Source organism: Pinus tabuliformis, chromosome 6 (assembly GCF_031772625.1).
Source record: "Pinus tabuliformis cultivar Carrire ecotype Pingquan chromosome 6, CPIR1, whole genome shotgun sequence".
Lineage (NCBI taxonomy): Eukaryota > Viridiplantae > Streptophyta > Pinopsida > Pinales > Pinaceae > Pinus > Pinus tabuliformis.
In genome coordinates this window covers 1837745597-1837817685 of record NC_142292.1, presented here as the reverse complement: position 1 = coordinate 1837817685, position 72089 = coordinate 1837745597, and the positions used below count along the sequence as shown (strand labels likewise).

Sequence of the window (72089 nt, the reverse complement as noted above, 5' to 3'; positions counted from 1 at the left end):
TAATCTCATGCCCATACATTCACATTCTCGTTCTTCAAATGAGCATCATATGAAAATTGAGAATGTTATCCAGTACCCTCATATTGTTGCAACATTTATGCACCACAGATTCAATATTTTTTGAGAGGAAGTTATCCTAAAATATCTTAAAGCTAAAGACTTTTGGTATAGGTTTGTGTTCAATTTTTTTTTTTCTATACTTTTTCAACTTTTATTATGATTCTATTTATATTGTTTGTAGTAACTATATCTTCATTTTTTCAGATATGAGTGGCAACATAGAGGTTCAGCACATGTCCATGGTTTCCTATGGTTAGAAGGTGCTCCTGACATGGAAATACTTGATTGGTCAAATAGTTCTGATGTACAGCTTGCAAAGATATTCTTTGACAAATATGTAACTGCATGGAATCTGCATGACATACATCGTCGCAACATAATGGTTCCACGAAGCCTCAATGATGACCCTTGCCTATTGAATATTGGTCAGATTTTCTCTTCTAATCCTTGTAATGATTACGAAGAATTGTTAAACCGTGTCCAAAGGCACACAAAGTGTACTGTAGATTCTTGTTTGCGCAAAAAGGGCACTATTCTAACATGTCGGTACAATGCTCCATGGGATCTTTGTGATGAATCAAGATTGTTCATAGATGATCAAGGAAGAAAAAAATATGAGCCAGCAAGAAATGATGACAGGCTTAATGTACATAACATTGACCTTCTAACAATGTGGCATGCAAATGTTGATTGCCAGCCAGTGCTTTCTCGCTATGCTGTGTTGAAATACATTGCTAAGTATGCATCAAAAGCAGAAAAAAGGTCTGAAAGTTATCATCATATGTTAACTAGAATTTCAAATTCTATTGGCACTGAGGATCATGCTTTATGTGCATATAGAAAGTTTCTTGTAGAAACTGTTGTTGGTCGTGACATTGGAGCACAAGAAACATGCCATATGTTGCTTAAGCTACTTCTTGTTGTTTGTAGTCAGAAATTTGTTTCCTTAAATGTTGGAAGAAATGTTTTTAGGAAAATCTCAAGGGATGGCTTGCAATGTTCATCTAAGAATACTTTTGTTCAACATTATCAGAAGAGACCTTTTTTCCTTGAACATCTATCTTTGATAGAAACAACAAAATCTTGGACATTTGATAGCAAGTGTAAACAAGATCCATGGAAGCCTAGAGATGTTCATGCTATTGTTCGGTTTTGGCCACGGTTTTATTCTATTCCTGGTGAGGGTTCAGAGGAATTTGAAACCTTTTGTTGGACTGAATTTCTCTTGTACAAGCCATTTCGTGACATTCCTGCAAAAATTGGCCTTTCAACTGAAATTATTATTGAAAATTGGCAGAATTTTCGATATCGAGCATGGCATGTTGATTGAAATCCATCAATTATAGACAATATTGAAGATGAAGAAGATGGTGATTTTTCTAACCAGGAAATGAATCTTGAAGATGATTTTCAAGAATGGTAGATTTTCTCTCGCTTGGTTCCACCAAATGATGTGAATGTTTCTAATATTCACACCCTTGGTCGAAGGGACTTTGATATATCCTTTGACTGGGAAATTACAACTATTTCTGATGATGTTGCAGAAGAAGCTATTAATTTTATAAGGAATGCAAAATCAAGGGGTGATATTGTTGACCTTTCAAATGGAACATTTGCATCTCTAGATTCTTTGTCGGAAAAACAATGACTTGCTTTTGAACTTTTCTTAAGGCACTTTGTTGAATATGAGATTCATGAAGCTCTTCTTATGATTATTCAGGGCACTGCGGGCACTGGGAAGTCTTTCCTTATCCATTGTATTTTTGAAGCTCTTTCTAATTCGTCAAGTAATGGAAGAAGCCCTTTGCTTCTTCTTACCCCAACAGGAATAGCAACTTTTAATATACATTCAAAAACAATACACTTAGCTCTAAAAATTCCAATTGAAGATATGCAGCCACTACAGGGGCAGTCACTTGCAGTATTCCAAGAAGAAATGCAACATGTTAGATATATATTGATTGATGAAATGAGCTTTCTAGGATCAAGGTTGTTTATGCAAATAGATGCTCGATTACGAGAAGCATTTTCAGACAAAAAGAATTGTCCTTTTGGTGGCAGATCCATCATCCTTGTGGGTGACCTTGGCCAACTGCCTCCTGTGAGAGATAAGCCTTTGTATGCAAGTAATACAGTAGGGAAAGTCTTGTGGAACAAATTCAACATTGTTGTCACTCTTGACACAATCTTTCACCAACAAGGGAATAATGAGAAACAATCTTGTTTTCATAGAGTCGTCAATAACATAAGAAACGTAGAACTTGTTCTTGAAGATTGGGAGTTTCTTATGTCACGGCTGATATGAGGTTGCATCCTAGAGAAAGAGATTTATTTAATGCAGCAGTTCACATGTTTCCAACAAATAATTTGGTCTCCTTCCATAATAGGCATATGTTAAAATCATTAAATTCTCCAATTACATGATGTGTTGCTGAGCATTTAAGGCATTCAGAAATCAGTGGTGTTGATGATGATCAATTGGACCGTGAAGTTTTGTTGTGTCATGGTCAGCATGTTATGTTGACATGTAATTTATGGGTTGAAGCTAGCTTGGTGAATGGTGCACTTGGTTATGTTAAGGATATATTTTATCCGCCTACCTCTAAGCCACCTCAACTTCCAATGTTCACAACTGTTGTTTTTGATAAGTATGTTGGTGTTCCATTTGATGCAAGCAATCCAAACATTGTCCCTATCACACCAGTGATAAGAGGAAATCGAAAACAAATTCCTTTGAAGATGGCATGGGCTCTTACAATCCACAAGTCACAGGGATTGACTTTAGAACGAGCGTCAGTTGATATCGGGAATAAAGAGAAGCAAGGCCTTACCTTCATAGCCATATCAAGAGTGAAATCAATAGATGGTTTACGCATTGCACCACCTTTTTCTTTTCAACATTATGCCAAGATGAAAGATAGCGCATATGTTACAATTAGGAAGAAGGAAGAGGAGCGATTGAAGTCCATATCGCTATGACATACAACTAATAACATTGTGACCTTCGTTATAGTATGTTTTTTGAATTGCTTTTATTGTCCTCTTTATTTACTATAATATAATAATCATTTTCATATATTTATTAGATTAATAAATTCATCATATTCATAGTAATATTTGAGAAAGTTGTTTACATCATTTTTCATGTTGTTCAATTTACTTATTTTTTTTTAAGTGCCTATTGCTCTTTTCTTTGCAACAGACCATTCAAACATAAACAATGAGTTATATGAACCAATAATTCAAAATCATTTTTATAACTCGTTCATATTGATATTAATATTGTGGATTCATATTACATCATGAAATGAAAAAATGAAGGTTTTGAATATTGGCCATCACCATGGCCAATATTCATTTTTTGAATATTGGCAATGGTTTTATTCTATTTCCACATTTTTTTTCCATTGTATTTTGAAATGAGGCTTATATTTGTAGAAATTTTTATATCATTTGGTTCATGTAACACTAGATTGTTTTTTTCATGTAACACTATAACATTAAGTTTTTTAAATTAAATATAAATGGGGTGTTATGTTTTATGTATATACATATAGGTGTGTGTGTGTGTGCGCGCGCTTATTTATTTGTGAATGTCTTTATTGATTTTTCTTTTGTTTTTGTGTCTTTCAAATGCAAAAATGGACAATTATGATGTCATCTATTATTCCATAACAATACGCGATATTGCTGGAGCTACAAGCTTTCTTTCATATCTTCGGAACAATTTTGATAGAAAACATGGTCTTTCAAATGCAGATATGGACAATAATGATGTCATCTATTATTCCAAAACAATACGCGATATTGTTGGAGCTACAAGCTTTCTTTCATATCTTCAGAACAATTTTGATAGAAAACATGGGTTCCATACATTTATTGATGATAATATTCGTGAGCTAGATCAAACAAAAACACATGTAAAATACTTGAAACATGTGCACCAGAGGGAGTCTGGGAGCAGAACAAGAAGGAATTGGTTGGAAAGTGTTAAGTATCGTGATCATTATCCTGTTGATTTGAATTTGTGTTGCTTTTGTCATCAGTCTAGTTGTGTTTTGGAAGAGGCCACTCCATAGATGACTTTTGAAACATTGTTCGAAGTTCAATTTTGTAGTGGAATTATTTGATGTAAAGAAAACAAAAAATATATGTTAAGGCTCAATGTTCTTTCTGTGGTTGCAATGTTGGTTAAATCGATTTTTTTTTTAAACACTAATGTTGTTTTTATGTACAAAATTGTATATCTCTAGTCTTAAAATGTCCTATTATGTTGTTCTTCTTTAAATCCAATGTGTGCAATTTAGATGTGTTTTTTTCATTTATGTTGCTTTGCTCCAATGGCAGTGTTAATGTTTTATATCTTTCTCTTGCATTTCTGATTGTTGTGGTCTTTTGTGTGGATCCCTTCACTTTTTTCACGTCTTTCATAAATGAAAATATTTTTTACATTTATAATATTATTGTTGGGATTTCATGTTCTAGGTGTTTATATCAATATTCTTGAAATTTATACTATTAATACATTCATGTATTGATATCAATGTATTTATGGCTTAAAATTTATTTATTGTTTATAATGTAATGATATAAATGTTTTATTATTAATGTAATGATGATTTATCATGTTTTAATTCTTTATAGTTTGCAATGTGGTTCTTATATTGGTTTTGGTTTATGTTTTTTATTATTGTTTTGTGTTATAGCATTATTTATGTTTATAATATTGATGTCATGGATTTAGCTCTTAGGTTCAATTTACTATTTCCTTGGGTTTATAATATTAAATGATTAGGTTTATTTGTTCTTTAAGTTTGTAATATTAATAATTATTTTGGTTTATCATTTATTCCCTTTGGTTTATTAATCCCCAATATTAAGGTTTAAATAATAGTCCTAAGGTTTAATATTAATCCCTTACATTTACAATGTTTATCCCTTCAATTTATTAACTTTTTGCTTTCATAAATTTACAATCCCTAGGTTTTATTGATCCCTTAGGTTTATAATATTCATAGTCACGTGGATTGATCAATCCATTGGGTTTAAAAAATTAATTCCTATTAATCCCTTCTATTTTTAATATTGATCCATTGCCATTTTTTATCCCTTTGGTTTCTCATATTTTTCCCTTGGGTTTATTAATTCCTTATGTTTATAATATCAAATTCTTGGGTTTCTTCATTCTTCAAATTTTTAATATTAATAATTCCTTGGGTTCATAATCCCTTGAGGTTTTAGTGCTAATCCCTTGGGTTTATTATTCCTTTGGGTTTATTATATCAATCCCTTGGGTTTATTATTCCCTTGGGTTTATATTACTAGTCCCTTTTGTTTAATAATATTCCCTTAGGTTCATAACCCCTCGGGGTTTTAGTATTAATCCCTTGGGTTTATTATTCCCGAGTCAAACATGGTTTATTATAATGTCAACCATGGTCCAACATGGAATTGTGATAAAGATTGTCTCAATATGAAAATCAATAATGGGCGATCATGTTTATTTTAATGTTTATAATATTTGTCTTAGGGTTTATATACGTCGGGTTTATAATATTAGTCCCTTGGATTTAATGTTATTCCCTTGGGTTCATAATCCCTTGGGGTTTTAGTATTAATCCGTTCGTTTTATTATTCCTTTGGGTTTCTCATATTAATCCCTTGGGTTTATTATTCCCTTAGGTTTATAATATTGATCATGGTAAACCATTGTCAATCATAGCCAACCATCATCAACCATGTTTGAATGTCATATTCTGACAAGGATTGTCTCACCATGAAAAAAATATTAATCCATTGTGTTTATTATTCCTTTGGTTTTATTATACCAATCCCTTGGGTTTATATTATTAGTCCATTTTGTTTAATAGTATTCCCTTTCGTTCATAATCCCTTGGGGTTTTAGTATTAATCCCTTAGGTTTATAATATCAATCACTTGGGTTTATTATTCTCCAGTCAAACATGGTTTATTATGATGTCGACCATTGTCCAACATTGATTTGTGATAAGGATTGTTTCAATATAGAAATCAATAATGGTCGATCATGTTTATTTTAATTTTTATAGTATTTTTCTTAGGGTTTATATACATTGGGTTTATAATATTAGTCCCTTGGGTTTAATATTATTCCCTTGGGTTCATAATCCCTCGGGCTTTAGTATTAATCCCTTTGTTTTATTATTCCTTTAGGTTTCTCATATTAATCCCTTGGGTTTATTATTCCCTTAGGTTTATAATATCGATCATGGTGAACCATTGTCAATCATAGCCAATCATGGTCAACCATGCTTGAATGTCACATTGTGACAAGGATTGTCTCACCATGAAAATAAATCATGTTTATTTTAGTGTTTGTAATATTTATATTTGGGTTTACACATGTGGGTTTATAATATTAGTCCCTTGGGTTTAATATTATTCTCTTGGGTTCATAATCCCTTTGGATTTTAGTATTAATCCCTTGGGTTTATTATTCATTTGGGTTTATAATATCAATCCTTTGGGTTTATAATATCAATCATGGTCAACCATGGTTGAATATCACATTGTCACAAGGATTGTCTCACCATGAATAAATCATGTTTATTTTAGTCTTTGTAATATTTATATTTGGGTTTACAAATGTTGGGTTTATAATATTAGTCCATTGGGCTTAATATTATTCCCTTAGGGTTTTAGTATTAATCTCTTGGGTTTATAATGTAAATAACTTGGGTTTATATTTCCCTTAGGTTTATAATATCAATCATGGTCAACCATTGTCAATCATAGCCAACTATGGTCAACCATGTTTGACTGTTGCATTGTGACAAGGATTGTCTCACCATCAAAATAAACCATGTTTATTTAGTGTTTGTAGTATTTATATTTGGGTTTATCAATGTTGGGTTTATTATATTAGTCCCATGGGTTTAATATTATTCACTTTGGTTCATAATCCCTTGGGGTTTTAGTATTAATTGTATGGGTTTATTATTAACTTGGGTTTATAATATCAATCCCTTGGATTTATTATTCCCTTAGGTTTATAATATCAATCATGGTAAACCATTGTCAATCATAGCCAACCATGGTCAACCATGGCTGAATGTCACATTGTGACAAGGATTGCCTCACCATGAAAATAAATCATGTTTATTTTATTCTTTGTAATATTGATATTTGGGTTTATGAATGTTGGGTTTATAATATTAGTCCCTTGGGTCTAATATTATTCCCTTGGGTTTAATATTATTCCCTTGGGTTCACAATCCCTTGGGGTTTTAATATTAATCCCTTGGGTTTATTATTCATTTGAGTTTATAATATCAATCCATTTGGTTTATTATTCATTTGAGTTTATAATATCAATCCATTTGGTTTATTATTCCCTTAGGTTTATAATATCAATCATGGTCAACCATGGTTGAATGTCGCATTGTGACAAGGATTGTCTCACCATCAAAACAACTTGGGTTTATGATTCCCTTAGGTTTATAATATCAATCATGGTCAACCATTGTCAATCATAGCCAACTATGGTCAACCATGTTTGAGTGTTACATTATGAAAAGGATTGTCTCACCATCAAAATAAACCATGTTTATTTAGTGTTTGTAGTATTTATATTTGGGTTTATAATATTAGTCCCATGGGTTTAATATTATTCCCTTCAGTTCATAATCCCTTGGGGTTTTAGTATTAATCTTTTGGGTTTATTATTAACTTGGGTTTATAATATCAATCAATTGGGTTTATTATTCCCTTAGGTTTATAATATCAATCATGGTAAACCATTGTCAATCATAGCCAACCATGGTCAACCATGGTTGAATGTCACATTGTGACAAGGATTGTCTCACCATGAAAATAATTCATGTTTATTTTATTCTTTGTAATATTTATATTTGGGTTTACGAATGTTGGGTTTATAATATTAGTCCCTTGGGTCTAATATTATTCTCTTGAGTTAATATTATTCCCTTGGTTTCACAACCCTTGGGGTTTTAGTATTAATCCCTTGGGTTTATTATTGATTTGGGTTTATAATATCAATCCCTTGGGTTTATTATTCCCTTAGGTTTATAATATCAATCATGGTCAACCATGGTTGAATGTTGCATTATGACTAGGATTGTCTCACCATCAAAATAAATAATGTTTATTTTAGTGTTTGTAGTATTCCTATTTTAGTTTACCAATGTTGGGTTTATAATATTAGTCCCATGGTTGAATGTCACATTTTGACAAAGATTGTCTCACGATGAAAATAAACCATGTTTATTTTAGTGTTTGTAATATTTATATTTGGATTTACCATATTAGTCCCATGGTTGAATGTCCCATTTTGAAAAATATTGTTTCACCATGAAAATAAATCATGTTTATTTTGCTCTTTGTAATATTTACATTTGGGTTTACGAATGTTGGGTCTATAATATTAGTCCCTTGGGTTTAATATTATTCCTTTGGGTTCATAATCCCTTGGGGTTTTAGTATTAAGACCTTGGGTTTATTATTCATTTGGATTTTAATATCGATCCCTTGGGTTTATTATTCCCTTAGGTTTATAATATCAATCATGGTCAACCATGGTCAACCGTGGTTGAATGTCACATTGTGACAAGGATTGTCCCACCATGAAAATAAATCATGTTTATTATAGACTTTATAATATTTATATTTGGTTTTACAAATGTTGGGTTTATAATATTAGTCCCTTGGGTTTAATATTATTCCCTTGGGTTTTAGTATTAATTCCTTGGGTTTATTATTCATTTTGGTTTATAATATCAATCCCTTGGGTTTATTATTCCCTTTGGTTTATAATATCAATCCCTTGGGTTTATTATTCCCTTAGGTTTATATTACTAATCCATTTTGTTTAATAATATTCCCTCTCATTCATAATCCCTTGGGGTTTTAGTATTAATCCCTTGGGTTTATAATATCAATCACTTGGGTTTATTATTCTCGAGTTAAACATGGTTTATTATGATGTCGACCATGGTCCAACATGGAATTGTGATAAGGATTGTCTCAATATAAAAATCAATGATGGTTGATCATGTTTATTTTAATGTTAATGATATTTGTCCCTTGTGAAAAGGATTGTCTCACCATTAAAATATTTCATGTTTATTTTAGACTTTGTAATATTTATATTTCCTTTTACCAATGTTGCGTTTAAAATATTAGTCCCTTGGGTTTAATATTATTCCCTCGAGTTTATTATTCATTTTGGTTTATAATATCAATCCCTTGGGTTTATTATTCCCTTTGGTTTATAATATCAATCATGGTAAAACATTGTCAATCATAGCCAAGCATGGTCAACCATGGTTGAATGTCACATTGTGACAAGAATTATTTCACCATCAAAATAAACCATGTTTATTTTAGTGTTTGTAGTATTTATATTTGGGTTTACCTATTTTGGGTTTATAATATTAGTCCCATGGTTGAATGTCCCATTTTGACAAATATTGTTTCACCATGAAAATAAATCATGTTTATTTTGCTCTTTGTAATATTTACATTTGGGTTTACAGATGTTGGGTCTATAATATTAGTCCCATGGGTTTAATATTATTCCCTTGGGTTAATAATCCCTTAGGGTTTTAGTATTAATCCCTTGGCTTTATTATTCATTTGGGTTTATAATATTAATTCCTTGGGTTTTTTATTCCCTTAGATTTATAATATAAATCATAGCCAAGCATGGTCAACCATATTTGAATGTTGCATCGTGACAAGGATTGTCTCACCATCAAAATAAACTATGTTTATTTTAGTGTTTGTCATATTTATATTTGAGTTTACCAATGTTGGGTTTATAATATTAGTCCCATGGGTTTAATATTATTTCCTTTGGCTCATAATCCCTTGGGGTTTTAATATTAATCCCTTCATTTTATTATTCCTTTGGGGCAAGAATATCAATCATGGTCAACCATTGCCAATCATAGCAAACCATGGTCAACCATGTTTGAATGTCACATTGTGACGACGATTGTCTCACCATCAAAATAAACCATGTTTATTTTAGTGTTTGTAGCGTTTATATTTGGGTTTAACAATGTTGGGTTTATAATATTAGTCCCATGGGTTTAATATTATTCCCTTGGTGTCATAATCCCTAGGGGTTTTAGTATTAATCCCTTAGTTTTATTATTCATTGAGGTTTATAGTATCAATCCCTTGGGTTTATTATTCCCTTAGGTTTATAATATTGATCATGGTCAACCATTGTCAATCATAACCAACCATGGATAACCATGGTTGAATGTCACATTGTGACAAAAATAGTCTCACCATGAAAATAAACCATGTTTATTTTAGTCTTTGTAATATTTATATTAGGGTTTACGAATGTTGGATTTATAATATTAGTCCCTTGGGTTTAATATTATTTCCTTGGGTACATAATCCCTTGGGGTTTTAGTATTAATCCTTTGGGTTTATTATTAACTTGGGTTTATAATATCAATCATGGTCATCTTTATTAGTCTCTTGTGTTTGTAATATCAATTCCTTGCGCTTTTTGATCCCTTAGGTTTTTAATATTTATCCGTTGGGTTCACTAATTCTTTGGGTTTATAATATTAAATGGTTGGGTTTATTAGTTCCTTGGGTTTATAATATTAGTCCCTTTTGTTTAATATTATTCCCATTGGTTCATAATCCCTTGGAGTTTTAGTATTAATCCCTTGGGTAATAAACCCAATGTATACAAACCCTAAGATAAATATTAAAAATACTAAAATAAACATGGTTGAATTAATAAAACCTAAGAATTATTATTATTATTATTATTATTATTATATGTTTATATTATTATAATAATATTAATATAATAATCATAAATATATAAATATATAAGAATATCGTTGTTATTATTTATATAGTGATTAATTATCATAAATAATTGCTCTTTAAAAGATTACACATAATAATTTATTTATCACAATTCTAATTATTATTGGATCATGGTTGTTATTATGAGCTAATATTATTATTATTATAATAATTTAGTATATTTGTGATTATTATTATTATTATTTTATATTATTGTTATAATAATATAATAATAATCATAATATATAATAATAAAATAATATAATAGTAATTATTATTATTACTATAATAGCTGATTATTATTATTATTATTAATACAATATAATTGTTATTATTATTTTATAATTTTATATTATTATTATAATAATATAATAATAAATATATTATTATATTTTTTTAATAATATAATGATAATTTAATATTATTATGAGTTATTTTTATTATTAATTAATATTACTAATATGATTAAGAGTTTTAATATTATTAATATAATATTAATATAATATCCAATAATAATATATATAAATAATCTTGTTAATATTTATATAGTTATTAAAATTAAATATTTATATAGTTATTAATAATCCTAATTAGTTTGGTATTTAAAAAAATACCCATAATAATTATTAATTTGGTTGTATATCAACCATGTTGAAAAATGTGGTTGTATATATGGTTTATATACGCCTATCGACATTTATCAACTACATTGGTAAATGTGGTTGTGCTAGTTTTTATTTCTGGTCTAATTTACTAAAATTGTTGTAAGGATTTGTTAGAATCACAAATTTGAGTCTTGAACTTTCACAATCTTAGTATCTTAGTAGTTTTTCAATCAAAAATACATTTTAAATAATAAAAGATCATGATTTAATCAAAATTTATTTATATTTACAAAAACTCTTAAACTTATAGTATACTAGCTAAAAAAACTTATATAAATAAAATATTCTAATTTTAAATACAGATTCCAAAATATTTCACTCAATAATAAAAACAATCTATATAAAATGTTAACTAAAGAGGTTGTATTTGTTTTGTAGGTCTTAACTGGTGTGGAAAGCGTTGTCGACTGCGTTGGATGAATTATCTTCGTCCCCATGTTAAACACCTTGAGCTTAAGTCGATTGCAGATTCCCCGAATATCCAGGAATCAGACAGACATGACCGCAATCAAAAAATTGACCGGGCCCATGTCTGTCTGATTCTCAAATATTCGGGGAATATGCAATCGACTTAAACGGGGAAACACTTCCTCGATGAGAAAGACTTCATTATTAGGCTGCATAGCCTTCTTGGCAATCGGTATGTGGAGAATTTTTTTATTCAGCAGGTTTTTAAAATTTTGAAATAATAATAATATTATTAAATTATGACAGGATTTTAATTGATATGTGTTTAAGTTCTCAGAAACATATTGTTATTGATTTGTTTATAGCATTTATGAAATAGTTTGATATATATTTTTAAGGAATTTTGCTCAGCCATTTGATTAAGTGAAAGAGAAATATATTGTCACCGAAATTTTTTTAGTATTTAAAAAATAGTATCTTTAAAAACTTGTCTTTGCCTACGCATTTCACTTAGAAAAAGTGAAGTATATATATCTCACATGTTAAAGTGAAGTATATATATCTCACATGTTTTTAACCATTAAACTTATGAACAATAAACGTAATATACCATCTATATCATACATAGCAAAAAGATTGCCTGCTCGAACTGTCAAGAACTACTGGAATACTCACCTGAGCAGGACGTTGGCATTGAAGGAATCTCAACCCAACAAAGAAATGTCAAGAAAAGTTCAAAATCCACTCCTCTGCTAAAAAATCATGTGTTCAAACCCACCCTTGTCAAGATAAAAGAAGCGGTGAAGCACTCACCAAAGGGCTGCAACGGTGATGGCAGTAATGAACGCTTCATATTGCCTAATGTTCAGGAAACTAGGGATTCCACAATCATTTCATGGTGCGTCCTAGTTGAGACAGAAGGTCGAAACTCTGCCTGTTTAGCGGACACGGCTACTTTAGCAGAGAATTTATTGTCTCCTCACTGTAATCTGCTCTTTTCTGCACGGGACTGTCCATTAATTGATTTTGGTTCAGAAGAATTCTACACAGGGCAGTTGACATTGGCTGCAGATACGATTGAATTGAATATCACCAAAGCAACATGCAGCGGCTTACCAGTTTTACAATCGATGGGGAAGGAATTGGAAAAAATTTATAACATACAAGAATCTAACTGGATTACTGAAACGGGTTCGTTACCGCGGGATTAAAAACAAATTTAGAGCAGCCAGGAGTGGTGGTGAAGTGCTTGTAAGTCGAGTGGTGAGTACAGATTGTTGTCTTTTTAAGGAGATTATCTTTTGGATTAAAAACATATAGCAAGCAGAATTGGTGGTGAAGTGTTTGTAAGTTAAGTGGTGGGGACTGATTGTTGTGGGAGACTACCTTTTGGATCAGTCAAGAGCAAGAGCAGCAAAGTGGTTTTTTTTTTTTTTAAACAATTAGATTAGAAAAAATTGAAAAGCTAAGTTTTATGAGAGTTGATGAATTTAATTAGCATTAATAAATGTTTTGCATATGTAATTATAAATAAATTTTGATATTTATTACTAACTATTATAAAAATGATTTATTATTTGTTATTATTTGATTTAGGTTTGTTTTTAGTTTTTATTTTTTAATTTATATGGCTAAAGAAATTGTAAATAATTTGTATGGGTTAGATGATGTAAGCTATTATAGAATTGATTTATGGTTGGTTATTATTTGATTTAGGCTGCTCTTTTTTCTTTTTTTTTCCTTAATTTATGAAAAAATAAATATACATTTTGCACATTCAAATTTATAAATTTGAATGATTTTTTATAATATCTAAATAAAGCTTTAATATTAGTTTAATATAGAAAATTATTAGAATGAGTACATATTTATTTTAATTTGGAACTTATCTAAGATTTAGAAGGATCAAATATGTCAAGATGCTAAAAAAAATTGAGTGCAAAATTTGAGAAAATGTTTGTAGTTCTTGATATTTGATTGGTATATCTAAAGTTAAGATGAATCTATGTTGATTCTTAATAATATTATTTATATTTATGTAAATTTCACCTCTTTGTATACAAAAATATTCTCATTTTTAATTTTATTAAAATCCTGACAATACGTATAAGTGTAATTACATATATGTACACCATTTTTTGCTGAAATGTTTTATAATTTTTATAATTTATTCTTTTAATATGATATGTATAGAATTGATGATATATATAGATAGATTGATATATAAATTAGATTTTTTTTTAAAAGACCAACTTGAATTCTTCTCCCCTTATACTCAAATATTGGTTTCATTTCATGCATAGCATCTTTATAATTTGGCCTCATGGGTGCCTCCCTCTACACTCTTTCCTTACCCATCTTAACAACCAATGCCGTTACATCCAATTTACCATGGAAATCTAAGAGAACAATTCCCTTCCCTTCCTGGATGTCCTTATTTCCCGTCAACCTCATGACATCCTTACTCATAAAATTTATAGAAATAATGTTCATATAAATAAATATCTTCATGCTCATTCCCATCGTCGCCCTACTCAGAAAGTTGTTGTCCTCAAAATGTTGGTTATTCGAGCCTCTTGTATCTTTGTGTCACAATTCCTTGATCAAGTGAAAGAATAAAGCCGTTAAATATAAATGGTATTCATCAGCCCAAATCCAGAAAGCTTTTCGCACCCAAAATAACCCTAATTATGTTACTTCCAACCCTTGTCCTCCTCTAGCAATGGTCTCTCTTCCCTATATTCAAGACACAACCATTCATATCTTTAAATTTTTTTCCAAAAAGAACAATACAACCATGTTTAAACCCTTTAAAACCTTAAAACAACTTTTCATATCCATTCAGGACAAGATTGACACGATACAAGGTCTTGGTTTATACAAAATTCCTTTCTCCTATGGTAAATCTTACATTGGCAAACAAATCTTTCCTTCAAATCATGTCTCAAAGAACACATCGTTGACACTCATCATAACCATAACTCCAAATTAGTGATTGTTGATCACTCTCATAATTCTAAACACCTCTATTCTCGTATCATTTGGGAAGCTATTGAAATTGAAAAACACCCAAACAACTTTAATCCAAGAGACTGTTACAAGTTAAGACAATTGTAGAAACTTGTCATTCATAAGTTTCATTCTTAGGTTTTTCTTCTTGATCCCTCTCCTCTCCCTTCCCTTCTCCTCATCCTTTCCATCCTCCTCTTTTGTTCCCTCCTCCTTTCCCCTATTTAACGCATTCCCCTTGTCCTCCTCCCTCATGTGATTATTTTCCTCCTTTCAAAATCTCCCCACTCCTTTCTCTCTTCTTTTCTAAATATATTAATTTATTCTGCCCCTTCTTTATAAATTCCACTTCCTTTCTTTAGGTTATTTTCTCTCTCTCTTTTTAAATCCTAAGTCTTTTTGTACTTTTAAAACTTCCTTTAATCTTTGTTAATATTCACGTTGCTATAGTATATTAGTTTTTTTTTTTATTTAAATCAATTTAATCATTTCATTGTCTTTTTATTTAAACAAATTTATTGATTTAATTGTTGTTATTTACCTTTTAACTTATATATATATATATATATATATATATATTATATTATAATTTTATTTCTATATTTTTTAATAATAAGTATTTATTTTGGCCAAATAATTTTTTATTATTAATTTTTTACCCTTTTTCCTTTTCATTTTATCCAATTTATTGATTTAATTTTTGTTATTTACTTTTTAACCCTTTATACTTATCAATAAGTTTTAAAAATCTTAATAATATTAATTGAGGATGGGAATAGTGACTACCCAAAATGTCAAAAGTCTACCTACAATATGAAAAGCACTAGAATTCCATCCACAAATATGAAAAGTTGTGAAAATATACATTCAAACAAAAAAAAAAATTGTAAAAATTGAAATTTTGTATTCTTATTAATTAAATCTAAACATGAAATCCTCAAATATAATAGTTACATATATGAGTATTTTAATGTGATCTTCATATTATGATTTTTCCCCAAAAAATTGGTTGTAATTTTATTAATAAAAACAAAATTACAATGTAACATATTGAATTGAATCTATTTATTATTTTTAATTGAATGGACATTAGGTTTTATCATTATTATTATTATTATTCATGCTTCATTTTATGGACACTACAACATCTCTCTCATATTGAGCCAACATTTAAATATTTACAGTTATTCACTCCCATATTGTGTTGTAAAGTGCCCCTCGACACAAAAAGTAGTAATAAATATTTTGCCAACTTAACTCTAAATAATATTAATAATTTAATTTTAAGGTTAAAGGAATATGTAGTATTAGGGTATGAGACCACCTCCCCGCTATGATTTAATTATAGATTTTACTCCTAAAGTTTACAAAGGTGTACATACTTTAGACCCCTTTGGATTTAAAATTTTGCTTATTAGAATAACGACATGTTCTTAATCATTAGGTCCACTCCATGGATAAAAAATGAATTCTTCATTGCCGGTAAATCCCTTTAACTTGTCATAGAAGTGTAGAAAATTAGTTTCCATGCAAATGAAAAATTAATATTAAAAATTACTTATTAATATTGAAATAAAAATTATATTCTATTTTTTCAATTGAATGGTGAGGAAAATTTCTATAAATGTTGTAAATGTCATTCATTTTATTACCCCTTTTTGTTCAAATTATAATCATTTTCCCTTTACAATAAAAATGATTGTTTAATTTGAATCATCTTTGGATTTACCAACCCATGGTATTAAGCCCATGGTATTGTAATGAAATCTATTTTTATAGGGGTGTGAATAAAAAGGATGCGGGTGAGGAATCAAGAGGAAGCAGTGAAATGAAGTATGTTTTTCATTGTTGTTGTAATAAAATCTACTAGGCCCTTTCCTCGTGGTTTTGCCCTAACTCAGATTTTCTCCATAAATATTTTGTGCACTTTATGAGTTAATTTTTTTAGTTTGAGTTAAACATTTTAATTTTTCTACTCTAAAGAACCACCCTAACATCATCTTCTTTTTTTTGAGTAGACTCCTCCTGCAAGGTAAAGGATGATGATCTTAGAATCTAGATGTGACTTCATTTAATTTTTTTTAATTTCATGCATGTCATTTTTCTTTACAAAATTGTGTGTGTTTTTTTTTTAATAAGTGGTAAATCTTTCCATTAAGAAAAAGATATTACATTTTCTATCCCATTAACTACATATGTTCCTTTCCCATTCCGAAACTAGGTATGTTAATCATATGTTTACTGAATAACCAGTCTAAAATTGAAGCTAAATCAAAAGGTGCAATATCACAAAGGAAATTACGTCTACTAGGTTGGAAAATATATTGTATTGATCAGCTTGCCACTCCATCAAAATTCACACCAATGGTGACTTCATTTTCCAATGCAAGAAGAGGGTTTGGATATATTGTTTTCTTCTTCCCATGGTATGGCCAGGGTCATAAACCAATCGACCAAATTCTTCTTGGTAGGTCAGGATCTAATAAGGAATGTTTTTCTCCATTTGTCATCTCCTTCGAGTGGTGCAACTCATTAGGGGCATTAGAAAAGGTTGTGGTGGGTTTTAAGATTGACTATATAAATGAATCAACACTTACTGTCAAACTAGGGCTCGTAAGCTTCTATATGCAACACTAGAAATGCCAAGAGACTCCAGAAACCCTGCAAAAGATTACTTCTTCCTCCAAACCAGAAATATCAATCCTCTAAGTTCTACAAACAAGGTATAAAATCCCTATCTCAGTTCCCGATACTCTAGCAACTTTATTAATAGAAATAAGAAGTGATTAAATTAGGCTATGGCTACTCAAATCATTAAATCATCAATCAAACTGAGTCTACGAGTTGGAAAAATAATCAAGAAACTCAGAAAGAACATAGACCTCAATCATGCAATACCAAGAAAGTGCTTAAAAATCCACATAGGTCTTCACTACTCCATTTCTTCACTCTCTTTGTGCTTTTAAAAGTAAAGTGTGGTACTACTATTGTGTTAATAAAATGTATGAGCTTACATAAAAAGAAAGGCACATTCTATTTCCTTGTACTAGAGAACACCCCAAACCCTAGATCAAAAGAAGTGTTTTAAATCCAAAATAAAGCATTATAAAGAGAAAGTGATAACACCATTTCTCAAAATGAAAACCTAATTTTAAATAACCAGTGATAAAATAATAAACCAATTTCCAATAAAAAATTTCTATACTAACCCACTTGAAACACCATGAATACATGTCCCACACATATACCAATTAAGTAATTCAAACACATAAATCCAAAAGAGTGTAATCAACCACACATGTTGACCAGTCAATACTCATTGTATAAAGAACTCGTTGCAAATAAAAAATCTCTAGGAACTAGGTGACACCAACATGCACATCAATATGACTTTGTAACTTGAATCAAGAAACCAAGGTTGTGACAATGAATAAGCCTTAGGAAAACATAAAAGAATAAATATCAAGCTTTTTATAGACCAACTAGATCATGATTCATTTAAGCATGTATTGTAGCTATTATACAGGACTTTAATCACTGCCATAAGACTTAGGGTTTTAGTGGCTTCAGTAATCTTTCAATCATATGTTGAAACAAAGAAACCCTTTTAAAAAGAACAAGATACCCTCAATATTTGAATCTAGGATAATTCAAAGGTTTCAAAGAGGATTTTATTAACTATGTTATTGAACCTTTGTATTATTCAAAGTTTTCAATTTGAAGCTGCCAATACCCAGAAAACAATTCCAAATAGAAATATTAATGTCACCAAGTCATATGAGGAAGAACAACCATTCCAAATATAAGTTCTCGTACAACCCAATTCATATAAAAATGGAGCAAGAGTTTCAGAAGAAAAAGTTTGATCATATATTAATAACGGATCCCTATAACCTTCAAAGCTTTTAAACTATCAAGATATCCTTCCGGAGAAAAAAAGAAGAGAGTATATGAAAAGACACTATCAAATCACACAAATGTAAATCTCAAACAATGAATTTTCACTCCACAATAATCCACTCTTTAAATTCCAAACAACACAATATTATTTACCAAAGATGTAATTAGTTGGATTGGTTGGGCCCATACCAACCAGCTCGTACCCTCTTTTAAAAAAAAATTAGATTATAGAGAAAAGGAAATCATTAGCAAAATGTAACAATGATAAAAAGAGAACCTGGAATTTTCTTTATAAAACTCAGTATTTAGTACATTGTCACTTCAGTAGTCTAGTCCTAGCTGATTATGGGCAATACAAATTCTACAAACTAACAGTACATTGGAACCAGAGTATCACTAACCTATTTCCTATCATAGCTCAAAAAATATAGATGTTACGGTATAGATCTGGCTATGATGAGCCATTCTCTGGACAAAATAAAATAAAAACAAGTTATAACAACCTTCTAACAATAGACTTCAGGTAATACTTCCATCTAATCTAAAAAATATTCTCCTCATCATACTTATTTCTTTAGAAAGTGGTTATTCTTCTGTGAGTTCCTTGTTGAATACCAAGAGAGGATAAGCACATTTTTCCTTCAATCACGATCCAAAAAATCTCTGATGACTGTCTAACTTGCTATTTGGCCCTAGTAAGCCCTTTTAACCATTAGTCTATGCCTTTAGATTTAGTGCAAGAATTCCTAACTCTGTTGTAGGAATCCTGAAATATATGTAGATGCCTCTTGTTAAGTACAACATTGCACTTCACATTTATTAATGACTTATATAAATTGAAGACCTTAGAAATACAATAAATGGGAGAATTTTGACCATTTAAAGCTTAACCTACCAACTTTTTAATAATAAGCAATTATACACTTATATTCTCAAGATTACAACAAAAGAAGCATGGGAATGTTTAAATAAAGGCCTCTAAGCGTGTAAAACATAGTGTTAAAAGGGGGTTATATAGGAAAATATTAAGACATTTTCGAAGCTTGACAAATTATTTCATGGAAAGCTTATGTAGCCTCTCTACCTTGATTATGGTCTTGGTTTCACCCATGTGGGCCTATTCCTCCACCCCAACCTCTATGACAGCACATTCACTAGCATTGCATGATTAATTTCCATCCCCTCGATCCTTGTGAATTTCCAACCCTTGTTTATCAATAATCTTTATAAATTATGTTATGTAAATTATGGATTTGACACTTTTTATAGATTATGTCATAAGCGGGTTGTTTTGTATGGCTGTGAAATGAAAATTTAGGCTAGTGTTTTGAAATATTTTTGTCATATTAGAATTAGAATTAATTTAAAAGGTAAAAAATTATAACCTCAACCAACATGTCTAGATTTATAGAAAAGTTTATGAATTTTTGAGTTCAAGTTTTCTGAATTTAAGTTTACTAGTTTATTCTTCTTCTTTTTCTAAACCCCACATAAATCATCTACTTTATAACTTTGGACTAGAGAGTGTGTATTAGTTAGAATTTAGATTTTAAATATTTCCAAAAGTCCATCATGTACATCAATTTTTGAACAATTACTGTTTAAAATTGTGTGTTGTTATAGCCTTGAGGGTTTTCTCAATTGGTCAAGGTCCCGCTGCTAAAAGAAAGTCACTATTGGGAGCTCAGAGGGTCAATTCTACTTGATGCTCTAGGGGTTAGGCTTTGCTAATAAGCTGACGAGAAGTGATCCCTTTGGATGGATTTGTCTAGATATTTCGTCGAAAATTAAACAAAACAAAACAAAAATGTGTTGTTATTGTTTTTGTTTTATATATCATGGATAGGTTGGCTTGCAAAATAATGTTGGTATTTTCGACAAAACAAAACAAAAATGTGTTGTTATTGTTTTTGTTTTATATATCGTGGATAGGTTGGCTTGCAAAATAATGTCGGTATTTCTACTTTTCATGTCTGATTTTTTGTGAATAATTTATTTATTCTTTCTCTTTTTTGTCAGCAATATCTATTGCTACAAAAATTCTATCGAGTAGAAATAGAAATTGAATTTATCATAATTTATATTTGTATTCAAAATTTATAATATTTACTTTAGAGGTTGAATTTAGAGGCCTCCTATGTGTCATTGGGCTTAAAAAGTTTGTATTCAATCCAATCAAATTAGAGTTGTATTAGGGACAAAAAGTCTTTCTAACTTTGGACTCCTATGGAAGATAGTCTTACCTAATTACCCAATATACAAAAAATAAAGTTTGAAGAGTTTTGAATTGTATATTTTCAAATATATATTTATGTTGTTGTGATTTATTTATTTGAATTACATAGTTTTAACCATTAATACTTATAATTTAAAGAATCTATTTTTAAAATAAACAATATTCCAAACAAAATATAGAAATAAATTCAACATTATGAAAAAATTTTGATTCACAATTATATATATATATGAAAATAATTTTAGACAAAGTTGATAAAAAAAATAAAAAATAAAAAGTAAAATATTACTTAAAATATTTAAGTGAGGATAAATAGTACTTTGAAAATATTTTAATCTTCAAATTTCTAATTTTTTACCAAAATAATATCTTAGATTTTTGTCCAAATACCACTCCTTTTTTTGCCATTATTTCAAAATAAACTACATATAATTGCACCTAACAAATGACCAAATTAAAAAAAGTACAAACTGTCATACTACCTACCTAACGTGTATTTATTTACAACAACACTTATAAACATTGTGAGTTCCCCTGCATTTGCAACCATCACCTAACACATTTCTCATGATAATGATTTTATGTTATTGTTACATGTTTGCGCCTTTTTTTGTACTTTTTTGCAATAGAGCAAGTTGTAAAAAATAGGTCTATGTCAATTGATTTAAAATAATTTAAATTTATTTACATAAAATTGGAAATTAAATTAATTTTTTTTATTTTTTTTATTGATAGACATTTAAATTTATTTAGATAAAATTGGAAATTAAATCAATTTATTTTTATTTTTTTATTTATACACATTCCCAAAGTGTAATGGTTAAAATTGAATCATTAAGTTTCAAATTCATTTGAATAATTTGAATTATGTTTTGAAAATGATGTTGTTAAATATTTTACAATTAATAAGTTGTAAATTAATCATTTTATATTGAAATTTTAAATTATTTTTAAACTTCAAATGAAAAAAATAATCAATTTTAACTTGTCATTATAGAAAGGTTGAATAAATTTAACCCTTCAATATTAAATATAACTTTTCTCTTCAAATTTGATCTCCCGTCCACTCAAATTCTTTATTATCTCATTTATTCTTCTAAGATAATATATAGACTTTCAACTATGAAGAGTTATTTTGTGATAATGCTAAAACCAATACTTTTGGATTTTCATCAAGATTTTGTCCTTTGTTATAACACCAGCTTATATCCATCTATCACCGGATCTATCATGCGTCTAGAGGGATCAAATCCCTCGAGGTGCAAACCTTCCTTTTGGATTTTACAGCTTAAGGAAATGCTTACACTTCGAGGGATCAAAACCCTCGAGGTGCAAACTTTATTTTTGGATTTTAGAGCTTGAGGAAAGGCTTGCACTTCGAGGTATTCGATCCCTCTCAGCGCATGATAGATCTGGTGTTAGATGGATCTAAGCTGGTTCTAGTTGAGGGAAACAATGTCACATTTTTAGATTATCATTATTATGTATATGGTTGAGATAAAATTCAAAATTCACATTATGTTTTCTTTGTTTGTCATGACCATGTCATTCTCTTCTCTGATTTAGTCTTTGTTGTTTGCCTTGAATGGTCTGTACATCTGTGTTTAGAGGCTTTGGGTGGTTTGTGTGTTTATGTGTTTGGATTTGGACGGTAATGTTTGTGAATGTTACATTTGTTGTGTTATATTTTTATATGTGTATGTAATTCTCTATTAGTAATTAATTGGTGATGAAGAAAGAAGACAATCTTGTTAATATTTTTCGGGAGGATTGATATTGTACATCTATTTCGTTTAATTTTAAGTATCACAACTTCTCACAATTAATTAATTCTTGATAGTGTCTCTTTGGGTATTACTAAATATATCTTGAAGAGTAGTTTTAATCATTTATTGTGTCAAGATTATTCTTGAAATAATTTGTTTCTTTGTTAATGTTTGAAATAATTTATTTCCTTCGAGAATATTTTGATTTGTTTTGAATGTTTATAAATATATATTTTCCTCTTATAAATATTTTGACTACATTATTGTATGCGATTATCTATTAGAAATTTTGAATATACCTAAATTGAATATATTTTGAATATATGTAATTGTCTATTAGTAATTAGTTGGTGGTGAAGAAGGGAGACATCGATGTTGTCAATGATTAATTTTCACTTTGCAGGTGGATTGTTATACACATCTATTATTTTTTAACTCTAGGTATCACAACTTTTGATAGCTAATTAATTCGTAATAGTGTCCCTCTAGTTATTACTAAATATATCTTCAATTATTTTTTTTAATAATTTACAGCCTCAAGATTAACAACATCTAATGCATATAATGCAAGTAATCAAATAGGATTAGAAAATAATATCTACACTAAATCATTTCATCTAATGCAAGCAATCAAATGAGGTTAGAAATCAACATCTATATTGAAATCAATACATCTAGTGCAAGCAATCAAATATAATTAGACATTAACATCTACACTAAAATAAACTAAAATAAACAAAGAGAAAATAACTAAAAACTGCAAATAAATATTGTATACCTCCATATCTTAAAAATGACGTACCTAGGGCTACCGGAAACCTTTTCGTGTGAAACGAAAGGGGTTCCTCACTAGAAAAAATTCTCCTAACACAATAGAGCAGTCCTCTCGGCCCGAAAGCAGTAAGAAACAATAGATCTAGGAAACGGAAGTCAGATGCAGTTCTATTGGCTTCAGATTTGGATCAACAATGGATGCGGCCCTCAACTTGGCTCTGATACCATGTAGGAATTTACAGGGTAAGTTCCTCAAACAGAACAACAAAGGACACTGCTCACAAACAGATCACAGATCAATACACCAGTATTGTTGATGTGGTTAAAACACTCAAAGAGGGAAACAGTCCACGGCCTAAGCCAACGTGACCACTTCAAGCAATTTATTAATAAAAGAATGAAAATTTACATAAGATTCTCTCATGAACAGTTACCCTACAAATGACCCGCCATGCTCTTTAAATAGATATCATGGACCAATCGGGTGTTAAGCCACGGATCAAGTGTCAGTAATACCGAGGAGAGAATGAATCATCAGATCACTACATATCATGATCGTCAAATTGTTAGTTACAAAAGTAAATAGTAAAGAAACACACTTTACCTAATTCTACACTAGACCAAGTTATACTTAACTATTTCCTATGTGTCGGAATATCCTAACAAGACAAAATTCTATAGTCCATCCATTGGGACCTAGACCTTTATCCTTCTTGAACCATTTTAGGGTACTCTCCAATTCCCCCATAGATATGGGTTTAGTGAGGTCTTCATATATGTCAAGGTCTACATATCGAGGGAAGAGACCAGCAATGAGAATGATTTTTGCAAGCAAAGTCCCAAGTGGAGCCTTGATGAGCTATTGAAAATGTGAATTTCCCAAATGAGCCAATTGATAAAATGTTTGAGCATATTGTCCATGATCACTAGGCATTTTCCAAATAGTGTTATAAGCTTGCCTTCCTTTGGCATAATTTTGGAAGAATTTAGTATTGTCATCCCCTTCCTTCAGTCAGATGGCTCTGCTTCTAAGTCTCCATGACTCCTCTCATTCCTGTAGGATCTTGGACCTCTGGGCCTCCATCTCGGTGAGGGTAGCTTTAGCTTCTACTAAGGTGAATCCCCAGCCATGATCATCCATAAGGTCAGCAAGTTGGTTCTCAATTGTACATAGTGAGAGTTCGTCTTTGGATCGTTTAGATTTAGCCCATTGAATAGAGACACTTTTAAGTTCAATGAGGTTTTGACAAAAACCTTCTCCTAGATTCCACCCATGGGAAGGAGGGTGATCTCTCTAATAATCAATGACCATTTTGTGGTATTCAGGGTCCTACAACCAGGTTGAGTTGAACTTGAAAGGTGCTCTGGGTTTTTGGAATGGACCAACTAATTCCATATAGATGGGGGAGTGATCAGAGATACCCACAGATCCTACCCATTGGCAAAAATTAAAGAGGGAAGCAAGCAATTCCTCCTTGATGAGAAAGCGATCCAATCTCCTATCTAGAGCAGCATCACCAATTCTCCTATTATGCCGTGTCAGTTGTTTTTTATTCATGGGGATGTTTATCATATGATGTTGTTCAAGGAGGTGATTCATATAATCTGATAGGGGATCCGGCTGGGCATGATGACCCCAAGATTCCTCATGACCAATAGTGAAATTGAAGTCTCCACCCATAATTATATTATTAGATTTTAACAGGGATAGTTGCAAGAGTTGGTTCTAGAACTCTACCCTGTTGTGATATGGAGCATAGACATTGATGATATGGAAGTTCCTGCCCATCTTCGAGGAAAATATATCCATTCCCAGGAATCCAGGCCCCCCCCAAACAAAAATAGGATTGATGGATCGAGTATTAATTTCTAGTGCAATACCTCCAGAGCATCCATTGACGTCTAGGGAATGAAAGAACCAGTCAGGCTTCATTGTGTGTAGGATCTGGGCAACTTTCTCTGCCTTCCCAAGGGTTTCTTGTAAAAAAATAATGTCAGACGGCTTTGAATCCAGGAGCCTCTTGAGGGCTAGCTTTTAGGAGGGCTAGCCAACCCTCTGCAGGTGAAGGAGAACCACTTCATGGATGATCTCAGGTAAGGGTGTTCTTTGCTCTAAGAACCCTATCAATAGTGGCTTTTCTGCCTAGGGCCACATCTACCCCAGTAAGAAGAATAACTCTCGAAAACTTGGAAGAGCGCCCTCGAGGGGGCTTGGTCTCTTTTGGTAGGGGAGAGAGACCTATGCCAGGTGGTTTAGGAGGGATGGATATCTGGGAGTGGAGGTTATATGGATGAGAAAGTCGAGATGAGGGCTTAAGGGAAGTGATGGAGGTTGTTCCAGTAACAAAGGGAGTGGTAGTGGAGAAAATAGAAGAAGGAAGATAGCAGCGATGGTGACAACAATGCACAACACCAACTGCTAACCTAGACCCTGAGGTGCTTCAGAGTGGAGCACCATCTAGATATTATAGAAAATTATTATAATGAGTATAGGTCTATTTTAACTTCAAATTTACAAAATATTTAGAGGATTAAATATGTCAAGATGAAAACTTTTTTTTTGAGTGTAAAACTTGAGAAGATGTTTTTCACTTTTGAGATTTGATTGGTATATCCAAAGTTAAGATGAATCTATGTTGGTTCTTAATAATATTATTTATATTTATGTGATTTTTACCTCTTTATATACATAAATATTATCATTTTTAATTTTATTAAAATCCTGATAATACATATAGTTACATATATATGCACAATTTTTCTTTGACATGTTTTATAATTTTAATAATTTATTTTATTAATATGATATGTATAGCATTGATGAGATATATAGATAGATGGATATATAATTTATATTTTTTTTTAAATACCAACTTGAATTATTCTCCCCTTATATTGAAATGTTGGTTTCATTTCATAGATAACATATTTATAATTTGGCCTCATAGCCACCTCGCTCTAGACTCTTTCCTTAACCATCTTAACAACCAATTTCCTTACATCCAATTTACCATGGAAATCCAAGAGAGCAATTCCCTTCCCTTCCTTGATGTCCTTATTTCCCATCAACTCGATGACATCCTTACTCATAAAATTTATAGAAAGAAGGCTCATATAAATAAATATCTTCATGCTCATTCCCATCATTTCCCTACACAAAAAGTTGTTGTCCTCAAAAAGTTGGTTATTTGAGCATCTCATATCTCTGTGTCTCAATTCCTTAATCAAGTGAAAGCCCACCTTAATAAAGCCTTTAAATCTAAATGGTATTCATCAACCCAAATCCAAAAAAACTTTTCGCACCCAAAATAATCATAGTTATGCTCTTTCCAACCCTTTTTCTCCTCTAGCAATGGTCTCTCTTCCCTATATTCAAGGCACCACCATTTATATATTTAAAGTTTTTTTCCAAAATTAATAAAAGAGCCATGTTTAAACCCTTTAAAACATTAAAACAAATTTTCAGATCCATTAAGGACAAGATAGACACAATACAAGTTCTTGGTGTATACAAAATTCCTTCTTCCTATAGTAAATCTCACATTGGAAAACAAGTCATTCCTTCAAATCTCATCTCAAAGAACACATTGTTGACACTCATCATAACCATAACTCCAAATTAGTGATTGTTGATCACTCTCATAATTCTAAACACCTAATTTGCCTTGACTGAGGCAAAATTTTGGCCTCTATACTCGTATCATTTGGGAAGTTATTGAAATTGTAAAGCACCCAAACAACTTTAATAGGGAATATGGTTACAAGTTAAGCCAATTGTAGAAAATTCTCATTCATAAGTTTCATTCTTAGGTTTTTCTTCTTAATCCTTCTCCTCATCCTTTTCATCCTCCTCTTTTGTTCCCTCCTCCTTTCCCTATCTAATGCCTTCCCCTTGTCCTCCTCCCTCATGTGATTATTTTCCTCCTTTCAAATCAATCTCTATAATTTCCTTCCTTTTCTTTCCTAGCTTTCTTTCCCTCTGGCTATCTCTATGTCATTCCTCAAATTTTCATTTTGTTCTTATATACCATTTTATAAATCTCCCCACTCCTTTCTCTCTTCTTTTTAAATTTATGTATTTATTCCTCCCCTTCTTTATAAATTCCACTTCCTTTTTTAGGTTATTTTCTCTCTCTCTCTTTTTAAATCCTAAGTCTTTTTGTACTTTTTAAACTTCCTTTAATTTTTGTTAATATTCACCTTGGTCTTGTATATTTTAATTTATTTATTTTCTTATTTAAATCAATTTAATCATTTAATTTTCTTTTCATTTAGACGAATTTATTATTTTAATTGCTATTATTTACCTTTAACCTTATATATATATATATATATATATATATATATATATATATAGATATACATATATATACATATATATATATCTATATATATATATATTTATCTATATATATATATATATATATATATATATATATATATATATATATTTATCTATATATATATATATATATATATATATATATATATATATATATATATATATATATACTTTTATTTCTATTTTTTCAATACCAAGTGCTAATTTTGGCCAAATAATTTTTTCACTAGTTTTTTTACCCTTTTTTTGTTTTCATTTAACCCAATTTATTGATTTAATTCTTGTTATTTACTTTTTACCCCTTTATACCTATATAAAAAAATTTAAAATCCTAATAATATTAATTGAGGATGGGCAGAGTGTCTACCCAAAATGTCAACCTACTTACACAACACCAAAAATCTATCTACAATATGAAAAGTACCAGAAGTCTATCTACAAATATGAAAAGTTGTGAAAATATACATTCAAGAAAACAAAAAAGTGTATTATTGAAATTTTGTATTCTTATTAATTAAATTTAAATATGAAGTCCTAAAATATAATAGTTACATATATGAGTATTTTAATGTGATTCATATTATGATTTTTTCCCAAAACAAATGGTTGTAATTTTATTAATAAAAACAAAATTACAATGTAACATATTGAATTGTATTTGTAATTGAATGGACATTAGGTTTTATTATTATTATTATTATTATTATTCATGCTTCATTTTATGGACGCTACAACATCTCTCCCATGACATTTAAATATTTACAAGTATTCATCTCTCCCGCATTGTGTGGTAGAGTGCTCCTCAACACAAAAAGTAATAATAAATATTTTCCAACTTAATATTATATTAGAGTATGAGACCACCTCCCCACAATGATTTAATTATAGATTTGACTCCTAAAGTTTACAAAGGTGTACATACTCTACACTCCTTTGGATTTAAAATTTTGCTTATTAAAATAACAGGCATGTTCTTAGTCATTAGGTCAGCTCCATGGATTAATATTAAAAATTACTTATCAATATTGAAATAAAAAATATATTCTATTTTTTCATTTGAAGGGTGAAGAAAATTTCTATAAATGTTGTACTTGTCATTACTTTTATCACCCTTTTTTTCAAATTATAATCATCTACCCTTTACAATAAACATGAATGTTTAATTTGAATGATCCTTGGATTTACCAACCCATGGTATTAGTCCCATGGTATTGTAATTAAATCTATTTTTATAGGGGTGTGAGTAAAAAGGATGTAGGTGAGAAAGAAAGATGACGCAGTGAAATGAAATATGTTTTTCATTGTTGTTGTAATAAAATCTGCTAGACCATTTCCCCATGGTTTTCCCCTAAATGGGGTTTTCTACATAAATCTTTTGTCCACTTTATGAGTTAAATTTTTTAGTTAAATCTCATGTCCCCCGAGTTAAACATTTTTATTTCTCATTTTATTTTTTGTGCTCTACTGGACCACCCTAACATCATCTTTTTTTTTTTGTTGCATAGTCTTCTCCTAACATCATCTTCTTTTTTTGATGCATAGTCTTCTTCTGCAAGGTAAAGGATGATGATATTAGAATCTAGATGTGACTTCATTTAATTTGTTTTAATTTCTTGCATGACATTTTTCTTTATAAATTATATTTTTTTGTAAGATAAGTGGTAAATATTACAATTAACCAAAAGATATTACATTGTTTGTCCCATTAACTACATATGACCTCAACCTACCCAGTGGGAAACCATTTGTTTTAATTTCATGCATGTCATTTTTATTTATAAATTATGTTTTTTTGTAAGATAAGTGGTAAATATTACCATTAATCAAAACATATTACATGTTGTCTGTCCCATTAACTACATATGATCTCAACCTACCTAGTGGGAAACCAGGTCTGTTAATCATATGTTTACTTAATAACGAGTCGAAAATTGAAGCAAAGAAAAATCAATAGGTGCACTATCACAAAGGAAATTACATCATCGTCAAACCAAAAGTCTAGATTAGAACATGTGTCTAAAACATATAACATCAAAAAACTTGGAATTTGAAGAGTTAACATATGTCGATTCTCTTGCATTAGAACCCAGAGGGGTTGAAAAATGCATGCATAAAATGTGTCGCTCAATCCTAGCAAGTTGGTTGTCCATATGCTCCGCATAAAATCTCATGTTTTGTTGCTCCCTCTTTACATATGCTAGGTTGGAAAATTTATTGTACTGATCAACTTGTGACTACATCAAAATTCACACCAATAATGACTCCATTAATCATTGAAAGAAGAGGGTTTGGATCAGTGTTGCACACATCGCGATCGGGATTTAATCGGCGCCGGGAAAAAAGCGGAAAAAATCGTTAAAATCGGGAAAAAATCGGAAAAAAGCGGGAAAAAATCGTTTGGCACAAAAATATTCATTTTTTTTCAATTTTTTTCAATTTTTTTAATATCTAAACCATCTACAACATAAAATAAATACATTGACACATAAATATGATAAAAAAACTAATATATAAGATGTTTAATATCATTTCTAGCGCTAAAATCACACATAACATTGAATCATGTCCTGAATAGTAAGTCCTGAGTCCCAAGTCCAACTCAGCCTCAAAATATCAACAAAAAATATGATAATGTATCTCATCATGTCATAATGTCATATACAATAAAATGAAAGTCTAATCCTATTGATTTCCTCTGCCCCTCTTGCGAGAAAATGGCACAACTTTCTCTTTCCCTCTAGATGTAGAAGCTGGTGCCTGTGGTGGTGGAAATGGCAGTGGAGTCTGACGTGCTCTAGAAGCTGAAGAACTAGTAGTAGCAGCTACAGGAGGCTGAGGTGGACGGAGACCACGTCCTCTACTGGTGGTAGTGGTAGCCCGGGTAGCCCGGGTAGGCGGTGTCACCTCCTCCTCCTGCTCCTCCAACTCCTCCTCCTCCTGCTCCTGCTCCTGCTCCTGCTCCTGCTCCTCCTCCTCCTCCCCCTCCTCCTCCCCCTCATCCTACACTAACCAATCCTCAGTGGGATCCATGAGAGGCCTCTCGGTCTCAACCCTCCATTCAGCAGTGGTGTCAATCCCATCCAATGAGATGGCTTCCGTATCAGGTGTCTTCTCTAGTTGTTTCACCCACAATCGAAGATTGTAGTAGACATAGACCATGTCATTAAGTCTATGGGACTCCAACCTGTACAAAGTTCATGAAATAATAAATTAATAATTAATATTATAAAAAAAATATTGTTTAAAACTTTAATGAATTCAAAAATTTATTTGGAAATTTGCAATATTTTAAATGTTTAAGTGTTAACCTATTGCGCTTCTTGTTGTGTATTTTTTCAAATACACTCCAATTGCGCTCACATCCCGAGGAGCTGCATGTTTGGCTGAGGATGCGCACGGCAAGATTTTGCAAAAGGGGTACTCTGCCACCATACATCTTCCACCATGCGTCTACAACAAAATTACAAAGAAAATTTTAAATAAACATAAGAAAAAAATGGAATTTGAAGAAACAATGAAATTTGAAACAAAGTTACAAAGTACATACTACAAACTAAAAAATACCTGGGATTTTAACCGTCCTATCATTGATAGCCATCTCAAAGCCAAATGTGCCAGCTGACAACTTATATTGCTCAATTTGTCTAGAGACCTCCATACGTTCTTCTGGAGTTCTCACCATCTTCTGGACACAGGTTAATAATCCTTCCACGACCTCAACATCAAAATTAAACCCACATGCATAAGAAAATGCAGGGTTCAGGAAAAGGCCAGCAGCATGAATGGGACGATGGAGTGTGTTGTTCCATCGCTCATCAATGACGTTCCATAGAAGGAGTTGTCTCTGGAACCCATCATCTCCCTTGTCATCATAGTAGGACCGAATGGCTTCTTTGGCCCTATCCATGGCTTCATACAAATAGCCCATTGCGGGCTTCTCACCATCTACCAACCGAAGAACCTTTACCAAAGGTTCAGTGACAGCGCACACCTCCTGCACTCCCGCCCAGAAGTCTTCTTGGTATGAAACAAGTCTGCAGACGGCCTCTCCTTCTGGTTTGCGGCTCATTGGCGAAGAACGCCACTCCTCTGAAACAAACATTCTCTTCAAATCCCACATAGAATTCAAGAGGGATTGAAGAGATATGAAACTCGTCGCAAACCGTGTAATGGCGGGGCGCACCAACTCTTTGTTGTTGGTGCATTTTCTCATCAAGCTAAGCACAGATGTGTGATTGTAAATAAATTTTGTGATGGTTTTTGATGAGTCAACAGCCTCTTTGACAAAGGGAATTTTCCCTATGTCCTCTAACATCAAATCAATACAATGGGCAGCACAAGGTGTCCAAAATAAAGTAGGATGCCTGTCCATAAGCATTCTACCAGCAGCAACATAATTTGCAGCGTTGTCCGTTATGACTTGGACAACATTTTCTGCACCCACCTCCAAAATAAACACATCCAGCAAATCACATAAATTTTTTGCATCTTTGATTTGATGAGTTGCATCAACAGATTTGATAAACATAGTCCCCAAGGGACAACTAACCAAGAAGTTTATAAGGGTTCTCCCCTTTTGGTCAGTCCAACCATCTGACATAACAGTGCATCCTGTTTGTGCCCATGATGCCCTAAAATCCTCCAATCTTTGGGTGCAGTCACGCTTTTCATCTTGAAGAAGCCGGCCTCTGAAATCATGAAGAGAAGGGAGTTTGTACCCCGGGCCAACACTGGCAACAACATCAAGAGTAGGTTGGAAAAATGGATTATTCCTTATAATGCTGAAAGGAATATCACTCCAGAGGAGAAATTTTGTCATCAACTTGTCAGCTTTTTCTTTTTCAGTTCTTTTCATCATTGAACCGATAGTTGGTTGTGAACCAGGTGTGGTTCGAGGAACAAAATATGATGATGTAGCAAACGGATTGACTGACGCTGCAGTAGAACCTGTGCCACTTGGCCCACTTCCTTCAACTGACCTTCTTAGTTGCCTTTTGAGTTCTTCTTTGGCATCTCTAGTGTGCTCTAATTCTCCCAATGCTCTCATGGCTTTTTGGATAATTTCAGCATTTGTCTTTAGACAGGGCCCCACATCACGTCCAGGGATTTGTGCAAGGTGGAACTTCAACCTGTACACCCCCCCGAATATTTCCTTTCCACACAACTTGCAAATCAAGTTTTGTCTATCATTCGGAGTTTTAGGGTCACCATATTCCCAGAAAGGATCCAATTTCCTTGGCATGTTTGTTTTTGAATTTTGAATTTGCAAACCTATGGAAAAATAAGGATTAGGAAATAGGAATTTAGGATTACATAAATGATAATAGTAAATACAAATTACAATTTAGCATTTGCAAAATTACAAGCTAATTATTTCCAAAATCCCAATTTCTAAACCCAAAAAACAATGAAAAATCAAAAAAAATAAACAATGTTTAAAGAAAATGAGAAAATAAAAATCAAAAATTGGTTCTCATAGTCATAACAAATAACCCATCCCAAATCAATGAAAAATTTCCAAAAATTCTTTAAAAACAATGAAAAACAAAGTTTTTATAGAACCAAAACAAAAAAAAATTAATCTACATACCTGGTTTATGGACAAATTGGCGATCTTGGCTTGGATTCCTCCTAAAATCGCTTCGATTCGCTCCCACAACCGACGGCAACCCTCTCCCTCCCTTCTTCTCCTTCTCCTCCGCGGCGGACTGCTGAATGAATAAACAAAAAATCGAATTTCCATATAAAACCCCCGCTGCCCGCGCCTCTGGCGATTTTTAAGGAAAAAATCGCGATTTTATCGAAAAAATCGCTATAAAAAAAATTTGGCGATTTTTTGGATAAAAATCGCGCTTTGAATCGGGAAATTCAAAAAATCGCGATTTTCCGATTTTATCGCGATTTAATCGCGATGTGTGCAACACTGGTTTGGATATGTTATTTTCTTCTACCCATGGTGTGGCCACGATCAAAAACCAATTGAAAAAATTCTTCGCGGTAGCTCATAATCTAACAACGAATGTCTATCTTTAGTTGTCATCTCCTTCGAGTGGTGCAGCTCATTAGGAACATTAGCAAAGGTTGTGGTGGGTGTTAAGATTGATTATATAATTGACTCAATGCTTTGTGTCAAACCGGGGCTTGTAAGCTTCTATACACAACACTGGAAATGCTAAGAGACTCCAAAAACTTTGCAAAAGATTACTTCTTCCTCCAAACTAGTAGTATCAATCCTCTAGCTTCTACTAATAAGATATAAAATCCCTATCTCATTTCCCGCACTAATCCTATAGCAAATTTATTAATATAAATAATAAATGATTAAATTAGGCTCTAGTACTCGAATCATCATTCAAACAAAGTCTACAGGTTGGAAAAAAAATCAAGAAACTCAAAAAGAACACATGCCTCAATCATGTAATACCAAGAAAATTTTTAAAAATCCACACAAGTCTTCAAGCTATTCCTGCACTACTCCATTTTTCACTCTGTTCTTTCTTTTAAAGTTAAAGTGTGGTACTAATATTGTATTAATCAAATGTATGAGCTTACGCGAAAAGAAAGGAACATTATGTTTCCTTGAACTAGAGAACACCCCAAACCCTATATCAAAAGATGTGTTTTAGATCCAAAAGAAAGCATTGCAAAGAGAACCTGGCATTTTCATTTTTATTGATAAAACTCATTATTTAGTACATTGTGAGTTTAGTAGTCTAGTCCTAGCTGATTCTGGGCAATACAAATTCTACAAACTAACAATACATTGGAACCAGAGTATTGCTATCCTATTTCCTATCATAGCTCAAAATATATAGATGTTACAGTATAGATCTGGCTATGACGAGCCATTCTCTGTAAAAACTAAAATAGAAACAAGTTACAACAACCTTCCAACAATAGACTTCAGGTAAGACTACCAACTAATCTAAAAAATCTGCTCCTCGTCATACTCATTTATTTAGAAAGTGGTTATTCTTCTATGATTTCCTTGTTGAATACCAAGAGAGGATAGGCACATTTGTCCTTCAATCATGATCCAAAAAAAATCTCTGATAACTGTTTGACTTGTCAGTTGGCCCTAGTTGACCATTTTAACCATCAATATATGCCTTTAACTTTAGTGCATGAATCCCTAAAATTGTTATAGGAATCCTGAAATATAGTAGATGTCTCTTGTCAAGTACAACATTGCACTTCAAATTGATTAATGACTTATATAAATTAAAGACCTTAGAAATACAATAAATGGGAGAATATTTGCCATTTAAATCTTAACCTACCAACTTTTTAATAATAAGCAATTCTACACTTATTTTCTCAAGATTACAACAAAAGAAGCATGGGAATGTTTAAATAAAGGCCTCTAAGCTTGTAAGACAGAGGGTTATAAGGAGTTTATATAGGAAAAGATTAAGACATTTTCAAAACCTAACACGTTATTTCATGGAAAGCATATGTGGCCTCTCTAACCTGATTATGGTCGTGGTTTCACCCTTGTGGGTGTATTCCTCCACCCCCACCTCTACAAGAGTGCATTCACTAGCATTGCATAATTAATTTCCATCCCCCTCGATCCTTATGAATTTCCAACTCCCATCTGCCAATAATATTTATAAAATATGTTATGTAAACTATGGATTTGACAATTTTTATAGATTATGTTATAAGCAGGTTGTTTTGTATATATGTGAAATGAAAATTTAGGTTATTGTTTTGGAATATTTTTTTCATATTATAATTATTTTAAAAGGTAAGAAATTATAACCCTCAACCAACATGTCTAGATTTATAGAAAAGTCTATGAATTTTTTAGTTCAAGTTTTCTGAATTTAAGTTTATTAGTTCTTACTCTATTTTCTTCTTCTTCTTCTTCTTCTTCTTCTAAACCCACATAAATCATTTACTTTAGAACTTTGGATTCGAGACAATGTATTAGTTAGATTTTAGATTTTAAATGTTTCCAAAACTTCATCACGTACATCAATTTCTGAACAATTTCTTTTTTAAATTGCATGTTGTTATAGCCTTGAGGGTTAGCTCAATTCATTGAGGTCCCACCACTAAAAGCACCTCGCTATTGGGAGGTCATGGGGTCAATTCTCCTCAATCCTCTTGGGGTTAGGCTTTGCTAATAGTGGTCTCTTTTTTGTAAATATTTATTTTAGAGGTTGAATTTAGAGGTCTCGTATGTGTACTTGGGCTTTAAAAGGGCTTCAAAAATTTGTATTCAATCCAATGTACTTGGGCTTAAAAAAAAGTTTTGTTTTCAATCCAATCCAATCCAATCAGAGTTGCATTAGGACTCTTTCTAATTTTGGACTCTTATTGAGGTAAAAATGGATTTTCCATATGAATTCTTATCAATCAACACAAAAGTGAATTCTCCATATGAATTCTTGTCAATCAACACTTTAAGATAACCTTACCTAATTACCCAATATACAAACAAATAAAGTTTGAAGAGTTTTGAATTGTATATTTTCAAATATATATGTGAGTTTTGATGTGATTTATTTATTTAAATTACATAATTTTAAGCATTAATATTTACAATTTAAAGAGTCGTTTTTTAGAATAAACATGATTCTAGACAAAATATAGAGATGAATTCAGTGTTAAGAAAAAAATTTACTCACAATGATATATATGAAAAGGATTTTAGACAAATCCAAAAAAAATGTTTAACTGAAGATAAATAGTACTTTGAAAAGATTTTAATCTTGACTGTCAATCTTTTACCAAACTAGCATCTTAGATTTTTCTCCCAGTAACACTCCTTTTTTTGCTACGATTGCAGAATAAACTACATATGACCAAATAAAAGAAGTACAAACAATCAATTCTCTCTCATAATTACAGTAACATTAAGGGTAAAGTATAAATACAAACTTTTCTCTTTTTCCTTACTTTTTATAGAACATGTAGAAATTGTTCAAACAATTATTATTTTCATCTATTAAATAAAAACACTTATGAACATTGTGAGTTCCACTATATTTGCAACCATCCCCCAAGACATTTCTCATTATAATGATTTTATGTTAGTGTTACATGTTTGCTTATTTTTTTTGCAATAGAAAAAGTTGGTAAAAAATTAGGTCTATGTCAATTGATTTAAAATAAATTAAATTTATTTAAATAAAATTGGAAATTAAATTAATTTATTTTGTAATTTTTTATCTTTTTATTTATGGACATTCTCAAATTATAATTTTTTTTTATCTTTTTATCTTTTTTATTTATGACCAGTCTATCACAATGTTAACCACAAAACTATATATTAATTCTAATGAAACATCACTGAGGGAAGCAATAACTCGAAAGATCATAAAAAATAAAAAATAATAAAAATAATAAAAAATAAAAAAAAATAATAATATAAACACTGAAGCTATATATTAAATTCTAATCAAACATAAAACATTGCATTGCAGTATTAACTAACATTTGCATCATATGTTGCAAAGGAAACACCGTAAGGCATAAATTCAAGAAGAATCATGGCATATAAAAAATCATTAAATCCCATTGTCAAATTGAAGAAGAATCATGACATATAAAAAATCATTAGATCACGTATAAATTCAAGAAGAATCATGGCATATAAAAAATCATTAGATCCCATTGTCAAATTGAAGAAGAATCATGACATATAAAAAATCATTAGATCCCATTGTCATTCTTTCTGTGTTCATAGAAAATACCATTGTAGGAAAAGAAGGTAGAGGATACACATAATTTCATAAAGTTGAGGTGTTCATAGAAGATACCATTATAAGAAAAGAAAGTAGAGGATACACACATTTTAATAAGGTTGAGGGTTTCAGGATCGACCAACTTGGATATTAATTTGGGTACTTTCTAGTATTTTCTAAAACTTCAGGAACAAGGATTCTCTACCAACTTGGATATTAATTTGGGTATTTTCTAGTATTTTCTAAAACTTAAGGAACAAGGATGGATTCACTATTTTTCGACCAACAAAACATCAAAACATCAATACATGCTATTTTCTTAATCAAACTTAATCACAATTATTCAACCCACAAAGCATAGAGAATTAAGTCATGTTTTAAAAGATACACACATTTTAATAAGGTTGAGGGTTTCAAGATCAACCAACTTGGATATTAATTTGGGTATTTTCTAGTATTGAGGATTTTATGGGGTTGATGGCTTCAAATGGCTGGTTCTGCTAGTTCATCACGACGGTCTTCGACATTAATAGCTTCCCTAAACCATAAGATGGCACCAGCAGGATCCTTTGGGTATTTTCTAGTATTAAGGATTTTATGGCCTTATATGGCTTCCAATGGTTGGTTCTGCGAGATGGCCATATGCTAGATGGCCATATCCTTCAATGCATTGTCAACACTGTCTCCGGCATTAATAGCTTCCGTGAACCATAAGATGGCACGGTCTCTGGCATTAACGTGAACCATAAGATGGCACGAGTGGGATCCTTCTCCCTAAGCTGTATCCCCAAAATTCCAATTACTTTGACTTTTCACAAAGAAATCATGAATAAAATAACTTTCACTTGGTTTTTAATTATATTTAATCATTTTTTTTTATTTTAGTACCAATATAGCATAGATATTGTGACAAGGTCATCTATCATTATCAAACAAGGAGCCACTGTCGTGGCGGTAGTCCCTGCTGGGTCTGCAGGGAACTAACTTAGAGGAGGTGCCAACTTTGCAGAAACCATATTTAACTTTGCCTTTGGATGACCAAATGTGATTAATGAAGAGTTTGGCGGGTGCCGCAATCACATTCCATCCAACATAAAACTCAGTTTTGTGCTTTGTGATACGAATATTATATTTCTACTGTAATATAATTTACTGTCTAAATATTTGTTAAAAATAAAACTTCTAATTTAAAAACAAAAAAATCGAAATTCCATAAACTATTACATTAATTTATTAAGATATTTAAATTAAAACATTATTTTATATAATGAATATGCTTATAAAATGTTTAAATTAAAATTTAGCAAACTGTCTAGATGTGAAGATGAGACATTGTTTTCATTTAGTTTTCATTTTCAGTATCTTACCACGTGAGCTCCTCAAAAATTAATTTCACTTTGTTAGTGTTAATGTATGGTAAATTATTAATTTATAAATTTATATTTTAATAATTTTAAAAAATAAAAATTAATCATTTAAAAAATTATTAAATTAAAATTATCTTTTATAAAAAATAATGACTATAATTGACCATAAATATTTAAAAATAATGACTCTAATTCACCATAAATATTTAAAAATGAAAAATGAAAAATGAAAATATGTATATAGAAGATAATAATATGTATTGCGTTACGCAGATTTCTTTTATTTTTATAATTATTTATTTATTTATTATAAAAAATATATTTTAAAAAAAATTATTCATTGATACAAACATAACTTGTTTTCTGTAGTTATCTCCCTCTAATTTGTTTACTTACTCAAGTAACTGAAATCAGTCATAGATTGTAAAAAAATCCTTTGTTTTGAACAAAAGAATAAAGGCTCTTTCTATCTTTTTTGGAAATTAAGTGTTCTAATGCTCAGTGCAAAGATCGCAGCGAACAAAAGTGCGATTTTCAATTGCAACTGCAACCGGTCCCAGAAAATCGTGTTTATATCCAAAGTAATTACTCAGAAATTCGTTCACTTGTTGCTTCTCGCCATCTGTCATCACCACTTCATCTGAAATATTGCCAAACTGAGATACCGCCAGTCCGTAGAGCGTCCATGCGAAGGGACATGCCCAGTAATACCATCTCCACCACAGAGGAATCCGCTGTAATGCCAAAAAACACTCACATTATCAATGAACATTTATTTGACTAATTTTTGTGACGAGCCCAAAGGGAAAAAAAAGAGTAATTACTTTTTTTATGGTAAGAGTTTTGGAAATTTGATAGATAGAAACCACTAAAATGAACTGATTATACTCCTATCCATCATGGAATTTCCAAAATATGCAATCAAATTAAATTGAACAATACACAGAGAAAATACTCTGTAATTCTCACCGGACGTGGAATTATGAAGCCGCTAAAAATCATCCACACTGCAATACAAGCCGAGGAGAGAACTGAAGCTATGGTTGCATTAGGAGTGACAGCCGCCATTATCATCCCATAGTATGTGGTATAAAGGAACGTGAAGAACATGAAAAACAAATACCAAAAGAATTGGGCTGCTGTCCACTTCATGCCTGTCAATGCATAAACTATCACACCATAGACCAGTGTTTGAATATATATGTATGGCACTTCGATCAAAAGCTGTGTAACATAAATATGGCACTTCGATCAAAAGTTGTGTAACATAAATATGGTTGTATTAGTAGAAGGCTTTAAAGCTATGTTTGTATGCTTATTTTTATAATATTACAGTTTGAGCGTTTTAAGAGTATGTAGAGGTAGAATATATATATTTCTACAAATTTAGGTTTTAATAATTAAATTTATTTTAGGTTCGATTTTGTAAATTTATACTTTTGTAATCAAATACTAAATTCAAATAAAAAAATAGAATATATGCACTTATGTAAATTTACACTTTACTAATCAAATGCTACTAGATGGGTTCCTTGTTCATGAACCAAAAAAAAAGTATACCCCAATTTAACAGAACATTATTCACTGGTAAGAACTTTTATTTACTAGTGCTTTTGAACTTTTGTTTGTACAAAACATTATTCACTGGTAAGAACTTTCATTTACTGGTAAGAACTTTTAGTTTGTACAGAACATTTTTTACTGGTAAATGAGGTGTTTTTTAATTTTAAGTTTTTACAAAACATTATTTACTGGCAAATGAGGAGCTTTTGAATTTTTCGTTTGTACAAAACTGAATTTTTCGTTTGTACAAAACATTATTTACTGGTAAATGGTAAATGAATTTTTTGTTTGTACAGAACATTATTTAATGGCTACTCCCAATCTGTAACTCATGAGTCATATTCTAACGCAATTATATGTTACAGTGTGTTTGAATAATGTTGAAATCATGTGCGCTTTCAGTGTATTACCTCTGAAAAATACGGGGTATATCCTCCTTCCCTCGAGCCGCTCACGCCCTCCCAAGCGCTGGAACTCCTGTTGCCACTGCTTGTGCTGCACGATTTTCTTTCTATTAGAACTTCTGCAATAACTATGGTCTTTCCTGAAACACCTGAAATACAGGTAGACTTAGATGCACGTTTAATCAAGTCTTGGGATATGGCAGGTCACACTCATCCATGGACAATGGCTGAAGAGTCTGCCTGCTGAATAAACCTTATTTATTGTAACATGGAAGAATGGACCTAGAAAAAACAAATAGCAGTCAAATCAGAGGAAAGTTGGGAGAGAGAGTGTCACTGTACCCAAATGTACCCATTACTCTCGTTGTAACATGGCTCTTTCCTGATCCAAGAAGCTTTGCTAAACCAAAATCAGAAACCTTTGCATTGAATTCATGATCTATCAAGATGTTGCTTGATTTAATATCCCTGTGAACAACCTTTGGTTCTAGCGCCTCATGCAAATATGCCAATCTGCAAAGAATGCAATCAGGCTTTCAGAGCTAAAATGATGACAAGGAAATTAAATGCACGTCAAACAGGTGGTTGCCACAAAGTTTTTAATTCAATAATAGCCTTGAAGAGAAACAAACTTACAGCCTAATATCATATCTCAAGTTTTAGATCGTATCCAATAAAAATATTTAATGAAGTACAGTTATCTACGCATAACATAGTGGGAAGAATAATAAGAAGAAAGATAACAGGACACAGACGCTTTTGCAGTCCCAAAGATAATTTTCATACGGGCCTCCCAAGTCAGAAAGCCCCATTGCCTCATAGCTCCGTGAAGCCATTGCTCCAAATTGCCATTATTAACGTACTCATATACCAAAATCCTGAAAGGAAATAAATAGTGAACATCATTGTAAAATAGAGAATAAGAGAACAGTGCATTAGCACTTTCGCAGATAATCAGTTCTAGTTCTTGCATATACTATTTTTTTATACACAATAAAAGCGTGAAAAAAAAATGCTCCACATGAATCCTGCATTAATAGTTTGTACCTGTGAGTTCCTTCTACACAATAGCCAAGCAACCGTACAAGATTTTTATGTCGGACACGGCCAATGGCCTCCACTTCCAGCCCATGCCTGCACACCCAAATGCTTTTGGCGGGCATAATCAAATGACACTTCCTGATTAAGTATGCATGGTATCAATCTAAGCCTAATCAGTAAAAATAGCATTGGCTATGGTTATGCGCAGAGGATAAAAAGAATTGACAATTGAGTTTAAAACTGTGGCTCTGCTACCTGTAAATTACAAAGTTGAAGAAAAAAAATTTCCTTGAATAACGAATCCAAAACTAGCCTCTTGCATTGTTGGGGGCATGGGGATTAACAATGTACAATTAGCATTAATTAAAAGACGAAATTCAGCACCACAATATGAAAAAAGATTTCAATTTCGGCAATTGAAAATCACCTCTCAGATATGTGGATTACTCGGGTGGTCGTGAAATGAATGACTGTGCTTGAATTAAGAAACTCCCCTGAGAAAAATATCCCATAGTGCCCAAAGTCTCTGTATTCTGCCCTAATTGCCAGGAACCCTGAAACATTTGCTAACATGAGCGCATGTATGAAAAATGTGTTTGCTAACCTGAATGAAGATAGAGGGCGGTGAATGAAGATAGATAACCTGAATGAAGATAGAGGGCGGTGGAATGAAGACATGTCGACAGCTGTAAACAATCGTGTCAGTGAACGATGACAAGTATAAGGGTTCTGCGTTCATGCAAGGTCCACACGCCAATTTTGAAACTTAGGATAAATTAAGTTGCCCACACCAAACTAACATCGGCTCTGATGTACATTGCCCATTGCTTCAATAAGTCGAATATTTAGTTTGGATATAAAAATCTTTTGCACGAGAAAACCTTGGATAGCAGAAAAGTTGAATATCTTTTGCACCTGAAAACTTTGGATATCAAAAAAGTTTGGGACAGCAGAAGAGGTACCAAAAACTTAGGATATTTTACTTTTACCCGTCTTGAAACCTGCGAAGCCCGCAATAAGACCATCAACTTTGTTGGCCAATCAGCAATTACATAATAAATTTTATATTATTTTTTAATATGAAAACTTTGGTTAAAATTGTGATGTATAGCAATATTTTTTGGTCAAACAAGAGATTAATAGGCAGTCAACGCACGATCGATTGCTAAGAGTCCCAGGCAGGGACTAATAAGTGTTACTCTCTGCCATATAGCCACAAAAATTTGCAATTTTTTCTTTACTTAATTATTAGACGGACCCAAGTGATTACAAACGCATTTGGTTCAATTTATTTATGTAGCTACATGAATTGAATTTTTAAATTACAAGTTTATTAGTAAAATTTTACTTTTGACAAGTTAATCAGTAAAATCTTACCTTGACAAGGATGTTTAATTTTTAACTTGATAACAAAATAATTTTCAAAATATAATTGATTTTTAAAATGAACTTTTGATTTCTTACTAGTAAAAAGATATTATCTATAAAATTATGTATAGATTATAGTTTTTAGTAATCTATAATGTTTACTTAAAACTGAGGAAAGTTTATACACATTTTGACTGTAAAACAAATAAAATAAACTTATATTAATATTTAGTGAAACTAAATTTATAAATAATAAAAAATATATGTTAAATTTCTTTGAATAATTTTGTTTTAAAATGATGTTGATTAAGACCCAAGGTGTAAGGACCTACAGTCCTTTAGTGCTCCCGGCTTGAAGTGGGACGAAGGAAAATTGAAGTGCAAGCTCGACCTTAGCATGCGAAGGTATAATGAAGTGCGTATGAGAAAAGAGAGACGGGTTTATAGATGCGTGAGGAGCATGAGCACTCAACCCATGGCTGACCTACAACATGGGCAAGCCGACATACATCTTGGGTGAGATTGCGATGGAGTAGGGGCGTTGGGCAAGTCGGCTAGGCAACCAAGACTTTGCTCTGACTTTGGTATATATTGGAAGTGCATGGATGGCATTTGACACAATCGCTCAACCATTAAAGCATCTTTGCTCATGTGAGAAAGGCGCAGATCTAAGTGTGTGGAAGCTAAGGAGAAAGGCGCAGATTTGGGTGATGTGCCCGTTCTTGGGCAAGGCCGCATGGAGGTGAATGCATATCTTGGTTTTGGGTGAAGGGTGCGGGCAGGGTCGCCCGTCGGTTGGAGAAAGGCGTGCACAGTGTGTGTGGGTGCCCGGTTTGTGCGACGACTTGGCACGGGTTCTTGGGTGACTCAGGTGAGCGCCCACCCATCGTGCAAGTGTGCACAGTGACTTGGTGAAGTGTTGAGATTGTGGACAAAGGTGTGTCTCGGGTGGAGGCGCCCGTGTGTGGCGACTTGGAGGCGCGCCCAAGTTGGGAAAACAACACGATCGTGCGACGAGGTGAACGAAGGGTTGGTGAGTCGTGCAGCGACCATGCAGAGGCGCCGACGAGCTGGGCAACTGAGTTTGCCGAAGATTGTAAATTTGGCTAAGTATGAAACTTGGGGTTTCCAAGTATACTTGTAAAGCTTGTAACTTGTAAAAGATTGTATAATATATTATTTGGGCAGACTCATTGTTCAGGGAGTTGCCCCTCCCTTTATACTGTGCAATTGTGTTCTTCATTTATAATTGCTGATGATAATGAATGTGTATGGGTGTTCATTGGTATAAAGGATAACATAATAATACTTGTTTGCAAAACACAAACTAAGTAGGAGTAAGTGGTTAGGCATAGCCCACGAACATAAGTATTGGTGAAAAGAAAGTGTTGGGTGGTGTCACACCTTGCTAAGAGCAGTTGAAAGACTATCGCCGGCTTGGGGGCGTGACAGTTGGTATCAGAGCTAGTCTAAAGACTTGGAGGAGTCTTGCAGGAAGTTGGGTGAAGCAAGTGTACATATACTTGATAGTTGGTGAGAGTGAAGCAGGTACTTGCAGGTGAAGGAACTTGTTTCACATACGAGTGGAACAAGGGTTGGTTCAGGTTGCAGGCATCTTGGTGAAGCTGTTGGATGGTCGAAACTAGATCGCAAAGAAGAAGGAAGCTGTTAGCAATGGCAGTTGAATCTCAGGTTGGGTCTAGTCACAGTGCGAAGGATGCTACTATGGCATTCATGGAGAAAGTGTTGGAGAAGATGGAGGACTTGGAAGCTTTCTGGACTAAGAAGATGGACTTGATTGAGAGAGATCAAGAGGCCAATTCGAAGATGAGGGAAGAGCTCGAGGAACTCCGGACTCAACACGAGTACACTGATCTTATGTGTACACAACTTGAAGTAAGGGTCAAGGAGGTTGAAGAAGCAAGAGACCAAGGTCTTGTAGAGATCGTGGGCTTGCGAAAATCTCTTGACGAAGCCAGAGATGAGATCGCAGTGTTGAAGAAGGCCGTGAGGCATAACTCAGGTGGAGGAGTGCCTCATGTGAAAGTCAAGGAACCAGAATCTTACGATGGTACAAGGAGTGCAAAGACTCTTGGCAACTTTCTATGGGACATGGAGCAGTACTTGGAACGGTTGGGTCTATCTAATGATGAGACGAAGGTCAAGGTAGCTGCTCAGTTCTTGACAAAGGATGCTAAGATGTGGTGGCAAAGGAGGATGGATCAGATTGCCAATGGCAGTGCTGGTGACATTACTTCGTGGGATGAAATGAAGAAAGATTTGCAGGCTCATTTCAGTCCTCAGGATGAAACGTGGGAAGCAAGGATGAAGATTAAATTCATAAATCAGACCGGGAACCTTCAGACATATCAGCAGGAGTTTGCAAGTGCGGTTCTGGAACTTCCTGACATGGCGAAGAGGGACAAGGTGTTCAATTTCATTATTGGGTTGAAGCCTTGGGCACGCAATGAAGTGAAGAGGCAGAGGATTAGAACACTTGAGGAAGCTTTTGCTGCTGTGGACAGGTTGGTGGAGCATTATGATGAGACTTCTGATGATAGGAAGAAGAATTCTGATAAGCCAAAAGATAAGAAGAAGGACGATGCTTCAAAATCGGATGATAATTCGAAGACGAAGAAAGCCTTGAAGTGTTTGATATGTGCTGGACCACATACGGTGAAGAATTGTCCTTCTAGATCGAAAGTGGCTACGATTGCACAATTTAATGTGAGGAATGAAGAAGCTTATGTGGGGATGATGCAGATACTTGGTGCTGCTACTGCTACAGAGGAGGTCTCTTGGAGTGATCCTGAGAGGAACAGTTTGGAGTATGTTTAGATGAAGGTTGGAGGTGTTGATATACTCACTATGGTGGATAGTGGGGCCTCTCACAACTTCATGGGAGAAGATACTGCGAGAAGAATTGGGCTGAAATTTGTACCGGTGAAGGCACAGATGAAGACAGTCAATTCTCCTCCTGATAATGTTCTTGGTATAGCTGAAAAAGTGGACACAACACTAGGTGAGTGGAACGGGAAAGTCGACTTCGCTATAGTGCTGATTGATGACTACAAAACTATGTTGGGAATGGAATTCATGAAACAATTCGATGCTATGATTGTTCCACATTTGAGGAATCTGTACATTTACAATGGAAGGGAAGATGTACCCATTGGTGTTCCAACCATTGGAGTGACAAGGCCTGATTATAAGTTGGCAGTGATGCAAATGGAGGATGAAAAGTGGATGGAAGACATGAGTAAGCGGTTTTCTATTGTTGAGACGAATCTTACCGAGCAGTCATTGGTCATTAGGACACTTTTAGATAGTATCTTGGATTTATCAAGAAGGCTAGAAGTGGTTGAGGATGATGATGATGATGAGGCATATGTGAGGCCGAATGTCCGGGGGGAGGATCGAGTCACTTATCTACAGAGGATGGAGATAGAAGATCCTGACAGATGGATTGAGATGATTAGTGAGGGTGAGCCTTTAGGCTCTACCCCCTCCACATCTTCTTAGATGACAAGAAGATGGGGCTCATTGTTAGCTGCTCATGGCAGTGAGTCATTAAAACAGCTTGAGCAGGTACGATAGATGGTGCAGAGATGGCTTGGCATCAAGCATCATGACATGTTGCAGATGGAATGGAATTTCCATGGACCTGAGCATGGGAGAGATTCTTGGTGAGTCCGGGATGTGGCAGAATCCGAGATAGATTGGTGAAGGCATAAGGAGGGACATTCTTATGATTTGAGCGTGACAGTTGGATTGATCACCTGGCTAGTTCAAGTCATGAGGGCTAGCAGTGTACCAAAGAGATGTTGACATCAGGCAGACGAAGGATGACAGTTCATAGGATGAGGACAACACATGAGGGAGATGGAAGTTCTACATATGTTGCAGAGATGTTTGCAGTGTGTGGAGGAGTTGACATCATGGACCAAGGGGAGACAAATATTGAGGTTAATCTTGGTGGATGGCTACCAGGATGGTATGTTGTCGAGGACGACAACGACTTTAGGTGGAGGAGGATGTAAGGACCTGCAGTCCTTGAGCGCTCCCGGCTTGAAGTGCGACGAAGGAAAATTGAAGTACGAGCTCGACCTTAGCACGCAAAGGTATAATGAAGTGCGTATGAGGGAAGAGAGACAGGTTTATAGATGCGTGGGGAGCATGAGCGCTCAACCCACGACCGACCTACAACATGGGCAAGCCGACATACATCTTGGGCGAGATTGTGATGGAGTAGGAGCAATGGGCAAGTCGGCTGGGCAGCCAAGACTTTGCCCTGACTTTGGTATATATTGGAAGTGCGTGGATGGAATTTGACATAATCGCTCAACCATCAAGGCATCTTCGCTCATGTGAGAAAGGCGCAGATCTAAGTGCGTGGAAGCTAAGGAGAAAGGTGCAGATTTGGGTGATGCGCACATTCTTGGGAAAGGCAGCACGGAGGTGAACGCATATCTTGGTTTTGGGTGAAGGGCGCGGGAAGGGTCGCCCGCCAGTTGGAGAAAGGTGTGCACAGTGTGTGTGGGCGCCCGGTTTGTGCGATGACTTGGCACAGGTTCTTGGGTGACTCGGGTGAGTGCCCGCCCGTCATGCAAGTGTGCACGGTGACTTGGTGAAGTGTTGAGATTGTGGAAAAAGGTGTGTCTCGGGTGGAGGCGCCCGCGTGTGGTGACTTGGAGGCACGCCCAAGTTGGGCAAACAACACGATCATGCGACAAGGTGAATGAAGGGTTGGTGAGTCGTGCGGCGACCGTGCAGAGGCGCCGACAAGCTGGGCAACCGAGTTTTCCGAAGATTGTAAATTTGGCTAAGTATGAAACTTGGGGTTTCCAAGTATACTTGTAAAGCTTGTAACTTGTAAAAGATTGTATAATATATTATTCAGGCAGACTCGTTGTTTAGGGAGTTGCCCCTCCCTTTATACTGTGCAATTGTTTTCTTCATTTATAGTTGCTGATGATAATGAATGTGTATGGGTGTTCATTGGTATAAAGGATAACATAATAATACTTGGTTGCGAAACACAAACTAAGTAGGAGTAAGTGGTTAGGCGTATCCCACGAACATAAGTATTGGTGAAAAGAAAGTGTTCGGTGGTGCCGCACCTCACTAAGAGCGGTTGAAAGACTACCACCGGCTTGGGGGCGTGACACAAGGCCTCCTCGATTTTCCTCTCTTGTTGTTGTTCAACACCCCCTATAGAAGACCCAAGGCCACCTCTGCCTTCCCCTGCCTCATCATGCAGAGGATTATATTACAGGCTTCATTTTCCTCTGGCTCCAATGTGCTTTCTTGCTTGCAATTATTCATTAACGCACCACATTATTCCAATTTCCAACATTGTCATTGAATAACAGAAAGACAATCATTCAAATTCAATTGAAATCCACCTGTAAACGATTTCTGCAGAACAGTAGTCATGCTGCATCATATACACCCATCCCAAATTACCCTGCCAACAACCATTACATTCTCTTTCAACCACTATTACACAGAGATACTAAAAGAACAGGAGAAGGTTATCAATGCTATGTACCAAAACGAAAGTGGTCTCTTTCTTTACGGAAGCTTGAATCATTCAATTCCTGGGTACTGTATGAGAGAAAATTTGCTACATCATTCAATTCCTGGGTTTCATTCTAATGCACCATGGAGGGCTGATTTCCAACAGAAATATTTGAGTCGGCTCCTCTGGCTACTACGCCGTAGAAAAATCCATTAACCCTCGACCAGGCTCTCCACTCGAATTCGAGCAGTGAAATTGGTCGCAGATCTGTCACTGGCCATGATGGTGAGAGTCCAACCACGTGGTGCTTGGACATCTCTAGAGCAGTTGCAAAGAATTAACTATCCACAACCAAACGCGAGGAAAAATAAACACGTTTAACTCATAAGCCAGAGTAGTTTGTGCGGTTGGGAAAGCTAACAGCGGTCATCAAATTCAAATCAACGAATCATTTTAATGTAATCATCTAACAAAATATCGAATAGCACCGGTAATGACATGAAAGCAGTTAGAATAGTTAATTTTAGAGGGAAACGCCTTAAAGTATAATTAATATACATGTACACTTACAAGGAGTTAAGGAAAAATTAGATGAAAGACCAAACATCTTATTGTGTATATTTTAAAATATTATTTAAAATATAGATTTATTCTTAACAAGTAGAGATTCTATTAAATTTAAATCGTTTTTCTTAACAAGTGGAGATCGTATTAAATTTGAAGTCATCTTTACTTTTCTTTGTTTTAACATAATTTTTAAAAGTTGTATTGTAATTATTTTTTTAAATATATATATATATATATATGTGTGTGTTATAGTTTATGAAAACTAATAATATTAATATTTTTATTATCGATGAATTCAAAATTATCCAATATTATAATAATTTTGATGATTATTTATATTAGGTTAATAATAAAGATTATATACAATTCAGATCTAAATAATATAGTAGATCTAAGTGATATAGTATATCTGTTTGAACAAAAATTTATGATAGTGACTAAAACATCAAATAAATTATACAATTAGTATTTAGAAACTTAATTTTTTTAAGTAATTTTATGAAAATTTTATAATTATATTTAAAAAATAAATTAAAAACATTTAAAAACATTTTTTTTCATCCTTTTAATTTTTAGAGAAAATATCTCCGCATGGTTCTACATCATCATTCATTGAAATTTTAAAACGTTACAAAAATTAGTATTATTCCCCATTTATCTATTTATTCATCAACAAATCTTTAATGTTTTTTTACTTTAATTTAGGTATATTTAGACTAAGGAGCAAGTACTAGTTACACATTTATGTATGGACTATTCTGTATAAGTATGTATGAATCTTTCTAAAATGTGTTGTTGGTTTAACCATCACTTTGGATTGCTCACTAACTTGCTTTCTAACTTGTGATGCATCTTCGATCATGTGTACTATTAAAGGTTTCCAAGGGGTGCACTCACCTCACTCTCTGTGTGTTAGAACTTGTCATGCACCTTCCTTGACATATTGCATCTGTCACACCCACCTCACTTTCTGTGTGTTAGAACCTCTCATGCACTTTCCTTGACTTATTGCATTTGTCACATCCTTGCTACCAACACCTCACCTTCTGTGTGTTAGAACCTCTCATGCACTTTCCTTGACTTATTGCATCTGTCACATCCTTGCTACCAACAGGGACATCTTACTTTCCTCTATGCGAAATGGTGGTCAAGGCATTACGGTATGACCCACCCACTGTTGGGACTCCTACACCAAACAGTCTAAGGTCTAATTGGGACTTTTTACGAAGGAAATCCCCTGATATGTACAGGTATCCTCAAAAAATTACATGGGATTACCCAAAACTCCCCTCCTAGACTGCAAGCAACAATACAACTCGATGAGCCCCTGGATCAGGCCTTGGCTGACTCTCCCTCATTAGATGGAAAAGTATAGGTTGAACAAGATGAAAGCCCCAAAATTGATAAAGACGACAACAGTTAGCAAAACATGTTTTTCAAATTTATTAAATATCATAGAGTCTTTTAGAGGCTCTACAAAATAAATGTAATAAGAGCTATAGCTAGAAAAAGGAGAGTAAAAATAAAAAGAGTCTGAAAGCTTTTTTTTTGGATGTTAGAGCAGTGAACGATAGGTGAGGTTCCTCGTCCAAGAAAAGGGTAGTTGAGTATCCTCGAGGAAAACGTTTCAAAATCTCGCTATCATATTTACAATGCTGCAGTACATCGATGAAGTGGTTCAGACATGATCTCGATAGGTGAGGTTCCTCCTCCAAGAAAAGGGTGGTTGAGTATCCTCGAGGAAAACGTTTCAAAATCTCGCTATCATATTTACAATGCTGCAGTACATCGGTGCAGTTCAGACATGATCTTTCTCTGAACTAAATTATCGGTGCAGTTCAGACAGCCATGAGTCTGTGAATGACAACTGATCAGTAGACTTCAATTACTCCTACTTTTCTTGTCCTAACTGATGGCTGCATCATTATCGTTATTAAAAAAACCAAGTTCATTCCGTTTTCACGAAAGCCTATTTTTTGTTTTTTTTGTCCATTGAAACGCATTGTGAATCACACTCCAGAAATAATTGTTGTGCCCATGAGAGTGCACATGCATTCAATACCTGTTGCACCACGTAGAGACCAAAACAAGTATTATTTCGAGATAACTCATGGTTGCATAAACATATGATACTTTCAAAATCTGGAGGTAGCACATGAAATTTCAAATTGAAGTTAGATTGACCAACTAGTGCAAAAGGGTTCAACAACTTGGTAAGCCAAGGACTGAGCTAAAGCTTGATTGTTAGAATCATTTGGTTATAGGGTTTATGAAAAACCAATCTGTTTTATAAGTAATTTTTAAGCTCATGAACCTTAAAATAATATATTTTTTTAATGTTTTAGAAATTTGTGTGTTCGTTTAAAATTGTATATCAGATTTTAAAAAATTATTGTTTTATTTATAAAACTAAAAAGCCCATTTTCTTATGTATCACTTTCTTCTCTAATGAGAATAGTTAATGTTAATGTGTATCTAAAAAAATTCTTTTTATAAAGCCCCTTCTCTTTTATATCACTCTCCTTCTCTTTTAGATATCACTCTCCTCTTTAATGAGGATAGTTAGTATTAATGTGTATTTAAACAAATTCTTTCTAAAAAAAACCCTTCTCTTTTATATATCACTCTCCTCTCTAATGAGGATAATTATTCTCTTTTATATATCACTCTCCTCTCTAATGAGGATAATTAGTATCAATGTGTATCTAAACAAATTCTTTCTAGAAAGCCCCTTCTCTTTTATATATCACTCTCCTCTCTAACAAGGATAGTTAGTATCAATGTGTATCTAAACAAACTCTTTCATGACAGTGATATAATAAGCATTCGGTTTATGTTTCTTATATCTCTGTTCCGAAGATTTTATAAGTGCTTGTACAAGATGAAACTTGAGGGGGCCACATGAGGTTAGGCATTATGCCTTCATTTCTTTACATATTTGTGAATTGAATTACTTTATGTTGTTACAAGTTAATTGTTTCCATTTCGTTAATTAATTTTAGTCATGTGTGCCCCAGATGCAGGTGATTAAAAGCGCCATCACAACGATGACCATCCGGGTGGGCAAGTCGTATGGCCACATGGCCTCCCACACTGCCAACGAGATGCCCACCGCCATTATTAATGGCGTTTTAATGAAGCCAAAAAGCAAAAAACCATTAATGGAGGGAGAGAAATGAGGCCACCTACTTCTGGTTCTGGACCTTAAGATGGAGAATAACCTGCGACCTCCCCCTGCTCTGCCTCCTCTCGCCTGCAATTGCTCTCCTGCAGCGGCTCATCCAAGCTCCAGAACAGCTACGGGGCAACGATGTCAGCTTCTCTGCTGCATCGAGTTAATTGAAGGTGCCCATTTCTCCCATAACCCGCTCTGTTATTATAGAATTGTTGTTCCAGGCCTCAATTCCGCCACTGGCACCCATTTTCCTCACTCCCCTATCTTCTCAAGCCACTCTACCCCATTTCCAGCCCCTCCAAGCTCCCAGAGCACTATCAATATGCCCCGCCTCCGGCACAAAATGAGAAGCCATCAGGGAAGTAGTCGAGGGAGAGCAATTTGTCCTCCCTCGCGGTCCCCGTCTAACTCGGCGTAGGTGGATTCATCCTCGCCTTCGACCTCTTCTCAAAGTAGGGGTCTATCCCAACACTCGAAGTGGAAGAGTGCATGCCCAAAGAGTTGGACAAAGGTATTTGGAGGAAACCCAGTACCCTCAAACCAACACCGAGCCAATGTTGAACCCCTCGCACTCCACCCAATTCCATTTCAGATGCACCCTGGACCACCCCTGTATAATCACCACCATCTCTGTTACCTTTAGGGAGAAGCCTCAAAGCACCATTGCCTCAGGCAACATCACTCGAAACAAGACGAGTGATAACAAGCGGGATAGCTCGCAGGCAGACCAACCTGGCACATCTCGGAATAGAACAGAAGCTGGCGGAACCAACCGGAACAGAACAGAAGCCGCTCACTCCAGCCCGGAAGCTTTGCACAAGACGAGTAACACCCCTGATGGTCAAGGGAAGGTGGCAATAGGAACGAACAGTCCAAACGGCAACGAGAAGCAGGATGCCATGACCAGTGGCCAGTAGCATACTAACGACGACGACCCATATGCCTATGGGTGTCCCATCATGGAGGAGACACCGCCACCTACTGACACCTAGCAGGCTTCATTTCTCTTTCCAGGTTCCTAGTCATCAGGTCCTCTTTGGTCTTTTTGTGGTTTTTTGTGGTCAGGTTCCTAGTCATCAGGTCCTCTACTACGTGGATTTTTTTTGGCTTTTGTTTTACTAGAAAACTCTTAAACATGATTATTATAAGTTGGTTTCCCATGCGTGGGCAGCTTTCTCCTTCTTTGGACTGGTTTCCCCGCGTGGGCAGTCTAATTTTTCAGTCACTGTTTGATAACGCACAATAATTTCTCTGAGACAGTTTCTGCAGAGGCCAGCGCCTCCTTGTAACACTATTTTTTTGTATCTATAATAGAATTAGTCTTACTTAGGAAAAAAAAAACATTTAGTCATGTATGTCTTAGTTTATATTTCATTTTTTTTAAGTGCCCTATAAAATCGCCTTATTCTCAATTCCACTTAATAACTAGTTAATTTTTTTCCATTTCGTTAATTGATTTTAGTCATATGCGTCTTAGTTTATATTTCAATTTTTTCATAAGTGCGCTATAAAATCACCTTGTTCTCAATGTCACGGGCATAGTTATGAGGAGCTCGTGCCAACAACTAAGTAAGGGATTTAAGGTATTTAAAATATTGTTGAATTGTTTTTCTTCATATTTGATATGTCATTGAAATTGCCTCCATTTTTTTTGAAAATGCTTTCATTTTCTTTTTAGGCTAAATAGGTTAGATTGTATATTAGTAATTGTGGTTAGAGTAAATTTATTTTTTTATTTATACAACATTGAGTGCATTGCAAGATCATAAATGATTTTAAATTGATAATTAAATGATTGTGTAGTGTAATTGGAATTATACATATTATTAATTTTTATTTTACAATCAAATATTAAATCAATAGACAATTGAAAAGATCCAGCATTGTAGTTAAGTACGAGAGAAATGAATATAAACAAAAGTATTGATAGTGTTGTGGCTACTAATCCTACAATTCCATAATGTTTGCACAACTAACAATTAGATAACCCAATGAACAAAGCTTGAATGTTGTTTTCTTGATCTGAAGACACAACCCCATGCAACCCTCTACTTAGCAAATATATGGTTGTGAGGACACAACCATATGGCCCCACACAGCCCTCTACTTAGCAAATAAATGGTTGTATGGCATGTAGGTAAGAGAAAAAACACCTAGCTTGATGAACCATAGCCTCCATAGATATAGCTTGTGGGAAAAGAGAAATGAAATACATATCATCTTAGATCATCCAATAAACCATTTCAATACCTTCTATGGAAGTGGAAAATCTCAGATTTTTGAAAAAGATTGGATAGTGATCATATATCCATAAATATTAATAATATTAATGAAAAATGAATTTATAAATAAAATAACAAAAGTACTAATAAAAATTCTTCATTATAACCATAAACATACTTAACACAATACATTAAACATAAATATAAATCAATATAAATACATATATCCTATACAATATTTATATAGCAACAAAAATAAAAAATAAAATAACAAAAAGCCAAAAAAACCAAATTGGAAAATCAACTTCAAATGATAATTAATGGAGACTTTAGTCATCCTCACTCACTTGACCAAAAGACAAATTGAAAGTGAAAATCCAAACAGAAATAAAAAAAGGCTTGGGATAATTGAAAGGCTAACAAGCCTGACCTTTAAATTCACATTTTTATGTAGTTACTCTATTATCATTATTTTTTATGGAATCAGATACTTTACTATTTTGGGGAAAATTGAGTTTAAACAAGGTTGCATCGCAGCTAGTCCCTGCCTTGATTGGAAGGGGGCTTGAGCATTGAATAAGCCATACGCATATAAGCATAGACAGTAGCATAGCCAAGGGCAGCCTCAAGACTGGGTGGTGGTGAATAACTAAAAGCATAGCTAGCTGGAGCAAATCAAGCATCAAAGTAACGAAGTAGTGGACTCAGTGAAACCAACAGTAGCAGATCTAGATGCATAAGCAAGACCAGGAGAAGTACCAGGAGTAGCAAAATAAGCATAGGTAGATTTGGTTGATCGAGACCCAACAGCATCAGTAGTTTAGACGGTTGATCTAGTTGTTTACCCATAAGCAAGGACAGGTGCAGATCTAGTTCTAGGACCAATTTCAGAGAGAGCTCTATAACCTATTTCAGAACCTCCAGTAGCAGAGTAAGATATCTATACAAGGTAGTCAATCAATCAAAAGCATGACGCCCCTGTACACTAGGTTGAAAGGCTCGACGAGTGCCATCTGTCTAATGGATTGGAAAACGCGTTGGATGGCTTCAATGGGTATTTGCGTAGAGAGAAAAACATGGGTCGGTCAATAGATAAGGTTGTTTACCTTGATCGAGTAAAAGAACCATTACCAGCATTCAAGTCAGCATCCTAGCTGGCATCCCTGCAAGTACAACTAATTTATAGTCAAAAGATAAAATAGAAATCAGAATGAACCCAAAATTCAGATTAATTTGTATGACCAACTCAGTTTTGTAAGTGAATGGCGTGCATACTTATGTGCAGACTTAGGCCATGCTAGGGGACTGCTTTAGGAATCCCCCTTATATGATTGACTATCCATTTGGGAGCCTGTATTGGAATTTCAAACAATTCCTAACACAGAACTACAATGATACTTACAACCTCAAGCTTTGGGAATCCTTTTTCGTTTGACTTTATCAACAAAACCGGGGATCTACTTCGGTGGGTTGCTTGTTTGCCATTAAGCTACCTTAGGTATCGATTTAGTTAATCATGTGCTCTTTATGGGATCAAGATTAGTGGGTTTAACAAAATGGGCAGACCTGTGCTTTCAAGAATCTGGTATAGAAATATGCTATCGCATGAAAAGCAAATGGAGGATCGAGCTCACATAACGTTTAAGAACTCGCTACTTTAAAGAATCTGGGGCTATTCAGTATCGATAAAAACCTTCGTTTGAGCTGTCGACGTGCAGAACTCCTAAGCTTCACCCTCGTAACAATCCAGTAAATAGAGAAGTCCTATATGGCGGTGATAGTAACCAATACTAGGTTCTTCGGTACCCATATGTGTATTGCAGATTTTGAAAACAATTGATCTTTCTTCAAGTTTGAGATATTCCAGAATCTATAATCCAAAGTCGACGACGTTTGACAATATACTTTTATCTCAAGTTTATAGTTTCTTATTGACGTTGCACAATAATAGTTTTACCAGGATTTCATAGCTGTTTTATGATAGATTAATTTCATTAAATTGTAGATTGGTAGAATATTTTAAAATAAGATCTGTTAAGTGTTTTACCTCCAATTCCAAAACATTTACAGATATATACATATTGTGTCTTTTTTATGTAAAATTCCAACATATTTACCAATTATCCATTAAATTCCACAAAATTTCCAAAATTTACCATATTATAAACAAAATTTTGAAATGTGTTAGAACCAAATGTCCTAGGTACCCATAGTTCCGGAACCATCGTTGCCAATTTCTTCAATGAAGTTAGCACAATGTTGTGTAACGAAGCCGTTAGTCTACAGCGGAACCTAATGCAGACAGTAAAAATCCAGGTACAAGTGATCCTTGTTGCAACATAAAAATCAAACTTAAATTAATTATTAAAATCAACTAAGAGGGTAGGCCTGTTTAAAGACAATAAACTAACACGAAAGAGGTTTTCTTAAAAACCCCAAGTTTATCGAATTATCTTCCCCGTGATTATGCACTGTGAACAAGATTAGTGGCTCTTGCATAATAGATCTGTCACGTGTGGCGTTCGTGAAAACTGAAATCAATGCCAAGATATATTAATAAAATATTATAAGAGTCTTTTAAAATTATAATTAAAAAATACGGGTGTCCTAATGGAACAAAAGGACCGTGGCCATCATTCCTAAGACCCTCCCTGCATGTGTTACACCTGTTTTGCATAATCTTGGATAGTTCGACTGATGGAACAAAAAGACCGTGGCCACCTTTCTGAAGACCCCCCAGCCTGCATGCATTACAGCATAATCTTCGATAGTTTGAATAGCATAATAAAATAAAATAAACCGCCCCCCAAAAATTATGCCTCTTGCTCAAGAGAGAAGGATAAGCTGAGTTCCGTCCATGAAATTCTTTGTTTCACCTCCTTTAGAAAACTGTCAAAGAAACTCTATTATTTTTTTCAAAGAGAAATGTTTTTGAGTGTGTGTTGTTTCATTCTCAGCCGGTCAATGTGCATGCAAGGGACACGTGCCTAAACATTGGGAAGGCTGTTGTCCATCGCCTGTTACAGAGAGGCAGGCTACCATGACTGATCACCTGTTACAGAGAGGCAGGCTGCCGTAACTGGTAGAGAAAAATAATAACAGCATGCAGCATTCTGCTCAGACAATTAAGGAAACAGCAGAAATTGGGCAAGTTTCGCAGTCACAGTCATCAGGGGGAACATCAATTCAATGTTGCAGTCATCCGCAGGAAGCGCAAGCCCCTTGCTTGGTGCTTTCTTGCCTACCTTACTCTATGGCTTCTCTCATCCCGGATCAGAACCACTCGTAATTTCGTGCTTGCTTTCTTGCCTACTTCGCTACTCGCTGAATGCAGCATCAACCCATCGAACTGTTGTTCAACTCAGCAGGTCAATGCTGCACTCAATGATGAGCATTTACCTCAACACAGAATTTTTGAATAAATAATACAAACAATGCGCTGCAAGATATGGGTAGCTGCCGAGAGGCGCACCTATAATAGAAGATATTTCTAAGCCTCGAATTCATGAATGCAATAGTAGCTTAGCTTGTTTAGAAATCGATTAGTTAGAATGGAGTTTTCTAATGAGGTCACTTTATGGCTTCCTGAAATTCGTCAAGAATGGGAAAATGGATTCAGCAGATCAAAAACTCCGGAGTAAGTAAAATCTCGAGATTCGATAATGATATAACTTACCTTTAAAAAAAATTTTACTAAATTTTCTCAATTTCTCTTATTTTGCTAACGAAATTGTAACCGGTTTAGTTCAAGGTTGATTAAGTAGATTTCTAGGCAGCTAAAATGAAATAAGTCACAGTTATTACAAGCTATGGAAGAAGGCAAAGTAATAAGCACCGACGACGCGTGGGTGAATCTTTCTTTCCGTACGGACTACTGACAACTATAAGTGCTTAGCTTTCAGTCTGATAGTAGTATGCCTTATTCCTCCTTCTGCATTCGCTCATAAGAGTCCTTGCTAGCTGCAAGAAGTTAACCTCATACGATATAAGAATAAGGTTATTAGATGAAGGATAGAAGACCGATTTGGCAACTGGGATGAGAGAAAGAATACGAATAAGTGACTCGCTTGAGTAAGACAAGCATACCTCGTATGGGCTCGAGTACGAGCTGACATCTTTGCATAGTAGGGCGCAACTACGGAATAGGAATTCCGTTTCAATAAAGGAGCGGTGACTCAGACTTCTTGGTCATGAAAGAGAAGGGAAAACCTTTCACTGACCTACTTGGCCGGAGTTCCCACAGCAGCCATTCTTTCGGCAAGCCCTCGTCAAGCTCTTGTTAAGCTTCTTCAAGCCGAGCACAGCGTGCAAGAGAAGGGGCACTAGTTGAAGAAAACCGCCATGGAACAGATTCTTTCTAACCTGCTGAACTTTCTCAATCGACCTAGATGAAGCCTTGAATTCAGTCAGTTCAGGTGAAAAGAACTTCCCCCTGTGCCAACGATATCCCAGAAGTTCGAGCATCATCAGATTGGACAGCGCAGATTGCACACTGTAAGTTTGTGTAATTTCACCCATCCATATATTTTTTTTTGGAAATAGATTTTCCCCTTACTGCTTACCAATCTATACCTATCATCGCGGAAAATATGCACGTTAAAGGGACTGAAACATGGAAGAAATAAGTTCGCTGCAAATTAAGGTTGTAGAAAAATAATGGGAAAATGTAAATATACAGGTTTAAAAAACTATTTATCTCACCTTGTTCATTGTATCTCGCCGCAGAAACATAGTTGTTGCAGAGAGCATTAGAGGTTCTGGGAACTAGGCTGATCGCATCTGTTTAACCTTTCAAGTTAGGGTCTGCCTTGGAGCAATCCAAAACCAGTAGCGAAGAGGCTTTCCTGACCAAATGGAAAAAAGAGTATGATAACATGGACTCTTAAGGAAACATCAGCAAGCAACTAAGATAGCACCAGTGGAAGCATCTATAATTTGGCTTAATGCAACAGCTGTAGTGCATGCAGCTTGCATGTTGAACACGTGCCGCCTGCGAATATGCCAAACAAACATGAACAGTTCCTGCGAATATGCCAATCCATTTCTGCAATTGCACATAATCCATCCAAACTCCATCCAAACTAATGTTAAGTAATCTTAACATTAATATATGAAATCGCTCTGACGGTCACGAGTAATAAACCCGGCCAACGAAGATAACCTATGCTCCGGCCTCTCCCGCTTCGGGAAGAGGCCAAATAAGATGGCAATCCAGAGTACCTTGGTCATCCTGGCACGGAGGGCACACAGTGTTCTAAAACTTTGATCTAACCAAGGCATGGCGAAACAATACTTCGAATTAATATTACTTCGAATTAATATTAAATCAAACAAAACTGATTCCTATTGGCAGGGACTAAAAAAGATGTCGAAGAAAGTTGAAATTGTTGAAAATTTAGACTGAAGCTAAATTTGTTAATTACCTCATGTTCAAGTCAACCTAAGTCAACCTCCTGATTAGATATTATCACAATCCTTTTGATTGGCGAACTCTCTGAAACAACACTAATACCTATTCCCATTCACGAATAAAAGGAGTAGTGAACGCTAGGTGAGCTTCCTCCTCCAAGAATATGGTCGTCGAGGGAAACGTTTCAACATCTGGATATCATATTTACAATGCTGCAGTCCATGGGTGAAGTAGTTCAGACATGATCCGACTGTGAACTAAATTCTGTGGTGGTTAATTTTCTTGCATGAGGAATACAGACAGCCGTGTCTTGTCTGTGAATGAGAACTGAACTGATGGTTCAGTTACTTCTTCTTGTTATTAAAAAACCAAGTTCGTTCTGTTTTCGTAATTATGTATCCATAAAGCAGAAAAGCCTACTTTTTTTTTTTGTTTTTTCTGTCCATCGAAACGCATTGTGAATCACATTTCAGAAATAATTGCTGTGTCCATGAGAACTAACAGCCATTCGATTTAGACAATTATAGTTCATATAATATAGCTGTAAATTTTGTGATTGGAATAGTGCGAGTTGAAGTTATAAAGTAGAAAATTAACGCTATCACATGCACTGCTTCGCTAGCCAAAGACTGACTGCATCAATTCGAGCAGGAAGAACTGCATAGCAGCTCCGGAGTTACAGGAGAAGAATATACATGATGGGTAGATTTGCTCGCTGTCCAAAAGGATGGCTCAGGCATGGGGCCTGGAGCGTCGATGAGGATATGATTCTGTGTGAAGACATTAGAATTCATGGAGAAGGTGGATGGACAAATCTAGCCAAAACACAGGTGAATCTGATTTGTGTCCTATTTTCAAGTGTTTATTTAAGATGGATCTACTGCGTATTTAAAATGGATTTATGTTAAGAAGATTTTTGAGAATGGAGAAGACTTGTCCCACAAAATTAATAATTTAAAAAAGTTAATCTTTCATATGTAATGAATTTATGGAGTTAGGGAAGAGAGTTTGGAAAAAAATAAATCAAAAGAGTTTAATCTTTCATCTGTAATGGATTTATAGATTTTGAAAATTGTTTAATCAATTAAAATATTATATATATATATATATATATATATATTTTGTAGTTTATTTGTTATATGTTTTGAATTTTTATGGAGATAGGCGTTCCTCCTATTGGAGTTGGGCACTTTAATGATTTTACTAATCAAAAAAATCGATAGGACGGTTTGAATTTAAAGATGTCAGTATATTCTAGTGGTTGCCACAATATCAATGGATTGGATTCACACCACTAACTTCCGTGCATATCTAAATCGCATGATTAAACCTTGCTTAAATTAATTTTTTACAAAGCTCCATTAAAAATGTACCATGCCATTTGTTAATTGACACCTGTCATGATTAACCATAATGGGAATATTATAAAATGTAACACACACCTTACACATACACTTGGCATTGTAGTGGAAAGGTGTATTTCCGAATAAGATGATCATCCATTTCAAACCATTGGTAAATGTGTGTCCAATTCTAAATAACACGTGTCGGTATTTTAAAAACTAACTTGGGAAGATAAAGAGTGTTTTCTCTTAACAATATTTTTAACACTTATTTAAATTTCCTTGTAAAATAACCTATTATACATTTAGTTAGAAAGGAGAAATTTTCCTTAATCTCTTTCTTATTAAGCTAGAAAACATATGTCATCATTTAATCTTTAATTTTTTCCTAGCAATAAACTTTCTGAATGTAACTATATTCGCATTCTTTTAGGATGAAAATTTACAGTGCCAGTTAATTTGTAGTTTTTTAAAGAAGGATTATTCCCGGTGTGCATGAGTTTTTTTGGCATTCACTCATTTTATGAATCTCCTCATTTCAATTTACATTTAATAATTTATTTTGTGTTGAGTTATATTTTTCATTGTACCAACTATTACAAGCCATCTTATTGTATATTTTTGCACCTATCTTGAAAGCATTCTTTCTTTATCCATACATAGGTAAATTTCACTACTTTCATTATTTACACCGGTAAATCTCACTATTTTCTCATAATTTACTTTATAATAAAATGATTTGCAGCATATGAATTATGTAATTATAAAATTACTTCAAATATAATATATAATATAGTTAGATATTGAGATAAACTAATGATGAAATATTGTGAATATGTAGATATTGGAATAAAATAATAAGGAAATGTGTTGAATATGCATATGTAGATATTGATATATAATGAAATGTCTATATATAATAATTTAATGATTATGAAGTTTTTAAGTTGTTAGAAAATTTAATTTAAATGAAGAACAAATTAATTTTTGACTTTATAGATGAACTAATATATTAATAAATAATGATAAATATCTTCTTTTCCTTCTCTATTTCATTCGCTTCAAACCATTGGTGACCTGTCCAATTCAAAATAAAAGTTGTCTGTGTTTTCATTAAATTGTACATCAATTTCACCCTTTCGTGTTGTTAATAATAACTCCAAAGAACAGGTGTCTCTATAACTCCAAAAAATAGGTGTCCATCAATTTCACCATTCCAGCAATTGTTCCATTAATCCACAATGGAAATAATAACTCTAAAAAATAGGTGTCCATCAATTTCACGATTCATGCTCTTAATAATAACTCTATGACTACATCTCTCATTGTAACATGGAGGAATAATAGAATAACTCTCCCACTCCATGCCCAGTTGTAACTTTGAGCAATAATAGAATAACACTGCCACTCCATCTTGAGCATTTCAAATTGTCATTAAATATTTATTGTACTTATTATTCATTACCATTCCATCTATTATAATCAAAGGCTCCGTGGATGCATGCATTTCTTTGTTAGAACTTGGGTTGTTGGAATTGTTGAAGGATTATTGGAATGCTGGAAGGATTACTCTAAAGATTTAGAGGGATTCTCTCGACTTCTATATGCTAAAAAAGGTGAAAAACCTTTCATAGCCTTCCTTTTCTCTACGTAGTATTTTTTTAGGTTTCCCTCAAGATGCATTGGAGGAACCCTTTCTTAGTGATTGTGCTGTTGGAATTGTTTGAGGATTACTCGAAGGATTGGTGCAAGGATTGCTAGAACTATTTGAAGGGGTTTCTCTCCGCTTCTATCTCCTAAGAAAGGTGCACAATTTGTTACCTAGATTTGTTTTCAATGGCCATTGTTAACTAGATTTGTCATTACTCTAATGTGGAATGACTTTGTTCATTTTTGTTGAAGTCTGTAACTCCAAAAAATAGGTGTCCATCAATTTCACCATTCGAGCAATTGTTTCGTTAATCCCCAATGGAAATAATAACTCTAAAAAATAGGTGTCCATCAATTTCACCATTCATGCTCTTAATAATAACTTCGTGACTCCATCTCTCATTGTAACATGGAGGAATAATAGAATAACTCTCCCACTCCATGCCAGGTTGTAACCTTGAGCAATAATAGAATAACACTACCACTCCATCTTGAGCATTTCAAATTATCATTAAATATTTATTGTATTTATTATTCATTACCATTCCATCTATTATAATCAAAGGCTCCGCGGATGCATGCATTTTTTTATTAGCACTTGATTTCTTGGAATTGTTGAAGGATTACTGGAATGCTAGAAGGATTACTCTAAAGATTTGAAGGGCTTCTCTCAGCTTCTATCTGCTAAAAAAGGTGAAAAATCTTTCATAGCCTTCCTTTTCTCTACCTAGTATTTTTTCAAGTTTCCCTCAAGATGCATTAGAGGAACCCTTTCTTATTAATTGCGTTGTTGGAATTGTTAGAGGATTACTGGAAGGATTGGTGCAAGGATTACTGGAACTATTTGAAGGGGTTTCTCTCTGCTTCTATATCCTAAGAAAGGTGCACAATTTGTTGCCTAGATTTGTTTTCAATGGCCACTGTTAACTAGATTTGTCATTACTCTAATGTGGAATGGCTTTGTTTATTTTTGCTGAAGTCTTGGTGAACAATCCATACAAAAAATAAATCATATATATATATATATGATATCCATGGTTCCTATTTAAAAAAACAAAAAACCTAATCCTAAACATAGCTAGCCACTTTTGACTGGATTGTATGCACAGAGGATTTCGCGCCATGATTCCAGAACAACCTCAAATTTCTCACCATTTGGGAATGAGAAGCTGATCTCCACTTGCGTTGTGTATTATACAGTGTCTCTATTAACCTCCTGCTTTCCTGTTTATTACGCCCTGTCTCTCACATCAACATCTTACCTTGTTTTAAAAAAAAAAGCATCAATAAAATGTGCTAGGAAAGTGCATCCATGTCATATGTGGCATGTTTAATACCTTTAATCCTTTGGCGGGAAGGTTCTGGATATGGCTAACATTCTTTTATGAAGTTGAGACAACCTTCGTCCCATTCCTTAGCTACACAGTCTTTAGCTCTTAATTGATTAGACCCCAGGGTTTTTAACTCTATCGCTTTCTCATAATTGCTTATTGGCTTTCTACGGTGTAACAAGATTGTTTTTATTTAACAATAAGCATTTGTCAGGAATCTTGATTCATATATTAAAATTGTTTTTCATATATATATAATTCATTGAAAAGGTCATTTTACAACCTAGTAACCAATGTTATTATTTGATATAAAAAATTAAACTAAATGCTCCTAAAAAAAGTGCTCCCCATTTCTACAAGAAAATGGTGAGCGGGTGTAGAGAGGGAAGGGTCTCTACTCTAACGTAATGCTCCTAAAGATGACCGGATGGAAACAAGGAACAATGACAATCGTTGAGTTTAATTTATTGGAGCATTTCAATTTAATATTTTAATAAAATTATATATTTATGAGAAGGGATATGTACTATTCTTTACAAACTAATGAAGGATTTTTACTTACAATTTATGAGGTGTATTGTTGAAATTTTTCAATAAGGTCATTCCATCATTCCATGCAAAGTTCTAGTCAGGGTTTTCAGTTTGTTAAGTTTTCATAATCATTTCATTTTTGGCATGGATAATTCTAAAGCTTCAGGTTAGGTTTTTCAGCCTCCTAAGTCTTCATTACCGTATCTTTTTTTTCTTCGTAAGGCTTCCAGTCAGGTTTAGCTAGTCTGTAGTTGAATTAGGGATTTTTGGAATATATCAACTAATTATAGAAAATGTTAGGAGGAATTATTTCACCTCTCTGGAATTCATAATTTTTATTTGGAGATCCTAGTTATTAGTTTAGAAAGTTTACTAAAACCTTAAGATTTTGGTCTAACTCTAAACTTCTTCATGGTATCACAACCTGAACTCGGGTTCTAAGTTATATTCCCCCAAAACTACCTATAATGAAAAGTGTTGGAAGAATCACAATATCTCTTTAGAATCCATAATTTCCACACCTAAATCTTAATCACAAATTTAAAAATTCAGATAAAGGTTTTCCTTGCACTCGGGATTGATAACAAAAAGCCAAAGAAGAAGTAGGTGACATGGACAAATTGGAAGGATGACGATTTTGGATTTTCCATGCCATCCCTCGGTAAAATTTGTTGGCTTGTACATGGTCAGAGGGTCTACGTTTGCAATAGTTTGGCATGTGTGATAATTTTTGGGCAAGGCCTGACACGAGAAACGACAAGGCTGACATGAGAAGGGTCATTCCTTATCATGTTAGACCTTGCCCAAACATTGTCGCCTATGCCAAATTGTTTGAGAGGCAAGCCCTCTGAACAATCAAATGCCATCAAATTCTCGAGAGAAACCCTAAGATTATCATGCTATTACTTGTTATCAATTGCCTTTGTCACCATATTCTTCTTAATCTGGGTAGTATTAATCCTCCCTGGAAACTCCACGGGAGCTCTTTTTCTCTTCAATCTGATAGTCTTCTTGATCTGGGTAGTATTAATCCTCCCTGGAAACTCCACTATAGCTCTTTTTCTCTTCAATCTTATGCTTTGTTCAGTGCTAATAGTTTCCCTGAGCCTATGGTTTGTTCAACACTAAGTTAATTTCACATATTCAACTACACAATAATCATCTTTCAGGAAAGAAATTAGCAGGTCACATAGAACTTTTCTAGACTCAAGGGTATTCATGTATGGCAATTTCTTTTTAATTTCTTGGATTTGAATTGAAAAAATTTCATAAAATCTTATTTCTTTTTGTTAGACATTTTTATTTATATAAATGTAAAGTAATATATTTAAATTATCTGTAACTGTAAATTTATTTTAATTATTTAATATGTGTAGAAATTTGTTCGAAATTTATGAAAGTTTTTATCTAAATATTCAATAGAGAAAAATTAAGTTTAATGGAAAGTGAAAATTTTTCTTTTACCTTTTAATACTATTATATAATTTTAATACTCCAAATCTTTTAGTAATATTATATAGTTTTAATACATTAAATCTAAAACATAACTCCATTATGTAATTTTATTATCGAGATCTCATAGAGTGATAAATAAATCCATCTAAAACAAAGTATTGAAAAATTAAATACCTACTCAAGTAATTTGTATAAAGTATTGTTATTTGTTTTCATAAATTTGAATCAAAATTTAAATATATTTACAAATAATATAAAATTATTCATAAAGTAATATAAATATAAAGACAATATTGATATGCAAAAAAACACTCAAAACAAACTACAAAATTACATTTGATAAACTATCTCTACCTAATCTTATGCTATTGATTTAACTAGATCAAGTGCAACTTCTACACACATTTATTTATCTTAGGCTTCTTGCAATATACTTCCTTAACTATAATATTAATTGGGAAAGATCAAAACTCAATGTTATCAAAATTTGGTGCCTAATTTTGTTATAATACCTTTCCATTACATTTCTAAGAACTACACTTCCACTAATCAACATTTATATGAGGACACTCACTTTCATCATCTTGAAAAATCTCTAAGATAATCTTTTTATGAGGACAGTCACTTTCATCATCTTGGAAAATATTTGAGGTAGTCTTTATATGAGGACAATCACTTCCATTAACTTAGAAGATCTGTGAGGTCGCCCTTTCCTTCAAGTCATCTTTCCTTCATAATTGTTTCATGATCTCAAGATCAATATATTTTTATTAAATTGCTAGGATTGGATCCAACATATATGAGCTCCTATGTCACTTTATAAAAATCTCATTCCTGTCCACCATAACAACAGATATCATATCAAGCCCATAAAAATAGCAATCAACAATTTTCCTTTTCCAAGGCCATAAATCGTTACAAGATGAATCATTGTATATTTTATCGAATGTACAAAGAACTATTTTCCAATACTTTATTTTATATTTAGATTCCTCCCTAACAACATTGTCATTATGGATAGTCACTTTTCACCTTTTTATATATGATATTATTACTGCCTTCAGTGTTTTTTTTAGGAGAGATCATTCACTTTGAGACATAAGAAGAATTGTTTCTTTTTCAAACTCCATATCAATATTCCACTAGTCAAGTCATTAAAAATTAGTAATTGATTATTTGCATGTTTGTATTTACTTATATAGTCTTTGTCTTAGAAAAAAAATTATTCAGTATGCTTATTAAATTTTTTATTTGAAAGAGACCAACATTATGGTTAAGTTGAAAGAGACAATATTAAAAATGAAAATATTCCATTTATTTAAAGTTGGTTAAAAATTAATGTGTAGTGTTTTTATGGCTACTAATGTGTTGGCTTGATGTGTCTATGTTGGAAATAATATCATTATTTATAGAGTGTTCTTTGAAAAATATTTTGTCTTCTAGTATGCTTTCCTAGAAATAATATTATTATTAAATATCATGTTCTTTATATCTCTAATAACACCATACATAATAGGGACATGGCTCTCTTACATCACTAAGTTTGAGAGGAGTGAATTCAACATAGACACACTATACCATTTTTATTTATGGTCTCAATATTATTTTTCAAAACTACATGGTATTGAAAGGTCTGAATTTAAGACAATTTCACTATATCATTTTCATTTATGTTCTCAATATCCATTCTCACAACTACTTTGACCTTCCTATACACAGGCTCATGAATATATTATTTACAACAATCATTCACTACAAAAATTCATATTTCATTTACCAATTGTTTATTCACATACCTAAATTAGTATAAATTACTCCTAAACCTGAAAACTAAAACATAAAATTAGTCAATTACTCATAAGCTAAATAACTCATAGTTAATGATAATTAGTCATAAATCTTTTTTTTTTTTTATTCAGCACGAAAAAAAGCTATATATTTCATTATTTTCAAGTATAGACATACATACTCAGATAATAATCCATGAATTTAAGCTGACGTGTGGATCATGCCACATCTAGAATTTGCAAAAAACATTTGAAAGTAGTCCTATATATACAACATAAAGTTTAGAGTAGATTTAGATATTATGATCTACAGACATAGCGAAGCAAAAATATTACCAAGGCAGCAAGATTTTATATGCATACCTTTGCTTATGGGTTAGCCATAGTATGAGCATGAGTAGGAAAACATACCAGAAAATTTACCATAGTTAAAAGATTAGATACCCGGAAGACAAAAGTCCTGTATTTGGAAGCAGTTGTTGTCCATTTTGATCTGCATCCTCCAAACACCTTGGGGAGAAGTTAAGCCCATTTTGGATAATGCATCTGCTTTTTTGTTTTTGTTCCTCTCAATGTGTGAGATCTTATAGGCGTTCTTGTTTTTCCATATAGCTGCGATCATGTCCAGCCATCCAACAAGATGTATATTTTTTATGTTGTGTTTTGACAAAACATGATCGATTATTATCCTCAAGTCCCCATAGATTTGAAAAAACGGAATGTCAAGAAAGTTGCAGAAAGATAGGAGCCCTGCTAATGCCCCCACCTCAGCTCTGTTATTAGACCTTGGTCCAGCATTCCAATAAATTTCAATGGCCTAGTCCCCTGCTATTTTAATGTATACACCACATGAACATATCCCATGTTGGGCAGCTCCATCGAAGTATGCGCATGGAGAAACTGTGGCCATCGATGTTGTGGATCTTGTTCCAATACCTTCCCTTTTCGTTGTAGCCTTCTGTCCTTTTTCTTTCATGTTCCTGTACAATCCCGACAAATCAAGGGCGTTGTATAGTGATATAAGGGATGCTGCTACAGAAATATTAGATTCCTTTTTTGAGCTGAAGATCCTACCATTTCTCCACTTCCAAATGGATTAGATGGCCAATAATGGGATAGCCCGCCATTCTTTTTTCATGGAGCACCAGCTTTTGAATGCTTCAGTAATGGATGGGAAGGAGCATAGCTTAAAACCATAGTGGCTAGCAAGGTTCTGCCAAATAAGTTGTACCTGTGAACAAGTGAAAAAATGATGCATATTTTTTTCAGAGTCATTCCTACAGAGAGGGCATATGGCAGGCCCGTGCCAATTCCGTTTTTGTAAATTTTCCCAAGTGAGATTCCTATTACGATACACCAGCCATGCGAAAATAATGATCTTTATAGGGCACCCCGATTTCCAGAAAGGATAGGAAAAAGGATCTCCAGCATTGTCGTCCGCAGATATTAGAAGCTGCAAATATATATGTTTTACCAGTATTGTCAAGGAGCCCCCCAGACCCTTCCATATGAGATAATATTTTTCCGCCGAGCGATAAATTCTGTGGTCGTTCAACAGTGTCACAATGGATTTCCATTGAACCTCCATCTCCTCTCTGAGCTATAGTTCATTTGATATTTTCCAAATGGGTATGGCCCCTTCCCATTTTCGAATGGCGCTTGCCCAGAAAAAGATACCCTTGTTATGAAGCAATCTCAGTAAACGAGGAGATATAGTTATTTTTCCAACCCCTCCAGCAAATTCATCCCTTCCAATTATGATCTTAGCTCCAGTCTGAAATTTGCAAATTAAGTTTTGCCTGAAAAATGGTTCCATTTTCCTGAAGCCCCTCCAGATAGCAAATCCAAGTGAGGACCCAATATCATTTTCCTTGATCCAATAGGACATGTCCTTATTGTCCATGTATTTGGCGCAAATGGCTGGGCTCCATAACGAGTCACCCATCAATGCTTTCCACATAGATTTGTAAAGCAAAACCTTCCTGAAATGTGATAGATCTAATATGCCCCATCCTCCCATATGTTTTGGCCGTGCCAGCACAGAAATTTTGGTTAAGTGGAACTTATACTGGTCTTTGTTGCATCCCCAAATAAAACTTGCAATCGTCCTGTTCAAATTGTTAATGACAGCAGATGGGATATAATACAGGTGCGCCCAATAGACCATTGTTTGAACAAGGACTATTTGAGTCAAGATCATGCGCCCTCCCTTAGATAAAAATATATATTCCCATGATGCTATTTTCTTATAAAAACGGTCTAACATCCAAGACCAATCCGCCACTCTATATCCGACTGCTTTCATATTGAATCCCAAATATTTGAGCCCATTCCGAAGTGGGATAGATCTAATGTTAAATAGCTGAGTAAGAAAAGGAATCAGAACCCTGTTTATATCTTTAACATGAAATGAGGATTTCCCTTCATTTATAAACATGCCTGTGGCGAATTGGAATTTGACCAAAATCTCATGTAAACACGTCCAGGTTGCTCTGCACAATATTGCAGTTATGAGAATATCATCGACGAACAAATTATGGGATAAGAATATCCCTCTGCAAATAGGAAGAGGTCGGTAGAGGTTTAGCTGGATCACCCTCTTGATATGGAGGCTGAGAGAATCCATTACCAGGATGAATAGAAGTGGAGACAAGGAACATCCTTGCCTAAGCCCCCTAGCTGCCTTAAAAAAAGGAGAAGGTATTCTGTTGATCAAAACAACATAATTTACCTCCTCCATGCAAGCCATGATCCATCTGGAACACCTGTAATCAAGTCCAACCTTCGCTAGAAGACATCTGATAAAACCCCAGTCCACGCTGTCATACACCCTTTTTAGATCAATTTTTAATATAGCAGCATCCAATTTTCTGGTATGAATAGAGTGAAGTGATTCTTGAGTGAGGGCCACCACGTCCAAGATGTTTCTGTCCCTGAGAAAACCATGTTGTTCAGGGGACAGATACAAAGATAATACATTCCTTATTCTGATTGCAATGATTTTTGAGATTGTTTTGTACAGAACATTACACAACGAAATTGGTCGATAATCAGAAAAGGATGTGGAATGTATCTTCTTAGGAATCAGAGCAATGTATGTGGATGTGATTTGATGACAAATATTACCATTTAATCTAGATTGCTCAACCATTTTTAAAATTTCATCCTTAAACAAGTCAAAAAAGTGGATAAAGAAGTCGATAGACCAGTCGTCCAGCCCCAGACATTTATCTTTCTGGAAGGATTTCATCGTCTCCAGTAATTCGTCCTCAGTGACTTCAGAGAAAAGGGCAGCGTTTTGATTTTCATCAAACATAGAAGGGTACAGATCAATGCCCCATAGAATATCTTCAATGCAGCTACTGATAGCCCTGCTGTATGCCTTCTTGAAGAATTTTACAGCTTCATTAGATATATCCTCTGAGGTGAAAAAAGATTTGCCAGCTTCATCTTTTATTTCCCAAATCGTATTCACTTGCCTCTGCCTATTAGCATATCTGTGAAAAAACTTGGTATTCTTATCTCCTTCCTGAAGCCATGTGGCACGACTCTTGAGTCTCCATGTGGATTCTTCTTCTGCCAGAATCTTTTGCTTCTTTTTTTCAAGGTCCCATATATGTTTCCGGATATGAGAAGATATGGAAACATTTTTAAATTATA

General features: G+C 33.7%; 2 protein-coding genes and 1 pseudogene across 3 annotated transcripts; all 3 read right to left on the bottom strand.

The window, feature by feature from the left end:
• Positions 1-30966: 30966 nt before the first annotated feature.
• Positions 30967-31611, bottom strand: LOC149266348 (uncharacterized). The gene is made up of 2 exons (XM_089395869.1): positions 31308-31611; positions 30967-31183 (listed from the first exon to the last, which is right to left on the bottom strand). The coding sequence occupies exons 1-2, from the start codon at positions 31433-31435 to the stop codon at positions 31000-31002; spliced, it is 312 nt and encodes a 103-aa protein (XP_089251995.1). The 5' UTR covers positions 31436-31611; the 3' UTR covers positions 30967-30999.
• Positions 31612-39552: 7941 nt separating this feature from the next.
• Positions 39553-40315, bottom strand: LOC149266347 (pleiotropic drug resistance protein TUR2 pseudogene; annotated as a pseudogene). Its single transcript, XR_016255121.1, has 2 exons — positions 40031-40315; positions 39553-39795 (listed from the first exon to the last, which is right to left on the bottom strand). The product of XR_016255121.1 is annotated as a pleiotropic drug resistance protein TUR2 pseudogene (transcript).
• Positions 40316-41194: 879 nt separating this feature from the next.
• LOC149266346 (putative receptor-like protein kinase At2g42960) lies at positions 41195-49274 on the bottom strand. The gene is made up of 5 exons (XM_089407962.1): positions 49101-49274; positions 48843-48904; positions 42076-42162; positions 41784-41906; positions 41195-41541 (listed from the first exon to the last, which is right to left on the bottom strand). The coding sequence occupies exons 1-5, from the start codon at positions 49272-49274 to the stop codon at positions 41331-41333; spliced, it is 657 nt and encodes a 218-aa protein (XP_089264088.1). The 3' UTR covers positions 41195-41330.
• Positions 49275-72089: the final 22815 nt, after the last annotated feature.

Excerpts from the sequence above, each read along its gene's own strand:
- LOC149266346 (XM_089407962.1), bottom strand. The coding sequence starts at position 49,274 with ATGTCCAAGCACCACGTGGTTGGACTCTCACCATCATGGCCAGTGACA. Across the intron at positions 48,905-49,100 it reads TTGGAAATCAGCCCTCCATG|GGTAATTTGGGATGGGTGTA; the intron begins GTGCATTAGAAT and ends GGTTGTTGGCAG. Across the intron at positions 42,163-48,842 it reads TCTGCAGAAATCGTTTACAG|GCATGGGCTGGAAGTGGAGG; the intron begins GTGGATTTCAAT and ends TTGGGTGTGCAG.
- LOC149266348 (XM_089395869.1), bottom strand. The coding sequence starts at position 31,435 with ATGTATGGTGGCAGAGTACCCCTTTTGCAAAATCTTGCCGTGCGCATC. Across the intron at positions 31,184-31,307 it reads CACAACAAGAAGCGCAATAG|GTTGGAGTCCCATAGACTTA; the intron begins GTTAACACTTAA and ends AACTTTGTACAG.